Source organism: Schistocerca cancellata, chromosome 4 (genome assembly GCF_023864275.1).
Source record: "Schistocerca cancellata isolate TAMUIC-IGC-003103 chromosome 4, iqSchCanc2.1, whole genome shotgun sequence".
Lineage (NCBI taxonomy): Eukaryota > Metazoa > Arthropoda > Insecta > Orthoptera > Acrididae > Schistocerca > Schistocerca cancellata.
The window spans coordinates 247,980,979-248,053,067 of record NC_064629.1 but is presented as its reverse complement, the minus strand read 5'-3'; the positions used below and the strand labels follow the sequence as shown (position 1 = coordinate 248,053,067).

At 43.3% G+C, this 72,089-nt stretch overlaps 1 protein-coding gene across 1 annotated transcript; it reads left to right on the top strand.

Moving 5' to 3' along the window:
• Positions 1-36,642: 36,642 nt before the first annotated feature.
• On the top strand, positions 36,643-54,302 carry LOC126183568 (uncharacterized). Its single transcript, XM_049925649.1, has 6 exons — positions 36,643-36,759; positions 48,062-48,158; positions 49,538-49,618; positions 50,158-50,247; positions 50,356-50,457; positions 54,049-54,302. The coding sequence occupies exons 1-6, from the start codon at positions 36,653-36,655 to the stop codon at positions 54,232-54,234; spliced, it is 663 nt and encodes a 220-aa protein (XP_049781606.1). The 5' UTR covers positions 36,643-36,652; the 3' UTR covers positions 54,235-54,302.
• Positions 54,303-72,089: the final 17,787 nt, after the last annotated feature.

The window sequence follows — 72,089 nt, the reverse complement described above, 5'->3', positions numbered from 1 at the left end:
ACGCATTTAAAACACCAAAGCATTCGCAGGCACCCTCCACTTTAAGTGGCACTGACGTTTCTCCGAGACGACATAGGCTACCTCTAGATTTTTAGGGAGAAAGAAATGACTGTCGACCATCTAATCTTCAGTAATGTCATTAGAGACGGAACACTAGCTCTCTGGAGCGAATCGACGATGGCTTTGTCATAAGAACCTTCCTGCTACTCCAGTGAGCTACAGCAAATCAAAATCTGGATCGCCAGACAGAGATTTTAACCCTGTACCTTTTAATACGAAGACAGTGCCTCAAGCATTGCATGACGGTACTCAGTATTTATGGAGAGTGAAAGGGTCCAACACATCACCTGCTTCTCATCAAAATAGTTAAGCTTTGTATGCCATATTGACGTAAGATTAAACCATGGAGTCCCAACATAAAAAAATTAAAACTTTTTCACAAAATTGACCTTTATCGTCGTAGAAAGCAACGAGTACATGAAAAAATTGTAAAACAATAAACAATTAATTGTTGTAACGATGTGGATTCACTTTGAAATACAATTTTAATATTTTCACAAAATTAACCGTTATTATCTTCGTAAGTAACAAATACAAGAAAAAATTGGCAAAAAATAAGCAGCCAATCGTTTTAAAGCTGCAGTTTCATTTTGGAACCATTTGCGACCTCCCATCATTCCATGAGATATATTTGAAAGCAATTTCGCAATTTTCGTCGGCGCAATTCCACAGCTCAGAACTACCATCAACTTTGCCTAAAGCAAATTATATTCCTAAATAATAATCAAAAATGAGTCTAAAATTTAAATTTTGTCAAAAGCACATACTACCCCAGTGGTTTCATTTCGAAACCACTCATAACAGCACTAGTGGAAACTCAGATTCACGTTACAATAACTTTAGATATACTTACTTTCAGCGTCAGTTATCTCTTCAGTATGAAAAAAAGCAAAAAGAAAAGCAAAAAAAGGAAGCCACATTTTACAATCACGTAGCACAACTCCGCGTCAACGGTTGCTTTGAACGCTGTTTTAGCTGATTGCTCCATTGCACTACATTCTAAAGGTACATTTACATCCGGCATTTGTATCGGCACCAGTATCCGCGCCATTTATACACATCTCTGGCACATGTATCGCGACTTGTAGGAGAGCACTACTTGCAAGTCATACATGTATGATATGCGTTTACATCTGGTGTTCAATATCCGGTCATGCAAAGCTGTTCTGAATTCGCAAGGGCTTCCCAAGACTTTACATTTTTATGTGCTTCTGCACTCGCCCTTTTGAATGAAGAAAGGAAAACCCCAAAAACCCAAAGAATACAATAGCGGATTCCACAGAATACTCAAGATGAAATAGGCGTTTTTAAACAAACATGGCGGCAAGGCGCCAAGAATGGTATTGTACAAACTCAACTTCTGCGGATTGTCGAGTATATCGTGAAAAAGCTATGTACAAAATGTACAGGCCTATGCGACTTGTATACGCGGGAAGGTCGGCATACAAGTTGAGTTAACTTTTGAACGAGATGATGTATGGCGACATATCAGATTGACATGACGTTTATACAAGTTATGATACATGTCTCTCAGTGTAAACGTACCTTTACAAATAAGACAATGTATCACTAGATGTCCCTGTCTTCTAATAGCATCGGTGGTTTCAAACAAAAAAAATAGTAAAATCGTGGTTTCATGCAGAAACCACTGGTATTCAAAGAGTTAAGAAAGAACGTCAGATTCAAGCAGGTGATTGTTCAAAGCTCGCGCGCTTTAGTTTGGCATAAGCGCCGTAACCGACATCTGTCAAAGGTGTCCGGCTGTGGCTAAATGATGCCAAATAGCAGAAACAATCAACACAGAGTGGCTTGCTGTTCACATTAAGTTATGTTTCAGGTATGTTGGGTACTCTTATACCAGGCGCTTTGAATGTGAGAGTGAGGGAACGCTCTCCGGCCGGGCAGAAGTCGTTTCGTGGCATTCGTCCGAGAGATGCTAGGTTATCAACTTGATCGCTCCATTGCAGCATAGCTTGTGCCGTAGAGGAGTTTAAAATCTGTTTATCACCTTTTGCACTGAGCAATCTCCTGTGCTATAATATTTTAATTATCTTTTCAAAGTAAATAATCGTGCAAATTCCAATCATGGTTTTCCCCCTTTCAGTTGAATGAGTCTATTATTTCAACTCTTGATTAATACTACACACTCTAATGTCACTGTTTTTACTATCTTATGTTATTTAATGTTGCGTAAAGTTACGTTACATATTCGACATAGGAATTATTTTTGGGCTTCTTTGCGTACATTCACGTGATCCTTGTCTAGAATCGGCGGGCACTGTATCATGTGCACGTATTAGATGCCCATTGACACTATGTTCCCAATACCTGCTCTAAACATTTCAGAGAAAAGGGGAGCTCATGAAACAGGACTTTCTGCTTCTCGTGAGTTATAGACTGCGTTCCACTTAGCCCTCGTCTATTCGGCTTGCATATTTGAAACTTGTGGGAAATGAATGGCTCCTCTTTCTAAGTAAGCGTAGATTTGTTTCACAATAGCAAATCGGTCGTTAAGCAATTTTGGTAGTTTTGCAGAACTGTGGATGAATAAGACCTCTTGCCCCTCCAAGTGTCCAGATGACGTTGAGATACTGTACTTAACGTCTGTACAGTTCGCATTTGTTTTCAGTTACGGAAAAGTCATTTTGTGAAATCACTTTGTCTAAGAACCTTGGCTAGTTTATTGAATATATTGATAACGTATTTCCTCGAGTCAGAAACAAATACAGTGCGTGGTAATTACCATTAAAAACAAAACAGAGAAAGCATTATTAAGCTACACTACTGTTGCCCAAAATCTTGTAACATCAATTGCGCTCAGAGTCGCGAGCAGAAGTCCTTTTTCCGCGCAAGATGCAAGGCGTAGTTGACATACCCGTTGGTATTCCATGGCGAATTCTCTGCAGTCACGGTTGGTGATATCCACAGGGAAGTGCCATTTCTGGAAGTTGCTCCTGAATATTCCAACTCCAGATAGAAATCGGCTGTGATCTCGACACTACCCAATTCTGCCCAGATGAGAGGGTTTCCGACAGGGGTGGCCAAGTAGAGGTATTCTCAAGTCGGGAAATCCATAGTTGTTTCGTTGCTGTAGCTGCTGTTGTTGGCCACACTGGGTGTTGTTGGCCACTCCGAAATGTTCTTGAGGAAACTTCTCTGGACCTGAACCTTAGGGCTTCTTTAATCTGCCCATATAATGAATGGTTTTCCAGCTAAGTCTGATTTGTTCTCGCCGCATTGGCAGCTACTTTACGACGAATATCAGGTGGCGCTAAGCCTGTGAGCTGATAGAGCTTTGCAAGTGGCGTAGGTTTCAAATCTGCCGTAGTAAGAATATACGTTTCGTTCAGTCTCTTGTCAATTTTGTATGAGTGCGTAGATTCGCACCAGACTGGGCACGCATACTCTGCAGCACTGTAACATGTTACTAGTACCGTCGGTCTCAGGGTTTGTGGTCAAGAGATCCACGTACCATCAGTGATATTGCGTAGGATGTTATTAAATATATTGATATTAACAAAACCGTTTCGGTGTTGGCTACATCACTTCTCCTTGACAATCCCGTTAATCATTCAACTATAAAGTTTAATCTTTTTGAATCATTGTAAATGGCAGCATCTCTTCTTTCTTCATTTAATTATTAAGGTCTGAAAAAGACATCATTTCTAAACATTGTGGTTCGTGTTACTGGAGGACGCTTGTACGAGTCATACAGTTACAACAGTTGCGAGTGAGTAGAGTAGTTAGAGCATATCAAAAAGGACACAGAAGATGTTTATGTAGTTAGGTTTCGTTTCTTCAATGTATTCATGAAAAAACTCACTGACTCTGTGGCACCTAGTGCCTTATTCATGATAGTATCCAGATGATTTTTTTTATTATTTTAGCAGTGTTAAATATAGCGAGATACTTTCTTCTTTATTCTTTTAGATAAGACAGATAGCAATTACATGATTCCTTTTGGGTTTGGCAACATTACGTGTGAGGTTCTTGATGTTCAGTGCACTTGTGAGAAGGTACACCCTAATAATAAAATTTATAATATTTCGTAACAGTCATCTTGAGAAAAGTGTAACTTCAAATTAATTTCAGTTTCATGTGTGGGCTAAATAGTGGTTACATACAACGAATCATCAATTAGTAAGTTCTAAGAGAGTACGTGAAATTAGTGCACGAATACTGGCCAAGTGTGAGTGCCAACGTTTGACAGTGGCCGCTGCATGGTCCCGAGTGTTTACTGGGAATACTACAGCGAAGGAGGAATATGCTGAAACGCGCCGTGGGCGACGCAAGGATTGCTCACACCTGCTCCACGAACGTGACCGATGACGGAGGACGGCTATCGAGAATACTGTGAGACAATAGAAAGGCGTATTAGGTGGCATGACATCATCGTGTTACGACGACGAGGCTCATTCCGAGAGTACAGCACGTATTCGTTTCGTGCATTTCAGACAACATATACTGCCGGATAAAAATGCAACACATTGAAGGTCTGTGTTCAATGGCACCAGGGTAATTATACGTGAATACTGAGGGGTTTCAGTGTTACTGATTCATTTCTTACGGTCATTGGCGATCAGAGAGTGCCCAGGAGGCCTGTTTGTGCATATTCTGCTTTCAGGTGAATGGTGTTTGCAACATTCATTCTAGGGTACAACCATGCCCCACCGACGAATTCATACTCGTGTTGAACAGCTTCATTCATTTGATTCAAATGGTTCAAATGGCTCTGAGCACTATGGGACTTAACAGCTGAGGTCATCAGTCCCCTAGAACTTAGAACTACTTAAACCTAACTAACCTAAGGGCATCACACACATCCATGCACGAGGCAGGATTTGAACATGCGACCGTAGCGGTCGCGCGGTTCCAGACTGAAGCGCCTAGAAACGCTCGGCCACACCGGCCGTCTCATTCATTTGAACATGGTCGCATTGTGAGGTTGTGGGAACGTGGATAGATGCATCGACGGATTGCTGTACATATTGGGCACGATATATCGTTGATGTGTCGTTGCTTTCAATAGTGGCCTGTTGAACATTCCTGTAGCTATAGATCATATTCTGGACGTCCAATTAGTATAGACGCACGTCAAAATCGACGTCTTGTTGCGAGCAGCGGTGATCGACGGAACATCATCCAAGGACAAAATCCGGGCACATGTTGCACCCGCTGTGCCATCAGGGACTATCTGCTGGCAGCAGGACTAAGAGCACGTGTGAGTCTGGCCAGGCCACCATAGACACTCCAACACTTCCAATCATGACTACTCTGGTGTCGTCAAAGAGTTGAGTGGAAAGTGGAATGTCGCTCTGTTGTGTTCAGTGATGAGAGCAGGTTCTGCCTCTATGCAAGTGATGTACGAACACTTGTATGGCGCAGACCTGGTCAGCTACATTTTCCAGAATGCATTCACCCACGACACACAGGTCTCATCCCATGTTTCGTGGTGTGGTGACCATCAGTTACAACTCACGGTCAGATCTGGTGTTTCTGCATGGTTCAGTAACCAGTGCCCACAACAGTGCACAGGCTGTATCCCCGTACTACTGAGCTTTTTCAGGAGGACAACGCACGTCCACATACAGCTGCTACGGCTGCACGTGCCCTTCGTGGTGCACAACAACTGCCCTTTTCAGCAAGATCACCAAATGAACACGTTTGAGACATGATGAAGGGGGAACTTACTCATTCTCCAGGGCCTGCATGAAATATTGCTGAATTGCAACAAAAGGCGCAAGGTGTTTGGGACAGCCTATCTCAGGATGCCATTCTGCATGTTTATGATCGTTTGCATTCGAGAATACACACCTATACTGCAGCCAGAGAGGGGGTAAACTGTGTAACGATGCTACTGTCTGGCCACCGTTTACTGTGACATATGTATTTCATTTGGCCTAAATTTATTATCGTGTATTCCTACAATGGTGAACTACCTGTCACCTCCCTTTTCAATAAAATGACCTTGTCCTTGAGGGTGTAGCATTTTTTCCGGCAGTGTCGTAGCAGAGAAGGCCACCAGATTCCCACTAACAAGAACACAGCACTGGGGTTCTTTGTCTCGACAAGTCACTTACTATGGAACAGAAGCCTCTAGATACACTTGTGATAGATTGTATCAGGGATACTTAGATTGAGTGACCAAATATCATGAAAAGGGTTGTCCCCTTTGAAGCTGTACAGTGTACGACGGCCGAAGGTTGCGGCTAGAAGCAGCGTATGGCGCGAGAGTATACACGACGACTGACCGGTCGACAGGAGTGTGGTGACATGGCAGCACGTCGCAAGTTAACCACTTTGTCGTAACATACCGAAGATCACCTAAGAATCCAGTATCCCAAGGCCAATAGCGACAAGGGTGTATCTTCAGTATGGTAGAAATATTTCCACACGCGTAAAGCGCTGCAAAGGTCGACTACAGAAGTTTGACGAAAGGACGCCACGTCTCTCCGCTGTCATACGAGGCGATCGACAGTCTACTTCATTCTACTCTGCTCGGAGTCAGATCGGTGCCGATTTGAATCTGAGGCGTTAGGAAGTCATTTGTACCGGGAATGCACGAGGACAAATGCACAGTAGAGGATTCAGTAGCCAATGACCAACCTGTGTCCAAGAACCTACTATCATGTAGTAAGAGCTTTCGCTCTGATGACAACGAGGACGTATCGTGGTATAATCCCCATGAAGCACTTTTTCATGCGCGGAGTGTTCTTCTAACAGTTTGGACGCACTTAGACAGCGATGATGTTATCCATTGCCTGACTAGAGACGTGCGATGTTGGCAAATCATCGATGCTGATTTCCTTTTCATCATAGACGTCTTGATATCGATAGCCGATAATGCTCGACCCCAAAACATCGATGGTTTTAACATCGATGTTAAACAGTCAGTTTATAGATGGTGTAAATATGAGAATAAGAGAGGATTGCAAAAAGTAAGTTCAACATGTCGTCCCATGCTAAGACCATTGACCATTGCACAACAAGAATTGCACCTTTCAGAAGAGAGTACATGTTCTGGGTTTCCTGCAGAGAAATTGTTGCTGCAGTACGGTTAACAGGTGCACCACACTATGTTCAAATGGTTCAAATGGCTCTGAGCACTATGGGACTTAACATCTATGGTCATCAGTCCCCTAGAACTTAGAACTACTTAAACCTAACTAACCTAAGGACATCACACAATACCCAGTCATCACGAGGCAGAGAAAATCCCTGACCCCGCCGGGAATCGAACCCGGGAACCCGGGCGCGGGACCACACTATGTGAATGAAATGGTGAGGTAGATGAAAACGTACACCAAAGTTGGAGTGAGAGAGACAGTATGATTCTTATGAGCAAAACGTCTAAATTGCACACAGATCACGGAGGGATTCTGGCGGTATATGGACCAAATGCTACGTCCCTTCCAGCCGCAGTGAAGTGGTCTAAGGCCGCAAAGACGTGGATGATGCTGATTGAAAGGATGGCCATCACATCGTCCACAGACAACAATGTCCGGGTAGTCGGGGAACTGATTCGTAGCAATCGCAGATGTTTCAACTAAGATGACGTTCACACAGCGGTTCTCTAATGGCTCCGTTACCGATGAGCGGATTTCAGTCGTCGAGAAATCGAACGATTGGTAGAACGATCCGTCTGTTATTCACAGTGACTATGTTGAAAAAGAGTGTCATGTGTCTTTGTTTCTTTAAAGTGTTGTATACTTTCAATAAAAGTTACTTGGCCTGCCACAATAATATGTAATTTACTTTTTAAGTCCACTCGTACAAATTAGTCAAATAAAATACTTATTAACCAACAAATACAGCAATAGTTCACATTACATATGCCGCAACTTCTCGACAACAGACTGAAATGCTTTTTTTATTTCCAGTTGCTAGTCCCGTAATGATCCAGATATAAACTGATTCTCACTGTTCACTTCAAATTTAATGTAACACGAAATTCACCTCCGTTTTTAGTAGTACTTTTCGGAACAACTCAAAAGTTGAAAAATTAAAAAATAAGGTCGTCGCTGAATACGACGCTCTTACACTGCTGTATCAGTCCGTAATCATCTTTAATGTTAACACAGAACGCGTGGAAATGAAAGTGTGCTGAAAGCGTTTGTTGTTGGCAGTAACGATCTCTGAAATTAACAAACCAGAAGAGGAAACTATTGGAGTACTGAGGGAACAGAAACATTTACTTGGATTAAATGTTATCTTTCGTATCCTAAAGGAAAAATGTACTTACATAATTCAAAATAACTTTTTTAGCGCTTATGAAAGCGATTCGGGATAATATGGGTACACACTACTTGACACCTCGAAAACATGAAATGAATTACCAAACCAGCCGTTTCTTGTTATTCTTAACTGTCTGCTATTACATCACAACACTTTCAAATATGTTACTATACACTGATAAGGTGTGTTAACCTCTTCGACATGGGTGCATCTGCAGAAATCTTGTGTACTTGGATGGACTTGGACTCGTCTAGCTCCATTCATTCACGAGACGCGGAGTATAGCGGTGCACTTCTGGTCAGCTGCATATTAAATCGGTAACGGTGCTACAGGGTGGGCTGGTCAAAGATAGTGCGAAGGGGTCTTTCAGTCTCTAATATTATCCTAAGACTGCGAGAATGCTCTTTGACTCCCATCTGCATAGAGATAGATCGTAAATTATGCGCTATGCTCGAGGTACTAGAAATATGTAGAGTGCTGTCTGGTATACTTTGATGATGTATGTGTTCGAGAATTAACACTGAATGAATGTACTGCACAGTCATCTATCTACATTCGCAATGATACTCGCAAAGTAGAGAAGGGCCGGTTTAGCTATGATACTGAAATTGGGAAACAAGCTGTTGCATCATTGGTCGGTGGTGAAATTACTGTAAAATTGCTAAATTTGTTCGCACTATCAACTGTGAAGATGTTCAGCAGAAAAAACGATGTTTCAAACCACGACACAGGGTCACAGGGAGCGTCTCTTGTGACTTACAGCACAGGCGATGCAACTTTACACTGGTCTGTGCAATGGATCAATACTTGTATATTCAATAGGATCGTCACACGTGCTCGATGCCTGCATGCTGATGGTAATTGGTTTCGATATATGGGATGAGAGAGATGCAGAAAAAATCTTATCAAGTTCTCTATTGGATGAAGTTAGTGAAGCTTTTACAGTTTGTAATTTTTCTCTGTTGCATGGTTCAGAATAATGATGATAGCATGTTGGGGTGATAGACGTTAATGGACCCTGAGGGATGCAGATCTGCTTTGGACAACAGTACCTGTATGTAGTTTGGGGACGTACCACAATGCTGTAGCAAAATCTCGTCCTTTGCCCAGTTCCTGTACTGTTTTTCTACTGCCTCATGTTGCAGGAGCAGGCTTCGTTTGGCGCTGACCTTACATATCGTACACTGTTGGTGGAGCTACGACAACTTGTCCCCATTTACACCGGATGGTCAAAACACAGTCCTGTCGCACTAACTCAGGTCACTCTGTTTCTACACGGGTTGCAGAAGGTGGTAGATACGGCTCTCTCCGACTTCTGCTCAGTTTCTGCTTAAATTGGAACGATCACATGCGCAAATCTGCAGAAATGGCAGCAGTTGCAAGAAGCATAGGAACTATCTGAAATTTTACTGTAGCAGATAGGTTCGAAAACAGTGACTCGTTTCGAGATATGAGAGTGCCAGAAATATGATTCACTAGTGGCTGTAATCATTAAAGGACTTCTCCATCGGATACAACGCACGTATGTGGTTGAATGGAAAGACTTGATTCCAAATCATAGACATCATTTCTACCAGAAAGTGTAGCACTAGAGATCTGAAAAGCTAGTGTACATTTCTTACAACCCCAATCAGCACACCATCTACTGTTTGGATCCTTCTCAATCAACCATCGCCTTTGACCCAGTCGATATATCACTGAACCTCTGACGTGGCATCGAGACAGAGCGCGTTACAAGTACCGGACAAATATCTGGCGGCGGCGTGATGCTTCATACCATGTTCCTTAGCCAAATCACTTTCTAAATTCGGTGATTTTATCACGAGGTTGCACCTTTAGCGACGTGTAACCACACTGTTGGTCTGATAATATACACTCAGGCTATCATCGTCTATATTCAATGTTGCGGTATTTGTCTGGAAAAACCACTTCATTCGGAGGTAATGCCATACCTCGATTTATAAATCTGGTATAGCTTTTAACACGGATACTTGAGTGCACCTGTAGAACCAAGACCGATTGTGACAGTAATATGGTCGTTGCGATCGTACTTTTTTTAACATCTGGCGGTTTGTAAGACGATTATACCTCTCTTTCTAAGACACAGTGGTACCACTCGCAAGAAAATCCTATGACACATGTCCATCCATCGCCTATTTTCGGTCAATATTTTTTCGTATCGCCGGGAATCAGTTATTGACGAAGTATTACACGGGAGTGTGATAGATTCTCCTTGAGCATCAGGCTTATAAAATGTGTGTGTGTGTGTGTGTGTGTGTGTGTGTGCCGACATGTGCAAAGGAAATGACTCTGTCCAGTCGTAAGGAAGGTATGGATTTGATGTGGAAAACTGTTATAGCAAAGGGAAAAGTACGTCAGGTCATAAGAATGGTACGGATATTTCTATTTCCAGGACCACAGCTATCAGCAGGGTGTATTTCTGATACTTCACTCATTGTCGAATGTCGTCCAATTGAGACTGTGATCGTAACATTTAATTGAAAGTATAGCGATTAAATATGTATGCGACTGGTTTCCTAGGATAATTCTGTCTAGGGGTGCGTGGCGTGTCGGCGGTGGCATGATTCATGTTTCGGCCAACGGCAGGAGCTGTCCGAATGGAGAGGCCTGTTGGGATGCAGGAATGTAGCTGACTTAACCGTGTCGTTCTCTAGACAGCCGAATAGCGAACTAATACTTAGTGTGTGTTGGGCAGCTTTCGCCATCACGTGGAAATTTGAGAGGATTCAACATGGACATGTGTTTGCGCTTGACCATTATTCCCTTCCATGTAAATTGTCCCATTGACTGCTTCTTCACATTTCCGTCTTTATTTAGTTGAGAGAACATCGATTGTGGTGTGCGCATCTAGCAGGTGAAAGACATGTTTGCTGGTTCTCTAGACACGAGAAACACCTTAGCTGACTTTGTAAATTATAGGAATGATTTGGTATCTGGTACATCACCGACATCGGTATTCGCGAGTGGAAATATCAGTTTCCTCTATTTTTTACGAGTTTTCACATAAAGGTCTTCGCAGACGGGATAAGTTTCTAGTTACTCAGTGGTTTACAGCAGGCTGCACCTCGCTAAAGTTTTGGGTTTCTAGAGAAATAATTTCCAGTCTATATCTTTGGAATTAAAGCTGCCGTTGAACGATTGAAAAAAAATAAGAATCGAAGTTCGTACAGTGCTTGTTCAGCCAGTAAACAAATTCCAGAGACAGACTGAGCTGGCTAAAAGTAGTATTAATGAAAGCAAACAGGATTTACAAACGCGAATTAACGAAAAGATGGACAACAAGGTATCTGAAGTTAGAACAGACGTTAATGGAAGAAATAAATCATTGGAGGCTTCCATCAAGAAGCAACTATCCGAACTGAAGGTACAAGAGACAGAAAAATGAAATACCGTTACTTCAAAAATTTCAGAGAAAGTAGATATCTTAAAAAAATGTCATCAAGGGAAGAGTTTTCTCGGTTTACAGAGGCATGTTATGCGAGTATAGGAATTGATGCTGAAAAATTTTGTTCGAAGGGAACCCATCATCATATAGAAAGATGATTCCATAAGCATCTACCGAAGTTGACAAAATCAGAATTGCAAAGCCGAGGCTTACAGGAGATATGCGAAGTTGGGTCATTAAAGCTGTTGTAGTGTGTAATACGTAAAAGAATTTTTGGAAAATTTTTTAGAAAAATTTTAGCCACAGAGTAGGCAAATGGAATTGTATAATGAATTTTTAGACACATATCCATATAGATTTGGGGATAACAGGAAAAGTAAAATGTATTTTGAACATCTGTATAGAAAACTGGAGCATATTAACGTGCCAGTCCGTGAATAACATTTGCTAATGACTATGTGTAGAATATTGCCGTGGGAGAAGGTATATTAGTGTGGGAGATTGTAATTTGGAAACCTTTTTGAGAGATGTGGGGGAAAGAGACAGCTGGAACCGAGTAGTTATAGAAATTTACACAGTAATGCGGGGTGGCATAGTCAAGGGAACCAGCACCAAGAATATACTGCACAAACGACAAGGATAGATAGAGGGAGAAGAGGAGGAATAGGTACGAGGCCTTGGATGGGCACAGATAGACAATTTCATGATTGAGGTTATGAGAAAACTCTGGCCCAGAACAGTGAGAGGCTTAGCTGGTGCAGGTTATAAGCAGAGTTCCAGTGGTTACAGGTACAGGCAATCAACTGATGATAGTAAAACGTTTTAAATAAATAATAGATATGAAAGGAACACTGGGAATAAAGGTGGAAGTTTTCAGTTTGGGATAATAACATCAAAAGCGGCCGTAGCAAACAAAGGAATTATAATTTGAAGAAGATTCAGTCTCCAGTAAGGGAAGTTTAAAAGTAGGAAAACAAACAGATACTGTATTACGGAAAATTGCTGCCAAGTTGATGAGAGAGTTAATCAGCAGGAAGACAAAAGTAGGGAGAATAGATTGGTCTACAGCAATAGAGAAAATGAGGATGAAGGTATAATGATTTGCAATCTAGATTAAATAAATAATGATTATGATGCAAATGTTTGCAACACCAGTGTAAATATTTCCCCCATATCACATGGCGTGGGATCGGTGTGTGGAAGAGATGAAAAGGTTAAATGATGGTCTTAAGGAATATTTGGAAGAAATGGGAGTAGTGACAAAAGGCAGGTTTGAAAGATGTGTAGTGGACAATCGTGAAGAGAGTATAGAGAATAAGGTATAGTATAGTGGTGATGATAGTCAGTTAAGTGGCAACTGAGTAGAATCAGAAGATGATGTTGAAGAAGAAGGTGGGAAGGACAGTAATGTTGGATGTTAAGTTGGCACTGGTGGAAATAGTGAAAGACAGATTACAGCAAATACAGAAGTAGTTCAAGTTACAAATGAGAGACAGGAAAAAGAGAGCAATCTATTCTATGTTATGAAGAGATCAGATGAGTTGGGCACTAAAGATTGTCAGTGTGTAGAATCTATGGAAAAGTAGGAAGTGGGAGATGAACCAAGACAAGGGAAACCGATCATATTTCACAGGAAGTTGTAAACAATACTGTGCAAACTAATATTTTAATGAAACCCGACTGGACAGCAGAGGCTATTGAACAAAAGTTATTGACAGAAGTAAATGAAGGCGAACTGTATAAAAAGTAGAATCCAATGATAATTATTAACATTTATAGCTGAAAGGATAGGGTTTTGTTGGGAAACAGGAGTGTAATCACATATTTGTCAGGAGCATTATGGGAACAAATATTAAAGCTTTAGAGATGCTTTGACTGTTCAAAGTGCCGTCAGTGCGAACAAGGTGTGACCGAGACGTGTAACCAATGGAACCCCATACCATCACGCCGGGTCATACGCCAGTATGGCGATGACGAATACACGCTTCCAATGTGAGTTTACCGCGATGTCGCCAAACACGGATGCGACCGTCATGATGCTGTAAACAGAACCTGGATTAATCCGAAAAAATGACGTTTTGCTATTCGTGCACCCAGGTTCGTCGTTGAGTACACCATCGCAGGCGCTCCTGTCTGTGATGCAGCGTCAAGGGAAACCGCAGCTATGGTCTCCGAGCTGATAGTCCATGCTGCTGCAAACGTCGTCGAACTGTTCGTGCAGATGGTTGTTGTCTTACAAACGTCCCCATCCGTTGACTCAGGGATCGCGACGTAGCTGCACGATCCGTTAAAGCCATGCGGATAAGATGCCTGTCATCCCGACTGCTAGTGATACGAGGCCGTTGGGATCCAGCACGGCGTTCCGTATTACCCTCCTGAACCCACCGATTCCATATTCTGCTAACAGTCATTGGATCTCATCCAACGCGAGTAGCAATGTCGCGATACGATAAACCGCAATCGCGATAGGCTACAATCCGATCTTTATCAAAGTCGGAAACGTGATGGTACGCATTTCTCCTCCTTACACGAGGCATCGCAACAACGTTTCACCACGCAACGCCGGTCAACTGCTGTTTGTGTATGAGAAATCGGTTGGAAACTTTCCTCATGTCAGCACGTTGCAGGTGTCGCCACCGGCGCCAACCTTGTGTGAATCCTCTGAAAAGCTAATCATTTGCATATCACAGCATCTTCTTCCTGTCGGTTAAATTTCGCGTCTGTAGCATGTCATCTTCGTGGTGTAGCAATTGTAATGGCCAGTAGTATAGTATCAGTGAGCGTGCTGTCTGTGAGTAGACCGGGGAAAGCGTACGATCTACCTGAGTTTGACTGAGGACAGATTGTGATGTCTCCGAGGCTCGGCACGAACATTACAGAAACTGCACGACTCGTAGAGTGTTCGAGGAGTGCTGTTGTGAGTGTATTAAACACGTGACGAAATCAAGGTGAAACTACGTCCAGACATCGTGGGGTTGGGTGGGCACCCCACATTACAGATGTCGGACGTCATAGACTGGGTAGACTGGTAAAGCAGGACTAGCGGCGCACTGTAGCGGAACTAACATTAGACTTTAATGTTGGGCAGAGTACAAGTGTTTCTGAACACACAGTGCGCCGAACACACCTAACGATGGGCTTCTGCAATCGACGACCCATGCATGTGCACGTGTCAGCAACACGACTTCGGCAACAACGACTGAAATGGGCCCATGATCATCGGCACTGGACGTAGGCGCAGTGGCAGAGCGTTGCATAGTCTGACGAATCCCGATACGCTCTTCATCATACCGGTGGGAGCGCACGAATCCGTAATCGTCCAGGGAACAGCTCCTCGACATATGCACTGCGGGACGGCGACAAGACGGCAGTGACTCCATCATGCTCTGGGGAACATTCACGTCGGTATCCATGGGTTTAGTGGAGCTCGAGCAAGGGACCATGACGGCCAAGCGGTATAGTATAATGCTTGCAGACCACGTATGCCTCTCATGACCCTCATGACGATCATGCTCCTTTCAGCAAGATAATGTGTCATGTCACAGGGTCAGAAGTGTGACGGAGTGGTTCGAGAAAACAATGGAGAGTTCCAATTGGTGTGCTGGCCTCCCAACTTGCCAGATCTGAACCCAATCGAACACATCTGGGATGCGATTGAACGTGGCATCAGAGTTCATCGCCTTCTCCTCGGATTTTACGGTAATTAGGTGACTTGTGTATGCAGATGTGGTGCCAGTTCCCTCCAGCGACCACCCAAGGTCTCATTGCTTCCATGCCACGACGAGTCGCCGCTGTTATCCGTGCAAAGATGCACATACCGGCTATTGGGAAGGTGGTTATAGCATTCTGGCTGATCTGTGTATAAGATATGTGGGGTCGCGTGAAGAAATTTCCAACTTATGGTTCAGAGCTGCAGTGGGGGGGGGGGGGGGGGGGGCGCCTATGTTATCCTCTAAGACACTTAGGACACTCTATAGAAACTAAAATAAATAGATAAAATCAACAACGTGGCAGTAACTTTTACAATTTGACATCAACATTATGAAATTTCTGTGAGTCGTTTTACAGCGGCAAGTGGATGGCAGTTTTTCTCCCATGTCATCTATTGACAAAACTAGATGTTTACAACCTGACGTCAACATTATAATACATCTGCAGATGACTTTATAGTATGAAGTGCGTCACAGGTTCCCTCTCTTGTCATCTGTTGAGACCTAAACCTTATACTGCTCGATGAACGGGAAGAAACTTCCTTTGTAAGCAACTGAAAATCTGCATCTGTTCATCAATACAGAGTCATAACTGTGCGACATGTTGATAGTAATCGAAGCAGATTAAACTATTTTGGTCGAGGCTTCGTATTACTCTGCTAACGATCCCCGTGTTTCATACGTATTAGCTGCAGAAGGATCTCAGAATATGAGGAGAGGATTTACATTTTCCCTGAACTGGAAGTGAATCGCTAGAAGCATCAACAGTAGGTTGCGTCACGACCTTGGAACACTGACGTCCCGTCCTGGCACGAGCAGTAAATGTCAGCAACGAGGATAACCGTGATTACTGTAGCCCGGTACTGTGACTATAGAAACGTAAGCTGTTAAAGTCGAAAGAAATCTATAACATGACGAAAAGAACAGGGATTGACAGCCGAGAAGAATGCATTAGAAACACTTCCACGCCTGTGGCATCTTCGTGATAAGTACGTGTGCCAGACTTCCGTGAATTATTCACAGGCATATCGTGAATATTTTCCCATTGGCATCAATATATTGGCATGAATACTAATACGCAAGCTTTAATTCAGTGCATGTAAATCCTTTCACTTTCAGACCAGTTCTACTCAAAGTGGAAGAAATAGTTTTAATTGTCAACCAAGGCGTTGGGAATCTCTTTTAGTGCTTTCTATCCAAGACAATAGATTTGTCAGCGCTGTGGTGTCGCATGGGCTCGAAGGTCATCCCAACTTTCAGCTATAGATTACTGGTATAGTTCGGGAGGTTCACTAAGGTCCGACGTGTACTGGCAACCGGTGCAAACGAGGGATGAATTCCTCGTTCATCCTGTACACGCTGAAATACAAAACTAACACATGCGGGTGAATAGACAGATCCAGTCTTCCTAGATTTTCCAAAGACGTTCGACGTGGTGCCACATCTTCGACTAGTTATAGGCTGTTATATTACACAATCTCTCAAAAGCATTTGATTGTGTCCTTTTAAGTAAATTAGAATATAAGGGTGTGCAAAGAAATGTTACATGGTTCAGATCGTATCTCTGTGACAAAAAACAAAGGCTGTCAATAGGAAGGAGTCCTGTATTAAGTTATCAGTCATCATCCAAATGGGAACTAACTTCATGTGGTGTCCCAGAAGGTTACATCTCAGGTCCCTCACTTTTTCTTGCGTATATCGATAAACTTTCATCAGCGACACTACCAGATACCTAATTTGTTTTCTTTGAAGATAGTACAAACATTGCAATAGATAGAAAACTAATTATAGTTTTAGAAAGATCGACTAATGAAATTTTCACGGGCATTAATAAATTGGTCATAGCCAATTCTTTGTCACGAAGCTTTGAAAAGACACGCTATACACTGTTCAGAACTTGTAAGAGTCCCTCCTCCCCGCCCCCCCTCCCCCTTCCCGTATACGATGAAAATATGAGGACAAACATATAGAAGAGGTTGACAGTGATAAATTCTTGAGATTGCAAAATGGTCAGGTCCTGGAGAAAGTGTCATCACTTATGTCTCTATGCTGTTCGTTTTTGGAACACAACCTACGACCAGCTTAGAGACAGAAGTGATAACACTTTCTGCAGGACCTGACCATCATTTTGCAGGACAATGTTCAAGCACGTACAGTGCAAGCTCTCACTGATTTGTTTGACTGGTGGGGCTGCTAAGTGCTATTCCACCTAATACACTCCCCTGACTTAAGCCCTCGTAAGTTCAACTCGATTTCTAAATTGAAGGAAACACTTCACGGCATTCGCTTCGGAGCTGGCAACAGAACGCGCCGCTCGAACTGCCAACTCATCAGGCACTGCTAAGAGTATCTTACGACTTCCACATCGCTGGCAACGGGTTTTACACACTGCTGGTGACTACTTTGAAGGTCAGTAAAACTTTGAAACACGTATCTATTTTGTACGAGCTGTAAATAAGTAGTTGCCCCTATTAAAGTTCCAACTCTCGTATTCGAATATTCATAGCAAGCATGCAATCGATAACTGATAGGCTCCTTCAAACAAAGTGCTCTCTGGCTTTTTAACATAAATTTACTCGTAACAGAAGTTGGTTCTGATGTAACATAACATACTCTGTAAACTACAACAAAAGATTTTTTTGTAATCTACTGTTTATTTCAATACCAATAATTTTTAATGTTAACTGCGCAAAAGAAAGCGCCCCAGAACCTGCTAATGTGCGAAAGTATGTAGGATTAGATTCAAGAGGAGCTGGAAATGAAATAATAGGTTTTATGAAACGATAAAAGAGAACTTCGTTATGAAATAAAAACAAAACAATAGCCAAAGTAGCCAACCCTCCTTGAACTACAGACAACGGCGAGGTGAGATGGCTCGCATACCTCAGCGATACGGGTGGCCGTACCGTAGGTGCAACCACAGCGGAGAGGTATATGCGAAGAGGCCAGATTAACCTGTGGTTCCTGAAGTGGGCAGCAGCCTTTTCAGTAGTTGCAAGGGTAACGCAAGGTTAACTACAGACGTTATGTTTCCTGAGGGTATTCAGCTCTACTGTGTGGCTTAATGGTGATGGCATCCTCTTGCGAAAAATTTTCCAGAGGTAAAATAGTCCCTTATTCGGATTTCCGAGGGGAACTATTCAGGAGGATGCTGTCATCAGGATAAATAAAACTGGCGCTTTGCACGTCAGAGCGTGAATTAATAGTTAACGTCATGAGACAGACAGATTAGAGAACTAAAAAAGGAAAATGGTTAGGCTGAAGTTGTGTATAGTGAGAATAAGGAAAGTGTAGTGGCAAGAGGAACAGCATTTCTGATGAGGTAATTTCGTGTGGCTCAGTTGCCGTTTGCAAGTCTTTCAATTGGACACCACTTCGGCGACTTGCGTCTCCCTAATCTACCCCAGTTATCCAGCCGAGGTAATTGGACCTGCAGATTAACGTGCAATCCAAACCACGTGTAGGTTTTAGCGGCTGCTCACACCGTTGAGAGGAGAAGGATAATTTAAAGGTGGACTGAACATTTCTGTGGTCCGACCGGGATTTGATCTCGCTACCTCTGGGTTTCCAGGCACGCGCTTTTCTACTGGACCACTAAGCCAGCTTCTACTGAGTAAAATGATTATAAACGTACAATCAGACAAGGGTAACGCAGGATAATGAATAAGAACATAATGAATTCCGGTCAAAAGCTACTATAAAAAGCGTAGTGAAAGTGTTATTGTAGTCGAGGAAGACACGAAGTCAATACTCTCCACAGTGCAAGTTTATATGTCAATTAGCTCGACAAATGATGAAGAGGTTGACAGAATGCATGATGAGATAAAACAAATTATTCTGATAGTGAAAGGAGACGAAACGTTGTGATGTGAGACTGTAATATGATATTAGGAGAAGAAAGAGAAGGAAATGTAGTATGAGAAGTTGGGAAACGGAATGAAAGAGGTGTCTACTTAGTAAAATTTTTCACAGAGCATAATTTCATCGTCGGAAACACCTTAAGACACGGGAAGGTTTCACATTGTTTATATAATGATGAGACTAAGATTTCGAAATTAGATTGTAAATTGCGAAATACTTCCAGGGCAGATGTGGATTGTGACCAAAATTTATTGCTTATGGACTGCAGTTTAAAACAGCTGAATTGCACAAAGTTAGGAAATTAATGAGCTGGGACCTGGATAAGTTGAAAGAAACAGCGTTTGTTGAAAGTTTCAAAGGGAGCATTAGACAACGATTGTCTGAAACAGGGGAAATGAATACAACTGAAGACCAGTAGGTAGCTTTGAGAAATGAAAACGTGAAGGCACGATAGAATAAAATAGACAAAAAGACCAGGCCCAGTACAATTTCTTGGATGACACATGAGATACTGAATTTATTTGATGAAAGAAGAAACTTTAAAAATGCAACAAATGAAGCAAACAAAAGGGTATATGTACACCTAAAAAATGAAGTTGACATAAAATGCTAAATATGAGATGGGAGATATGATATTGTGAGAAGAATTTGCTGAATCACTGAAAGACATAAGACGAAACAAGGCCATTGGAGTAGACGACATTCCCTTAGAATCATTGAAAACCTTGGGAGCCCCAACTATGACAAAATTATCCCAGCTGGCGTGAAAGATATATGAGACAGGCCAAATACCCACAGACTTCAGGCGAAATTTAATCTTCGCAATAAGCCTGAAGGCAAGTGCTTTTAGGTGTAATTATTATAGAGGCATAAGTAATAGTTGGTAATTTACGATACGAAATATTTACAGAGGACTGGAAAGACTGGCGGAAGCTGGCGTCGGGAAAGATCGGTTTGGGTTCCGGAGAAATGTTGGAACATGTGAGGCAATACTAATCCTGCGACTTATCACAGAAGACAGGTTGAAGAAAGGCAGTCAGCATTTGTAACATTTGTAGATTTAGAAAAAGCTTTTGAAATTTTTGACTATAATACATTCTCTGAAATTATGGAGCTACCAGGGATAAAATACAGGGACGGAGAGGTTGCCTACAACTTGTACAGTAGCCAGAATGCAGTTATAAAAGTGGAAGTCATGAAAGACAAGCAGTGATTGAGAAAGGAGTAAAGGAAGAGTTGTAGTCTTTCCCTGATGTTATTCAATTTGTACATAAAGCAAGCAGTAAAGGAGACCAAGGCGAAATTTGGAAAGACAATTAAAGTTTAGGGAAAAGAAATAGCCACTTTGAGGTTTGCGGATGACATTGCAATTTTATCCGAGATATAAAAGGACGCGAAAGAGCAGTTGAACGGAATGAACAGAGTGTTAAATGAGGTTATAAGAGGAACATAAAAAAATAAAACAATGGTAATGGAATGTATAGGAATTAAAACTGGCGATGCTGAGGGTATTAGATTAGAAAATGAGACAGTAAAAGCAGTCGATGAGTTTTATCATTTAGGCAGCAAAGTGACCGATGTTGGCCGAACTAGGGAGATTGGAAATAGTAAGAAAAAAGAGAAATTTGTTAACATTGAACACAAATATAAATTTTAGGAAATCTTTTCTGAAGGTATTTGTCTGGAGTGTAGTATTGTACGGACGTGGAACATGGGCGACTAACAGCGTAGGCAAGAAGAGAATAGGAATTTTTGAATTGTGCTTGCTACAGATGAATGCTGAAGATTAGGTATTTAGATCGAACAACTGATGAGGAGGTACTGAATCGAATAGGGGCGAAAAAATATTATGGTACAACGTAACAAAAAAAGGGGATAGATTGATAGAACACATCCCAAAGCGTCGGGAATAGTCAGTTCGGTAATGGTAGGATGAGGGAGGGATGGGGGGGGGGAGGTAAAATTTGCAGAAGGAGACAAAGGATCGAATATAGTTATCAAGTTCAAGCTGATGAAGGTTGTAGTAGTTATGCACAGATGCACAGGCTTGTGCAGAATAGATTAGTCTAGTGAGCTGCATCAAACTAGTCTTTAGACTGAAGACCACAACAGTAACAAAAATGAAACAAAGATAGTTTATTCGGAAGCACTCATCTTTGTACATCTGGGAAATCAAATTTGCTATCTGGTAAGATTCAAAATCTTGTTGCTCCATTCCGTGCATTTTGAGATGCTTGGATCCACCTTGCCGTGGTTTCCATACTGTGGTAGAGATGTTGCTGCACAAGGTGGACTCACTCGTTGACAGTGGTCCTCCTGAGGCCACTCATTGTTTGAGGACAGTTCTGTGACGACACGCTACAACTGGTCCCAAGCACAGTGAAATGTGTTCATGTCAGCTGATACTGGAAGCCATTCCATCCAGTTGACCATTGCTTGCTGTATTATTGCCGGTGTATTATCGTCTTGAAGGACGAACCTATCGCCGAAATGTTGACTGTAGGGGTCGAGAATAGGTTGAAAGACCCTGTCGTCCACATCTCGCAAATTATCCTCGATAGCGATGAGAGGCGTCCGACATAAGTATATGATGGCAGCACGAAACAGTACTGACCCACTGACCCACTTCCCATCTTAACACGTGGTACTGTACACCTGAGACGTGCAGTGATACAGTGATAGCTGGTCGACTCCATACCTTTATACGAGGAGTCAGACAAATCCTGCAGTCGTCGGTGAAGAAAACCAGACGCCGTTAATCCAGGTTTAATTCCAGATGTTCCCTTGGCTATCTTCTCGGTGTAGCTCGGTGCCATGGGGGGATGTATTATCATTCGCAATGGATGCCTAGAGGCCAAACTGGTCGTGTCTCCACAGTTGCGTACTGTCTGTGTCGTCGACCCAACGCCCTCCCCCCCCCCCCCCCCCCCCTAGGTATCAAGCAGTTGTGTTGCATTCTCCTAGAGGTAACAGGGAGACATAATTTTTACGTAGAGGATGTCAACTGGTGTTGTCCACCGCGGTCGAACACTGCGCGACAGTTGTTCGTTGTTTTGTGGCTCAACAGAGTAGCCGAGTGTTCGAATGACATCGATGTGGTGTGCTCTGAACCGGGAGGCAATTTTTCATGCTAACATTCGTTCATGCCCCTAAACGATAGGCTTGATATGCATCTTCACGGTACGTGACAGACTGAATAGTGGACACAAGCTTCAGTGTCCCGTTTACGGTTAGAGACACAGTACGCTCTACTACACTACACTGAGAATCCAGGAGGTTGTATGTAACGATTTCCTGTGGTCAAAGAAGTACTGAGAAAGAGGTTTAAGATAAGAAAAAAAAGACAGTGCAAGGTATGCGGGTGGTGGCAAATGTCTTTTGAGCAGTTCGTGTTTGTCTTCACTCAAACATATTTCACTATAGTTGTGACCTTGTCAGTGATCTTTTATTTATTTATTAATTTCTGAGAGTTTGGAATATTTGGACTCTAGGTTATTGCTGTTTTTAGGCCTATTGTATCTTATCTTACAGCTGTTTTTCCTTTTGCTGTCTATTCAGTCACTGATCTCTGATAAGTACAGCGTGCCAGCTAAGACACAGGCGTGCTAACATGATACACCTATAAGAATAGTACTTTGTAAGATCAGGAAATTGTATACTGAGGCAACAAATTTTGGCATCTCTTATCACTGACTTATTTTGTCGTTATTGACCTGCTCTGAGCTAAGCACATATAATTGCGTTGCTAGAAAGGACACGTTATTAATCATGTTTTGTGCAAGACCGGGCAGAGATCTTAAACATCTACAACAATCGTGACAGTGGTACATTTTGTTACCTTTTCGTACAGCTACTGAAGTGCTCTTGGATAACCAGTAAAGTACTCCGTTATAGATGTGGTGTATAGTGTGAGCCTTAATATTGTATTTATCCATTGCGACTTGTCAGCATACCTCACTCAAGAGTCATCACTTCTGTCTCTAAGCTGGTCGCAGGTTGTGTTCCAAAAATGAACAGCATAGAGACATACGTGATGACACTTTTTACAGGACCTGACCATCATTCTGCAGGACAATGTTCAAGCACGTACAGCGCCAACTGTTACTGATTTGTTTGATTCATGGGGCTGCTAAGTGCTGTACCATCTACTGCACTCCCCTGACTTAAGTCCTCGTAAGTTCAACTCGATTTGTAAATTGAAGGAAACACTTCACGGCATTCGCTTCGGAGCTGCCAACAGATCGCGCGGCTCGAAATTTCAACACAACTGGCACTGCTAAGAGTATCCTTCGACCTCCACATCGCTGGCAGCGGGCTATACACAATACTGGTGACTACTCTGAAGATCAGTAAAACTTTGAAACACGTATCTATTTTGTACGAGCTGTAAATAAATAGTTGCCACTATTAAAGTTCCAACAATCGCATTAAGGGTGATGGCTTCATGAGAATTATAACACTTGAAACAATATAAATGCGATTTGCAAGAAGGCAAAACCTGTCAATGACTACAATGTTCGCTCAGGACCAAGAAGGGCTAAATCACCCAATACCTAACTAGTACTTCTCAGGAAGTTTGGACCACGAGGAAGTGAGCCTCGTTGCTGTGATTAGAGTACAGCACATTGTGACATTCCAGACAACGAAATGGCAGACACTTTGGCGAAAGCGGCAGTTCGTGATGAGATAAAGATCCACGGTGGTATTACTAGGAATTCTACAATCGAAAAAGTGTGACGCCTTGGCCAAGGAGCGGTTAAGTATCTGCGCCTAGCCGACGATGTGCGTATGTAGCAATACATGTTCGGTATATCACCCGCTTGCGATGCGTTGTTAGTATATTGACGTGTCACAGTCATTAAATTTTACAGAGACGACTAAAAATTTTAGCTTCAGTCACGTGCAATTAAGAAATGACCTTCGTCATGTTAATTTAGCTACTTCCTCCTTGTGTGGGCATCAAGAAGAGGAAAATATCAAGCATCTCTTTCCTGCCTGGCTAATTCTTTTTTATCATTACTGAGGAAACAGGGGCATCTAAAGGGCATATCCTCAAATGCACAACTCCTGTGGATATACTACATTTCGTGGTCATTGGTCGTCCAGGGTTGCAGGTCCACGGTTCCATTATATGTCTAACATGATCTTACCTTTGTAAATAACAAACAAAAACTTTGAGTAATATTTGTTTATTATTGATCAGTACAACAACACGAGTACGACGCACTGACAGATCTTGCTGCCTCAGTGTTGTCAGCTTCACAGCACCATCTCGGTAACATGAACTCTGCAGCTGTCAAAGCTTCTGCCAGCCATCGTGTCAAGATAGTCATCACAACTGTCCATCTGCCCTACCCCCCTCTTCAGCAGAGGCTGTTGTTTTTATTTTAATGACTAGAAACATAGAAAAACACCAATAACTAGAAAAATACAAAATAAATACCAAACAGAATGTTATCGCGATGTATGTCAAACTATACCGTTTTATCAGAAGAGTACGAAACTGATATTAGACATTGACTAGCCAAAGTATTACGAAAGTTATTGATAGATATTTATCGACATTTTAGGTAGTTAATAGTAATTCAAACATCATCTTTTCAGCGTCGTTGGAATCGAGGTGTTCTGATGTCGTGCTTCGACTGAAACACCTTAATCGCTTCAAAAGGCTTTGTTCTTGCTTTACGTTTTTGTAGAGATGTCAAACTGAATCACTGGCGAGAGCCTTGCAATACATCGAGCAGAGTTTATACACTAAGGAGCCAAAGAAACTGTTACACCTGCCTAATATCGTGTAGGGCCCCCGCGATCACGGAGAAGTGCCGCAACACGACGTGGCATAGACTCCACTAATGTCTGAAGTAGTGCTGGAGGGAATTCGCACCATGAATTCTGCAGGGCTGTCCATAAATCCGCAAGAGTACGAGGGTGTGGGGATCTCTTCTGAACAGCACGTTGCAAGGCATCGCAGATATGCTCAATAATGTTCATGTCTGGGGCGTTTGGTGGACAGCGGAAGTGTTTAAACTCAGAAGAGTGTTCCTGAAGCCACTCTGTAGCAATTATGGAAGTGTGGGGTGTCGCATTGTCCTTCTGGAATTGCCCAAGTCCGTCGGAATGCACAATGGACATGTATGGGTGCAGGTGATCAGGCAGGAAGCTTACGTACGTGTCACCTGTCAGAGTGGCATCTTGACGTATCAGTGGTCCCGTATCACTCCAACTGCACAAGCATCATGTCATTACAGAGACTCCACCAGCTTGAACAGTCTTCTGCTGACACGCAGGGTCCATGGATTCATGAGGTTGTCTTCATACCCGTACACGTCTATACGCTCGATACAATTTGAAATGAGACTTGTCCGACCAGGCAACATGTTCCAGTCGTCAACAGACCAATGTCGGTGTTGAAGGGCCCAGGCGAGGCGTAAAGCTTCGTGTCGTGCAGTCATCAAGGATACACGGTGGACCTTCGGCTCCGAAAGCCCATATCGATGATTTTTCGATGAATGGTTTGCACGCTGACACTTGTTTATGATCTAGCATTGAAATCTGCAGCAATTTGTAGAGGGGTTGCACTCCTGTCACGCTGAACGATTCTCTTCAGTCGTCGTTGGTCCCGTTCTTGCAGGATCTTTTTCCTGCCGCAGCTATGTCGGAGGTTTGATGTTTTACCAGATTCCTGATATTCACGTTACACTCGTGAAATGATCGTACAGGAAAATCCCCACTTCATCGCCACCTCGGAGATACTGTGTCCCATAGCTAGTGCGCCGACTATAGCACCACGTCCAAACTCACTTAAATCTTGACAGCCTGCTATTGTAGCAGCAGTCACCGATTTAACAACTGTGCCAGACGCAGCACCATATTCTGCCTGTTTACATAGCTCTGTATTTAAATGTTCAAATGTTCAAATGTGTGTGAATTCCTAAGGGAACAAACTGCTTAGACTTACACACTGCTTAAACTAACTTAAACTTACTTATGGCAAGAACAACAGACACGCCCATGCGCGAGGGAGGACTCGAACCTCCGGCGGGAGGGGCCTCACAGCTCGTGACATGACGCCTCAAACCACGCGGCCATTACCCGCGACTGTATTTAAATACGCTTGCCTATACCAGTTTCTTTGGCGTTTCAGTGTATATAAAAAATAAATTTAATATATGTCTGTCTGAAAGTTTATTAGGGTTTCGTTTACTAATTTGATGAAAACTGGCCATGCGAGTTTTGAGATCTCTGCTAATAACGTTTCCGTGTTACATGATATCTTGCTTGCGCCACATTCTAGGAAAATGTGGCTTCTCTCTGCAGTAGTTCTTACAAGGGATGCGCCTTGATACAGAAGCCCTTCATGAATAGTAGTAGTACGAGCCCATTCCGAGAAAACGTCTTACATTCTGAACGTGCTGAGGAGTCAGAAAATTTGTGACTGCTCTTATTTTCTCCGGGCCAGCATGGAATCCATCGTCACTCACTAGGTGCCCGAAGATTTTTGTTTCTCGGGTGATGCGGAATCAAATTTTCGGATTCAGGTAGAGACCTGTAGTCCTAATACACTTCAACACAGTTATTAGGAAGTTTAAATGTTGTTAAAATCTCTTTAAGAAAAGGACAATGTCATCCAGATGGCAAAGGTACGTTGTGCATTTAAGGTGTCTAAGCCAGTTGTCCATCATATGTTCTAAGGTGGCTGGAGCAGTATATGGTCCAAACGGCTTAACTTTGAGCTCATAGGTGCCATCAGGAGTTGTGCAAGTAGTTTTTTCCCCGTCATTGTCGACAGCCTCAGTTTGCCAGTAACCTGTCTGCATGCCCATAATTGAGAAATACTTTCCCTATTTGCAGAAAGTCTAGAATGTCATCAGTGCACAGCAATGGATAGACATCTTTCTTCGCTACATTTTAGTCGTCAGTAGTCGATGCAGAAACTCCATGTGACGTCCTTCTTTTTCCCCAGGATCATAGGGGAGAACCAACAAACTTCTTCAATGACGTTATTTCGCAGCATCTTCTCCATGTCCTCCTGGATTATCCATCTTTCAGCTGTCGACACTCTTTATGAGCCCTAACTAATTGGTGGAGGTTCCTCAGTGTTGACATGCGTTTTACCATGGGCCGCTTGGAGTGTATTTTCTCCACTTTGGATTTAAAAACATCCTAAAATTAACTCAGAATTGCTATCGGTCACCGACGTTGTTGCTCAGTCAGGCCAGATCCTATTGGCAGTTCGATAGTAGCCTCCTCCCCTGCATTGTCTGTAGTGGTAAGAGAACATGATTCTTCGTCGATGCCATTACTCTGCCCTTCCTCGACTGGTTCGGCTGTCCCTACGCACATTCTCTCAGAAATTAATTGTGGCTTCAATGTTTAACTGACCATCTCGATTGACGGCTGACACTCGTCTCGTATATGATAGCGGAATACCAACGACTTCAACGGCAAACAACCGACTAGGGCACTGTTGGTCATGTGTGCTCGTTGGAATAATTTCGTCAGTCAGGAGCTCTGATCTTCCACCGTCAATAACTGTTTGTGATGCCTGTAAGAAGTTCCATTCGACAATAACAGCACGAATACTTTCTGATAAACAACAAACTCGAAAGCTATCTTCAGCACAACCGTTTTCTTATCACGAAACACGGTATCTTTTAGCTGGCCGTGAAAAGCACTCGACATTACAGGAAAAGAAACCTCTGAGTCTACTAATACCTGAATTAGTTGTCCGCCGATGACGACGTCGATGAGATTTCCTGTCATCTTGGTAACTATCATCCATGGAGGATTTTCATCGGTAGCGGCTTCACTTTCTTAGATTGTCGCCTCGCTTATTTTTCCTGAATTAGGTGGCTAAGCGAGCGGCTGGTAGCTCCGTACGGCGACGTGAATGGTTACGGCATCTCGGGGAGTGACTTCGACCAGGGTATGAGCTTCGACATACGGGTCAGCTATAATCGTTTGCAGTTGTCTGCCGTGAATGAGTCTGTTGTGATGGTTGACGTCTTGCAGCGTAATAGTCGTCGAACATTATGCTTCTTTTTCTGCAGTAGCGAGCAACTTGTCCAGAGCGTTCACAGTGAAAACAGACTGGTGTGTTGTTCTCCTTCCTTCAAATATCTATTCTTCTGCGGAGCTTCATGGCGCGTTTGGCTGGTGGAGATTGGTGCCAAAGATTGACACACCTCTTCTTCGACGTTCTCTATTACCTTCAGACGTATGAGGTTGACGTTCATGGCTGGTCTCTCTTCTGTACTAGGCCCAACAATTCTGGCTGCCATGAAATGCTGTATCTCTTCTCTTACAGCCTGGAGTATGAGAGAAGCGAGGTCATGGTAGTCCTCCACAACTGTTCCAGTAGGTGACGGCTTTTACATTGCCCAGTTGGAGGCACGGGGATGTACATGTTTTGAAGTACCAGGTGCCTCCACCAAATAATGTCACTGTGTAATTACACTCAAGTCCATATCCGAAAGCCGGGTCATTAAAGAAATATAACACTTAGGACTGAAAGCAAGTTTATTACGAGCGCCAACACATAGCCAGAACAGAACTAACTTCCTCGAAGGAGAGTACAGCTATTTATATAAGCATCCCGTATTCCAGATTGCTGGTATTCATGCAAACATCGAATGTTAAAAAGTATTCAAACATTAGAAACATGAAATATCTCGAGCTCCACCCAGAAACGATAAATACTAAATAACAGATAGTTTGAACTGGCAGCCCGCAGCACACCAGTCAGCGACCCTAACCAGTGCAACACACTGCAAGAACAACAGCTCGCTGCAATATCTGTAAAGTCATATAATACATTTATTATATGCAAACAACAAACACGCCTTCGGTGCAGATGGTCTACCGTGAAAGCGCGAGCCTGGCAAACGAGAGCTCGCGTGATCGAATCCCAGTTGGACCACAGATTTTTCAGTTTACGGTTTAACCTAGCCTTCGCCTCTCAAAGATGTGAAATGTTGCCAGAAACGGCGAGTGGTTCGGATTCCAAGTTAAACTGTAGGTCCCATTTCCCTCGGGGATATCCTTATGTAATGCGGAATTGACAACTACATTGTCACGAGAGGAAAACCTGCAATATAAAAGTAGGCAGAGAGTACCGTCTTCTCAGCACAGAAGCAGTAACAGCAGAATTGGTTGACCAGGGCAACTCAGTTGCTTCGAATGTGGACTTGTCGCTGGATGTCACCTGAGTACTAAATCCATCAGCGACATTTCAGCCTGAGCAAGCACACCACATGCTTTCCTTTCCAGTCTTGCTCTTGAGTATTCTGCAACTACAACCAGCATCTCATCAGCGTAGGCTAATATTTCTGACACCTGATTCCGAGATGTTAGCAATGGCTCAAGGGTAAGGTCCCCGAAAATTTGTCTCTGTGGACAGCCCTTAATGATTCGCCTCTTTACTTTACTGGATGTTGTCCCCCCACGCTACACTGCGCCCTACCCAATAATCTAGGAAGGTCTATTACAAACATTGCCTGTCACCACAGACTATCAATTGCACCCACAATGTCAACCACGATCTCTACGATATACTTGCTACTATCAGATGAATTTGCAAATGCGAATAATGACTACCATCAGCTGTAGAATGGAATGACGACAATGAAAAATTTGTGCCGCACCGTAGACGTATGGCTGACGACATATGGAAGTTTGGGTCTGGCCGTGAGCTGTGCACGGATAGCCAAATGCTAAGGCGACTGCTCGCGATAAGCGGGAAATCCTGATTCGTGTCCGGGTCCGGCACAAATTTTCATTGTCGTCATTCCATTCTACAGCTGATGGTAGTCATTATTCGCAATTGCGAATTCATCTTATGTGTTTCGTTGGTTGGTTGGTTGGTTTGGCGAAGGAGACCAGACTACGTGGTCATCAGTCTCATCGGATTAGGGAAGGATTGGGAAGGAAGTCGGCCGTGCCCTTTCAGAGGAACCATCCCGGCATTTGCCTGGAGCGATTTAGGGAAATCACGGAAAACCTAAATCAGGATGGCCGGACGCGGGATTGAACCGTCGTCCTCCCGAATGCGAGTCCAGTGTCTAACCACTGCGCCACCCGGCTCGGTATGTGTTTCGTAACGGCTGTGGTCACCGCAGCATATCGTCATCAGAATGACACAGGCACTGCAGTATCGTACTTGCTATTACAGTTGTCCTCAATGCTGAGAGCACAGTTAATTGCCACGTCGTTGGATCTGCCCTTTCTGAAGCCGAAATGGCTCTGGCTGAGGTCACGTAGCTCCCTGTGGTCTGCTGCACAGCAAGTGCTCTTGAACTTTACCCAAGGTGCTAAGAAGACAGATTGGTTTGTAGCTCTTTGGAACCATTAGATCCTTCTGAATTGTCACAACTTGTCCAGAATCCCAGACTAGAGGAATTCTTCTTGGTATTGGTGAGGTTCAGCGATTCATTACCAATGTAACCTGGAGGTGGTCCATAGCTACAAAAGACAGGAAATCGTTCACCTCTTTGTTATTTCAGATTATGTTGTATGCTACTCCTGTAACATCAGCGGCGGACCTTATTACATTAATTCACGCTGCAACTGAAATACTGAAAGCCCAGCTGTATTTATTTCAGTTTGTGCGTCGGTCTCGACATACCTGTTGTATACTCTACAATTAAGTTGTAGGTCAAAATTTTGAACCTCTTTTGTAGTATACAGACACCCTTGTCGGATTTCTTAACAAAATGTGGAAATCGGTCCATCACAATATCGGAAAGTTCCTCTAAATTTGACATCCCACAGGGCACTAACTATCTGTTCCCTCTTCAAAACTGGTCTGTTCACCGTACTGTTCCTCATACAAGTGTCGAGTGTCTGAGGACGCTAAACTGCGAGGTAATTTGCGGCCTGCTCCACATAATAAGCGTCCCACAGGCACAGTCCGTGTATTCACATTGCACGGACGGATATCAGGTTGTATAATTACCTAGGATAATTAACACAGTCTATCTGGTAAAGCAGGGATTTCCAAACTTTTCCTCTGATGGAATACTTTGAGAATACTGATACTTTGATGGAACGCTTTGTTTAATCTGAAGCTTAATAAAATCTTAAAAATTGAGAAAAATTTGTTTTATTCAGTTATCACTTCAATTTAAAATCACAACTAATGACACAGAAATCACAATAAAATTTAAAAAAGAAGCAATTAGTACGTCAAAATGTCGAAAAAACGCCATATTGTTAACAGTTTCTCGGGGAGTACTTAATCACCTCCTGCGGAACATCAGTTTTGGAAACTCTAGTCTAAAGAGGATTTGACCCCAACCTGATAACAATTTGTGTTGACCAGTCCTTAGATGTCTTACGAAATCGTTCGCCCCTGGGGAAATTCAGAAGCGCTAGTGGAAAGTTAAAACGAAACCCCTGAGACAATGGGCTCGAATGAATCAGTTTCAGCCACATATTACATTCGCTGGGCACTGGACCATCTCAGCACAGAACGTTTCGAGACTGGATTAATAAAAAAAGATAAAGAAAAGATGAGATGATGGTTCAATGCTTCAAGTGTTCTACATAACTACCGTCAACTTGAGTAAAAGATATGTCCGCAGCTCGTGGTCGTGCGGTAGCGTTCTCGCTTCCCACGCCCGGGTTCCCGGGTTCGATTCCCGGTAGGGTCAGGGATTTTCTCTGCCTCTTGATGACTGGGAGTTGTGTGCTGTCCTTAAGTTAGTTAGGTTTAAGTAGTTCTAAGTTCTAGGGGACTGATGACCACATATGTTAATGAACTGTTGCGACATATCCAGCTGAAAATGTCTATTGTACGCAGCTTCCTTCGTAATGTTCACTCGAAGACTGTTTGAGATGGATCTGCACTCACTGAGAGCAGCAATTCCTGTCGGGGTTGAAACAGATTGCCACTGACGAGGTGTGGCACATGTCTGCAGACCCTATCCGTTAAGATCTTATTACGACCACTTTTCTTACACCCTGTTACAATGCTGCGAGTGGTGCACCATTCTGTGTAGATGCGATGATACACTAAAAATCGGGCAAATTCATTCACGGTGTGGTCATGGGCACTCCATACACGACTACTACACCTACATAAATACACCCCAAGCCACCGTATTGTACGTAGCGGTGGGGTACTCCGTACCACCACTAGTCATTCCCACTGGCAATTAGAACTGCTGACTATATGCCACTGTATGAGTCCTAATCTCTGATATCTCATCTTCGTGGTCTTTATGCGGAATGTATGTTGACGGCAGACAGCTTCAGTTGCCGGTTCTCTAAATTTTCTCGAGAGTGTTCCTCGAAAAGAACGTCGCCTTCGCTCCAGGGATTCCCGTTTGAGTTCCCGAAGCATCTCCGCAATACTTACGTGTTGTTCAAACCTACCGGTAACGAATGTAGCAGACCGCCTCTGAATTGCTTCGATGTATTCCTTCAATCCGACCTGGTACGGATCCCAAACACTCGAGGAGTAGTCAAGAATATGTCGCACCAGAGTCCTATATGCGGTCTCCTTTACTGGTGAACCACTCCTTCCTAATATTCTCCCAATAAACCGAAGTCGATCATTCACCTCCCCTACCACAATACTGGCATGCTCCTTCTATTTCATATCGCTACAACGTTACGCCCATATATTTAAACGAGATGCCTATGCCAAGCAGGACGCTACTAATGCTGTACCAGAACATTACTAGTTTTTTTTTTCCTGCTCATCCGCATTAACTTACATTTTTGTACATTTAGAGCTAGCTGCCTCTAATCACAGCAACTAGAAATTTTGTCTAAGTCATCTTGGCTCGTCCTACAGTCACCTAATTTCGACACCTTCCCGTACATCACACAGTCATTAGCAAACAATCGAGGATTGCTACCCAGATCATTTATATATATATATATATATATATATATATATATATATATATATATATATATATATATATATATAGAATAACGATTCTATCCCACTTCCCTGGGGCATTCCTTACGGTATCCTTGTTTCTGATGAACAATCGTCGTCTAGGACAATATATTGAGTTCCATTGCTTAAGAAATCTTCGAACCACTAGCATATCTGGGCACCTATTCCATATGCTCGTACCTTCATTAAAAGTCTACTGTGAGGCACCGTGCCAAACGCTTTTCGGAAATCTATAAATATGGAATCTGTCTGTTGAGCAAGGGCAACCCGAGTTCCACACGAGGGATGCTTTATAAAACCGTGCTGATTCGTGGGCAGAGGCTTTTCCGTCTCAAGGCAGTATATTACAGTATATTCGAACTGAGAATATGTTCAAGGATTCTGTAGCAAACCGATGTTAGGGATATTGCTCTGTAATTCTGCGGGTACATCCCTTTAAGCTTCTTATAGGGTGACATTTATTAAACTATACGAAATAAAACCGTCATAACTTCTGAACGGTTTGCGTTACGCCGTTCAAACTGCACATTTGGCCGCGGGGCGTTATGGGAATTAATAAGCGGATTGTTCTTTGGTTTAGCAACGAAGCCCACTTTCATTTGGATGGGTTCGTCAACAAGCAAAACTGGTGCATTTGGGGGACTGAGAATCCGCGAGAAGTCTCTTCACCCTCAACGGGTGACTGTGTGGTGTGCAATTTCCAGTCACGGAATGATCGGTGTTATATTCCTTGATGGCACGGGACTACCGAACGGTACGTGAAGTTTTGGAAAATGATTTCATCCTCATTATCAAAAGTGACCCTGATTTCGACAAGATGTGGTTCATGAAAGACGGAGCTCGACCCTATCGAAGCAGAAGAGTGTTTGATGTCATGGAGGAGCACTTTGGGGACTGGCATGGGTCTCGATTGGCCGCCATATTCTCCGGATCTGAACACATGCAACTCCTTTTTGTGGGGCTATATTAAAGAAAAGGTGTAGAGCAATAGCCCCAAAACCATTGTTGAGCTGAAAACAGCTATTCAGGAGGTCATCGACAGCATCGATGTTCCGACACTTCAGCGGGTCATGCAGAATTTCGCTATTCGTCTGCGCCACATCATCGCCAATGATGGTAGGCATATCGAACATGTCATAACCTAAATCCGAGTATCTGTAGTGACGTTTACATGTTGAATAAAGTGCGTGCACGCCGTAGTTTGTACTAATTTACGCTTTTTTCATATAGTTCAATAATTGTCACCCTGTATATACAGGAGTCACCTGCGCTTTTTTGCAGTCGCATGGGAGTTTGCGCTGGGTGAGAGATTCGCGATAAGTGCAAGTTAGGTAATTGGTCAAAGCCGTAGAGTACTCCTTGTAAAACTGACATGAGATTCCATTCGGTCTTGGCAACTTATTAGTCCTTATTTATCCTTGACAATGTTTATCTCTGCTATTACGTGAAATCCAGACCACGCCCACTTTCCACGGTATTTATGCCGTTCTTCGACGTCCGACTCGTCAGTCGGCAAGACTCAGCACAACTATGAGCACCTCCGAAGATGTCAAATGTAGCTTTGGACGAAACGTCAGGGATAGAAGAGTTCCATGGACCACGACCATACGACCCGGAAGAAATCTCGGCAGGCCGGCCGTAGTGCCCGAGCGGTTCTAGGCGCTACAGTCTGGAACCGCGCGACCGCTACGGTCGCAGGTTCGAATCCTGCCTCGGGCATGGATGTGTGTGATGTCCTTAGGTTAGTTAGGTTTAAGTAGTTCTAAGTTCTAGGGGACTGATGACCCCAGATGTTAAGTCCCATAGTGCTCAGAGTCATTTGAACCAATTCTCGGCAGCTCAACTCATTTGTTTTCAACTCTCGTAGTTGTTGCTCTACGCTAGGGATGCTTATTACTATGTCATCCATACGAGAGTACGTTCGTTGGTCAAACGATCGTATGTTGTATGAACGTCTTTAGTTTTGCTGTCTTCAACTGCAACATCAGACTGGTCAATGAGCAACTGGATGAAGGCCTTAGACGCACTTAGCGGTTTTACATATGAATATTCTCGGTTTCCCTGCCAGATCTTTTTCTACGGTATGACAGTGGCAGCTGTTGTATGTTTTACGCTTAAATCTTTTCACAGACGCCCAAAATTCTACTATCCTTCACCTACCGCCATTTGCGCGTTCTCTTTTGAACCTAGAGTGCAACAGCCTCTGCTTCCTCAGCATTTTCCGAATTTCGTTATTAAACCATGCTGGGTCTTTTCCAGCCTTAATCCACTTACTAGGCAGATAACTCTCCATATCGCAGTTTACAATCTGCTTTAACTTCGCCGATCTTACTGAAACTTAGTGACCTCAATTTACTGTCTGAGTGAGATGCTAACAACTGCTTATGTACTCTATCTATCAGAAAAACTTTCTCTAGCCTTCTTGACGATTTATTAACTTTCGTAACCATATTTGCTATAGCGAAATCATGATCGCTAGTCCCCGTTTCTATACTGATGTTGTCGACGAGTTCCGGCCTATTTGTAGCTACAACAAAACTCTTTGAAATGGATCTACACTTACTGTCACGTTTGAAACCGATTGTCACTGACGAGGCGTGACACATATCTGCAGTCACTGTCCGTTAGTATCTTATTACGACCACTTCTCTCACACTGTGTTACATTGCTGCGAGTGGTACACCATTCATTGTATATACGTTGTTCAGTCCGCGTTGATAAGCCAAAAACTCGGCCAACTTCATTCACGGTGTGCTCAGGGGCATCCCCAAACACGGGCCGACCGGAGTGGCCGTGCGCTTCTAGGCGCTACAGTCTGGAACCGCAAGACCGCTGCGGTAGCAGGTTCGAATCCTCCCTCGAGCATGGATGTGTGTGATGTCCTTAGGTTAGTTAGGTTCAATTAGTTCTAAGTTCTAGGGGACTGATGACCTCAGTAGCTCAGAGCCATTTGAACCATTTTTTGAACCCAAACAGGATAACTTCTTTCTTCCACTCCGTCACGTCTCCACGTGTTACTGCGCTAATCCATAAAAGCGACTAGAATGTGCACACCACTTCACTACCATGACTTAGCGTGAAGCGGCCCGTTGCTCATGTAAGCTTGTTTCTAATATTTTGCCCGGTTAGCTACGTGAGAGATATTTATTATCGTAATCTTTACCTATACCTGAGATAACGGGTCACGAGCATCGAAGATCTGACCTGGCTATGGTAGGATCCAAGTGTACCCGCAATCACAGCGCCTTCTTGCTCTGTCTGAAAATAATTGTGTGGCGGTGAAAAAGGCGGTCCCGAGCTGTGAGCAGCGCGGGAAAACACTAGGCTCAAGGGTATAAGTGCAGGTAACGAAGCGGGCGTGCTTCTTTTTTCTGCGAACGCCGTGACGTCAGGTCGGAAGCTGAAGGCTGCGCATCCGGGTGTGTGTGGGTATATAGCGGCGGCGCGGGGCGGCACCTCACAGTCCCAGCCATGGCCGCCGCACCTGCAGTGCTCGCCGGCGCCGTTGCGTTGCTCGCTGCTTCCGCCAGTGCTTTCAACGCACAGGGGCCGGTGATGGCCTCAGAGTTCACCACCAGGCACGTATTCGCTGCGGCTCCTCATACTCGCGACCTTCGCGTGGCCTGCTGAACACCGTATTTAGCAAACTGACTGTCCAATATCACTTTTGGTTGCTCGTCCAAACGCTTCAGTACCGTACGGTCTGTTGGCTTTCGCTTCGGTATGTTTGGCCGACGTTTGTTAAATGCTTTTCTGACTCTCATATTGGAATTTTCAGCTCCTCCCGTGCTTTCAGAAAATAATAATGAAATTAGGTAGAGGTCCACCATTTTGCAAGTACACAATTACGAAACTTCCTGGCAGATTAAAACTGTGTGCCGGACCGAGACTCGAACTCGGGACCTTTGCCTTTCGCGAGCAAGTGCTCTACCAACTGAGCTACCCAAGCACGACTCACGCCTCGTCCTCACAGCTTTAATTCCACCAGTACCTCGTCTCCTACCTTCCAAACCTTCTGTAAAGTGTGGAAGGTAGGAGACGAGATACTGGTAGAAGTAAATCTGTGAGGACGGGCAGTGAGTCGTGCTTGGGTAGCTCAGTTGGTAGAGCACTTGCCCGCGAAAGGCAAAGGTCCCGAGTTCGAGTCTCGGTCCGGCACACAGTTTTAATCTGCCAGGAAGTTTCATATCAGCGCACACTCCGCTGCAGAGTGAAAATCTCGTTCTACACAATTATTCTTTTGCGTTTATAGCCAAGCATGGTTCATCACAGTTGTGGCACCCTCAGTGGGCTTTACATTTTACATTGTGTGTATCCTGTGACTGCCAACTGAAATCAGCCACAGGTCTAAATTAAGGGTCCATTCTCCTCTGTCAGCCTTTAAAATAAGTGATTTTACGACTATTTTGGGAAAACTAAGGAGGCAATCAACGTAAATCTTTTTGCACATTATTTATTGATTCTTGCACAACATATGATTTTTTTAAAAAAATTCGGTAATCATTAAGCCCTCCATCCCAGGAGTTAAGGTTGCTCTGTCCAAAATGAGGTGTGACCATGACCGAAGTGTTGCAGTGTGGAAATCTTATCTGTAATCAAAAAACAATTTCTTTAATACATAGAATATTGCGCACATAGTAATAACATAGTTTCTTTGAAATTTGAAAAAAATATCAAACTGCACAGGTTTGAGACAAAGATATAGTTTTGACTTTTTTTGGTCACGCTATTTCCAATAACTGATGAATAAATTAAAATAAAAAAAGCCTACTAATCCCCGCGGACATGCCCGAGGAGTAATTCTGCCAAATTTCAGAAAGATATCTTTCTTAGTGCGCCCGTAATCCATTCCGTCAGCTTAAGATGAAGTGTGTTTCAAGTTGACGTAATGGATTGCGTGCACACTAATGTCGATTTCTTTTTGAAATTTGGCTGAATTACTCCTTGGACGTGTCTGCAAGGAGTAATAGTCTCATTTTTTATTTTAATTTATTCGTTAGTGATTGCAAAAAGAGTGGCCAAAAACACACGACAAAACTACATCTTTAACAGGACACACTTCATTTTGGACAGAGCAACTTTAACTGCTAGGATGGAGGGGGTTTAATGTTGACTGAATTTATTTAAATAAATCGGAAGATGTTATCCAATAATCAATGAATAATGTTCAAAAAGATTTACGTTGCTTGCTTCATTGGTTTTCCCCAAAAAAACCGTAAAAACGTTAATTTTATAGACTTACTGATGGGAATGGACCTTTAATACAGTGGTTTATATCTGCGTAAAAAACGTATTTTTTGTTTCTATGTAGTTGGAATGACGTTTTCTCCTACTCATTCGTGAATCCTGCGTCTTGTTACGCTGCTGTCGCTTGGATACACAAAGGTAAATTGTGCAATGAAACGTATCTGCAACATTGTAACAAAACAAGACGCAGGATTCACAAATGGGCTGGAGAAAACGTCACTGCATCTATACAAAAACAGTTTTGACAAATAAATATAAACCAGCCGAAGCTCAGGACAAGCCAAATACAGCAATGATGGTGTGGTGTATTAATGACCTGTGGCTGATTTCGGTTGGTAGCCACAGGACATGCACAATACAGGGTGTTACAAAAGGTACGGCCAAACTTTCAGGAAACATTTCTCACACACAAATAAAGAAAAGATGTTATGTGGACATGTGTCCTGAAACGCTTAATTTCCATGTTAGAGCTCATTTTAGTTTCGTCAGTATGTAGTGTACTTCCTCGATTCACCGCCAGTTGGCCCAATTGAAGGAAGGTAATGTTGACTTCGGTGCTTGTGTTGATATGCGACTCATTGCTCTACAGTACTACCATCAAGCACATCAGTACGTAGCATCAACAGGTTAGTGTTCATCACGAACGTGGTTTTGCAGTCAGTGCAATGTTTACAAATGCGGAGATGGCAGATGCTCATTTGATGTATGGATTAGCACGGGGCAATAGCCGTGGCGCGGTACGTTTGTATCGAGACAGATTTCCAGAACGAAGGTGTCCCGACAGGAAGACGTTCGAAGCAATTGATCGGCGTCTTAGGGAGCACGGAACATTCCAGCCTATGACTTGCGACTGAGGAAGACCTAGAACGACGAGGACACCTGCAATGGACGAGGCAATTCTTCGTGCAGTTGACGATAACCCTAATGTCAGCGTCAGAGATGTTGCTGCTGTACAAGGTAACGTTGACCACGTCACTGTATGGAGAGTGCTACGGGAGGACCAGTTGTTTCCGTACCATGTACAGCGTGTGCAGGCACTATCAGCAGCTGATTGGCCTCCACGGGTACACTTCTGCGAATGGTTCATCCAACAATGTGTCAATCGTCATTTCAGTGCAAATGTTCTCTTTACGGATGAGGCTTCATTCCAACGTGATCAAATTGTAAATTTTCACAATCAACATGTGTGGCTGACAAGAATCAGCACGCAATTGTGCAATCACGTCATCAACACAGATTTTCTGTGAACATTTGGGCAGGCATTGTTGGTGATGTCTTGATTTGGCCCCATGTTCTTCCACCTACGCTCAACGGAGCACGTTATCATGATTTCATACGGTATACTCTATCTGTGCTGCTAGAACATGTGCCTTTACTAGTACGACACAACATGTGGTTCATGAATGATGGAGCTCCTGCACATTTCAGTCGAAGTGTTCGTACGCTTCTCAACAACAGATTCAGTGATCGATGGACTGATAGAGGCGGACCAATTCCATGGCCTCCACGCTCTCCTGACCTCAACCCTCTTGCCTTTCATTTATGGTAGCATTTGAAAGCTCTTGTCTACGCAACGCCGGTACCAAATGTAGAGACTCTTCGTGCTCGTGTTGTGGACGGCTGTGATACAATACGCCATTCTCCAGGGCTGCATCAGTGCATCAGGGATTCCATGCGATGGAGGGTGGATGCATGTATCCTCGCTAACGGAGGACATTTTGAACATTTCCTGTAACAAAGTGTTTGAAGTCACGCTGGTACGTTCTGTTGCTGTGTGTTTCCATTCCATGATTAATGTGATTTGAAGAGAAGTAATAAAATGAGCTCTAACATGGAAAGTAAGCTTTTCCGGACAAATGTCCATATAACATATTTTCTTTCTTTGTGTGTGAGGAATATTTCCTGAATGTTTGGCCGTACCTTTTTGTAACACCCTGTATACAATAAAAGAGAAAAGCCCACTGAGGATGCCACAACTGTGGTGGAACATGTTTGGGTATTAAAGCAAAACAATAATTGTGTACTAGCAGAAAGGCGGACCCGTATTTAATTTCATTACGATCTTTCTGAAGTTTCATCAGCACGACTGACAGACATTGCTGGTGGCGAGCAAGTGTGTGAATCTCTGACAATGCCAGCGACTTGTGCTGGCCAAACGTCAGATAAATTATTAAACAAACATCGATAGAGGATCACAAGACCAAAGCAAATAAGCAATACGCGAATAAGTAGCCACGAAAGCTTCGCCGAGAGAGATGGTGCAGTGATTAGCACACTGTACTCTCATTCGGGAAGACGACTGGTCAGATCCCCGCCCGATCAACCAGACTTAGGTTTCCGTGATTTTCCTAAATCGGTTCGAGCCAAATCCGGATGGTTCTTTTGAAAATGGCACAGCCGACTTCCTTCGCCATCTTTTCCTAATCCGAGATTGTGTTCTTCTCGTTGACGACGGGACGTTAAACGCTAATCTTCTTTCCTTCTTTTACAGAAACTTTAACAATTTTGCACTCCAATAGCGATTCTAGAAATGCGATTTTGGCTGCCAGATTTTATCTTCCGCAAACGGCGTTCGGCTCCATATAAACGTTCTACTGCATTTAAGTAGTGGTTCTGACGTCAGGCTGTGACTTGATTTTTAAAATGTTGCTTTAAATATTGGACTGGCGAGAAAATTATTCATCTTCTATATTTGATTTGCCGAGAGTTTTGCTGTTCGGCGAGCAGGATAACTGACAGTGACCGAAGCAGAAAGGATATAAAATGCATACTGTCAATAGCAAAGGAAAAGTTTCTAAAAGAGAGAAAATTGTTGACAGTGAATGTAAATTAAATATTATGAGGTATTTGCTGGAGGTATTTTTCGGGAGGGTGTAGCCTTGTATGGAACCAAACATGGACGGTAAAGAGTTCAGACAAGAAGAAGGTAGAAGCTTTTGAAATTTGGTGCCACAGAAGTGGCCGAAGATTAGATGAAGAGATACTACATCGAAATGGAGGTAAAAGAAATTTATAGTACGATCGGACTAAAAGATGAGACTAATTGATAACACTCATCTGGTGACGCTAAGGACTCGTCAATATGGTAAAGGAAAGAAGCGTGTCGGGTTCAAATTGAAGAGGGGAGTTTGGAAAAAAATACATTCCAAGAGTAATTTTTGTAATTTCGGAAAAAGACTGAATTACACAAAAAGTAAATCCTATTATTTAAAAATAGAATAAAAATATTACAACTCTATTATTGGCCTGGAAAAGAGGCAAAAGTCAGAAAAGTATTTGGAGATACAACTCTCTCCCCTACAGCTGATATTTCTTGCTCCAGTTAGTCATCTGCAACAAATCAGGATTTATCCATGGTACATTACGTACGCAGGGTGTCCTAGGAGGAATGGTCATTATTCAAGGATATGATAGGAAAACGTATTCGAAGTAAAAATCTAGTAAACATGGGCTCTAAAGTGCATATCTTAAGACCTATGAGCATTTCGTCTTCGATACTGTAAAACACATCTCTTCTACTGAACAATATTATAAAAAGGAAAGTTGCGACTCACCATATAGTGGAGATGCTGAGTTGCAGATAGGCACAACAAAAAGACTGTCACAAATAAAGCTTTCAGCCAGTAAGGCATTCTTCAAAAATAGACGACAGAGACACACACAGACTTATCTGATATGCAAAAACAGAAATTCACATGGAAGATCAACGCCTTGACTACATAACCGCCATTGAAGCCAATGTGACATGCGAGTTGAACAATATGTCAAAGAAATACTTTTCTGACACTGTTACATGTTTGTTCCTTGTGTACACCACCTGATGCACTAAAACCACCATCTTAACGTTTCTCTGTCTTCTGTTAATCCACTCTCAAAACTTATTGCAAACAATTGGCTTCTGAACAGGTGTGTGTGTGTGTGTGTGTGTGTCGTGTATTGTTGCCGAAGGCCTTAGTGGCCGAAAGCTTTAATTGTGAGAGTCTTTTTGTTGTGCCTATCTGCGACTCAGCATCTCCGCTATATGGTAAGTAGCAACTTCCCTTTTCATACAATTGTTATATTGCATCCTGGATATTCCACTGTTTAATCTTCTACTGAACAAGTGTTCATAGCTCTTAAGGTATGCATTTTAGAGACCACGTTTACTATAAAATTTTATTCTTGTTTGGTACCGTACTACCTCCTCATAAAATATGGAAAGCGAAGAGCTTGCAGTAGTAGAGATTTGTTTCACAGTATCGAAGAACCGAAGTTTTCTAGACTTCTTTGTTTCGAATGCTCGTTCCTGTCATATCGCTGAATGTTGACCTTTCTTCCTGGGACACCCTGTATGTTTACATTATCAGGCTCTAGGCCTAAAATGAAACCACTGCTTTTTTCCCTGTTTTGTTGATGTTGGGCTATGTACGTACTGCCATTATCTTACTTTCTGCTGTCAATAGTGATTTGTTAATAATCTTTTAACTATCATTCGCTAGGTTAATGTAATAGATTTTGAAACTACTGTAAGGACATATGTTACTTGTGATGGGCTTTGTAAATTGGTGAGCGACGAGAGGGGGTTTTGTATGTACATACTTTTTTTTTTTAATAAGGCGACTGAAATTATACCTCATGGTCTCCCTGACTATAGTATGTACGACTGGCAGTCTTTTATGTGTTGTTTCTATTATTAGCGTCTATTTTCATCCGTGGTTATTACTGTGTAAGAAGACTGCTCCATTTTGATATAAGCTCACCAGAAAAAACGTTAGTCACACCCTTAGAAGAACACACTAGTCGCTTTGGAGAGCTGTATATGACGCTCAGTTGGCACCAGGCTGTCATGTACTCGTCAAACGCTGGCGTAAGTCAGGACAGTGAGGTATAGTCGTGCCAGTCGGTTGTATGGAAGTAAGTGCAGTAAGATGTGTCGAAGTGGAGGCATGAAAGAAGGGCAGAACGGAGCTGTTGTGTTTAGATGTGCCCATGAACACCAATGATTGAAACTGGCCGATATGTTTGTGCATCAGTGCGGGCTGTCTAACATGTCTACAGGGAATGGTGTACTACTGGCAGTCATTTAACTTGGCGTGTGAACAGTGACCATAAAAAGAGCCTATTGTGTTTATTTCAACATTTTCGATTTTGCCCTTTCTTCTATATCTTCATGATGAGTTTTCTGAAAACACTCCCATCTTCCAAGATGCTAGCAGCTGTGTTCATAGGGCTGCACGTGTACATTCTTGGGCTGTCTAACACTCAAGATCCCTACTACACCTCATCTGGCTCGCCAGATCACCTGATCTTAATCCCATGTGAAATGTCTAGAACAATTGGGAATGGAGGGTGAAATGTGGCAATCAACATCTCCGCAGTTTGGTAGCTCTATGTGATCTGATCATCAATGAGCAGCTTCAGCTGGATATGTAGTACATGAAGAAACTTTTGGATTCTCCTCTTTGTCATAATGAGGCTGATATCAAGGCTAGAGGCGGTGTTACAATGTATTAGCGTGATGTCTCCAGGGGTTGGCAAGATTTTTCGTGCGCCTGAGCATATATTTTATTTCTGAATACACTCTATCACCTGACGTAAAAAACTGGTCTCACAGTGCCAAGTGTAGTGTGCTACACTGGTTGCCTGAAACGGTCTATCGTTGACAGTGGCTCTAGACTGTCCCTTTCTTGCCATACATAAAATGAAGTATAGCTTAAGGCGCTGTCACATATGAGACTGAGTGCTCATTGAACGTCGAGTAGCTGCTGACCTAGCACCCAAGTTAGTAAAGGATGAAGGTGATTTCCAGGACAGTTCAGGGCCACCCAACAACAACAGTGTCATGAGGATCTGACCCCTCCCTGCCCCCTCCTCCCACCTACAATGTCGCCTTCTCCACCTTCCCCCTTCAAGGTCACCCCCTCCTCTCCTACCAGCTCCCCCTCTCTCTTCTCACATGCAGCATTGCCATATTTCTTCCAAAATGGCGGATTTAGCCAACAAGTGTTGCTTAAAAAATTCGAGGTGGTAGAAAGAGATCAGTTAAAATGGCTGAATCAACATTTTATATCTTGTACTATGTTGAACGTAATGTACTTGTAATACTTAAGAATGATGACCTTCTGTCTGCATCAACTTTCCACAAATGTGTCTCAGTTATTGAGTAGAGTAATCGATTCAAACAGTAGGTAATGCATCAGTATTTGTGTTGATGTTTCATGTGTTTCTCTTATTAGTAAAGTACTGGGTCAGGTACACTTTGTGGAAGTTTAGCCAGTTGCCTCATGTCTCAAGCAGCTGTTAGTGGAAATCTCTCTGTGACATGTCATGTCTTCAAGTCTTTTTGTTATATCAAAAGTGCTGTTTCGTCCGAATCAGTCTCCATTAGCAAAGGACTCTACTTATTCTACTTTCTGTACTGAATATACATGTATCTACAGTACAGCAGTAGTGTAGTTGGAAGTAAAATTTTACAGTCTATCTCACTGCACGCACACACACACACACACACACACACACACACACTGTCTTCTTTTCCCTTCCGACCAGGCCTTTGAAGCATGTAATATGTACTGCGCTCTTTACAGTGTCAGTCTCTTGAAGTGAAACATAACAAAGTAAAGCGGCCAGTTTTGCTTTATCTCTCTACAGTATGACTCGTATCCTTATAATTAGGCACCAACGCGACACTGATTTTATGCTTCTCTATTCCTTCACCTCTTTTTACCACATATGGAATCGAAAATGATCTGTGATAAGTATTGTAATCTGTATCGGAGCCCTAGAACTGTTCTGGAAACTGCCTTCATCCTCTACTCATGTTGGGTGCTTCCCATTCTCCCATTGTGTTGGTCTTTGGTGCCATATCAAACTGGACGAATAATACACTCCTGGAAATTGAAATAAGAACACCGTGAATTCATTGTCCCAGGAAGGGGAATCTTTATTGACACATTCCTGGGGTCAGATACATCACATGATCACACTGACAGAACCACAGGCACATAGACACAGGCAACAGAGCATGCACAATGTCGGCACTAGTACAGTGTATATCCACCTTTCGCAGCAATGCAGGCTGCTATTCTCCCATGCAGACGATCGTAGAGATGCTGGATGTAGTCCTGTGGAACGGCTTGCCATGCCATTTCCACCTGGCGCCTCAGTTGGACCAGCGTTCGTGCTGGACGTGCAGACCGCGTGAGACGACGCTTCATCCAGTCTCAAACATGCTCAATGGGGGACAGATCCGGAGATCTTGCTGGCCAGGGTAGTTGACTTACACCTTCTAGAGCACGTTGGGTGGCACGGGATACATGCGGACGTGCATTGTCCTTTTGGAACAGCAAGTTCCCTTGCCGGTCTAGGAATGGTAGAACGATGGGTTCGATGACGGTTTGGATGTACCGTGCACTATTCAGTGTCCCCTCGACGATCACCAGTGGTGTACGGCCAGTGTAGGAGATCGCTCCCCACACCATGATGCCGGGTGTTGGCCCTGTGTGCCTCGGTCGTATGCAGTCCTGATTGTGGCGCTCACCTGCACGGCGCCAAACACGCATACGACCATCATTGGCACCAAGGCAGAAGCGACTCTCATCGCTGAAGACGACACGTCTCCATTCGTCCCTCCATTCACGCCTGTCGCGACACCACTGGAGGCGGGCTGCACGATGTTGGGGCGTGAGCGGAAGACGGCCTAACGGTGTGCGGGACCGTAGCCCAGCTTCATGGAGACGTTGCGAATGGTCCTCGCCGATACCTCAGGAGCAACAGTGTCCCTAATTTGCTGGGAAGTGGCGGTGCGGTCCCCTACGGCACTGCGTAGGATCGTACGGTCTTGGCGTGCATCCGTGCGTCGCTGCGGTCCGGTCCCAGGTCGACGGGCACGTGCACCTTCCGCCGACCACTGGCGACAACATCGATGTACTGTGGAGACCTCACGCCCCACGTGTTGAGCAATTCGGCGGTACGTCCACCCGGCCTTCCGCATGCCCACTATACGCCCTCGCTCAAAGTCCGTCAACTGCACATACGGTTCACGTCCACGCTGTCGCGGCATGCTACCAGTGTTAAAGACTGCGATGGAGCTCCGTATGCCACGGCAAACTGGCTGACACTGACGGCGGCGGTGCACAAATGCTGCGCAGCTAGCGCCATTCGACGGCCAACACCGCGGTTCCTGGTGTGTCCGCTGTGCCGTGCGTGTGATCATTGCTTGTACAGCCCTCTCGCAGTGTCCGGAGCAAGTATGGTGGGTCTGACACACCGGTGTCAATGTGTTCTTTTTTCCATTTCCAGGAGTGTAGTTTATACATGTTCGTGAATCTCGTCCACCCATCGCCCCTGCTCACAAGCATTCTGGGTGAGCAATCATTCATTAATTAACTATTCGTTATTGTATTCACTTTTGTGAGAATGTAATCAAAACATTTATGTAACAAATTATGCCTTCAAATTTATGTTAATTTGTATTTCAGGGCTGTTATTTTCTTCCATTGGTAAATTCTTTGATTTTGAACTTATCATTCATAATCTTCTGATTTGAATGATTCATTTTATCACTTACATGTTTCTACGTCGGGATACATATACTGCACAATCCACTGTACAGCGTGTGGTGGGCGGCTCTCCCTGTCAGACATGGATCGAGGAAAAAGTACTGTTGGAACCTCTCCTTGCCATTATTCAATCTAAATAATTTCCAAAAAAGTTAAAAAAAAAGTCTATTCTGACCAAACTAATGGCCTGAAGTAAACGAGAACAGGATTTTCATGGTCCTTGTACAGTTTCACTAACTGCAATGATTTCTGTGATATTGAGTGCATCGAATTTCTTACGAAAAGGTCTATATTTTCTACAGATTTATCCTGCCTACGAAGCTTTTATGGCTGCTGTGGACTCCTAGTGTTTATGACCAATAACTTCAATAAAATACTATTTTATTTACCATATTTTTTATTGCCAAAGCCCTATCACGCTTCGTCAAAGCTTGTAATAGGTACCATAGCTTGTAACAGCTACCTATCTTCTCGACTTCGTATTTTTCTTATTGATCATTGATTGGACTTCAGAAAGCAGGTGATAAAATCTTCATTAGACATTCTCCAGAAATCTGGTGAGTACTCATCGACACCTCGGTAAATACCTCACCTATTCAGAATTTGGTGGGCACTTGCTCTGCGATCGCCGAATGCCGCATGTAAATTTTTACTAAGGCCTAAAAGATTATTCTTTTAATTATGACTTTGAAGGTTATTAGTTTCATTGTTTTGGATTTTCTTTTATTGGTTATTTGTGTTTGAATTAGTGTGGCTTTTTTAACATTATTAGAGCGAAAGGTTTTCGGTTCTGGCGCCGGCTTTACATAGACCGGCAGATTACAGTAACGTAATTTTTTGTAGCTATTTTCGCTACGTTCATCTGTACTTATGTATTGTTTATATAGAAGATTGTTTCCGAATTGAAGTGCCATATATAACCTGCTTTACCGTCTTGATGATAGTGGATGATTAGTAAAATAATTTTCCCTAGTTTGTGGATACTAGTGTAGCTTCACCTCTACAGGCCTGTCACGTGTGGGAATTCGCACTGTTTTTATTGCACTCGTAAGGAAGTGGCTAACAAAGTGACGCTTTGCTTGTGTGTTGGCAGCCTGCTGTTCGACGACCTAGTGCAGCCGCTGTGCACAGAATCCACGACCAATGACGCGTGCTACGGCTGCTTCGCGCGCTACGCCAGGATGAGGCAGGTAGTGTATACAGCTTGACAGACACGAAAAATGTGACATTTTTCTAACAAAAAAATAACATTCTGCCTTCTACGAGATAATATTACAAACTATAAATAGTATTCTCTCCTTTGTGTGTTAACGAACATTTATTTACATAGTTTTTGTTTATTTGTGATCATACGCAAGTGTTGCTCTTCTAGTGGCTGTGGAAAAGTGTGTTTTCTACGACAGAAAACAGAGAGGTATACTAGTTTATTGTATTTCTAGAATATGCTATATAAATTATGAAATTGCTGCGTGATATATCACAAACGTTTATATGAAATAAATTTAATCTGCATGTAATATCTAATTATTCATTGCGCTTTCTACTTCTAATGCGTCCTGGTATCAGCAGACTCAAATAAGTATGTCCAGGGCAAGAATGAATGAATTGGTCCAGTTAGCTGCCTCGTGTGTCACTGGTTCCCTGTTGCGCAAATGTTCCTAAATTACATTATCTACTAATATGTAATATCTAATAACCTAATAATCACCATGAAATTTGTCTCATCTCATCTTTTTTTCTCAATCTCATGTATAAATATGGCACTGAAACGGTGCATCACTTTTGTATCCTGACAGTTAAGACAAAAAACTCCGTGTTAATGAACACCGTGGGCGGAGAACAGTCCATCCGTTACAGCAGTTGTCTCCATGACAGTTGGGGGTCAACATAAAAAGATGTATTAACAGAAAAGTTCTTCTTCCAGTTCCCCTGATGTCCCCACAGGTTAAAATTGCGGACGTAGCGTACCTTCCGGTATTGGTTTCATTCTGCTATAGGACGACACCGACCTTCTAATAGGCGAACATTCAACCAGCAGACTCAAGTTACATGCATTGATCTAGCAGAAAAACCATTTCTACTGACTTTTATTAAACTTCCTTCCAGCTACTCCGTTCAGTGCTCGCAACATCCTTTGCTGTAGCTGAATCAAACTTCTTCTTCTACTTGCTCGTCTTCCCTTTCACGGAAATGTGAGGTCACATGAATTTTTTGGAAATTTGTGGTAAGTTCCTATGGAGTCAAACTGCTGAGGTCATCGGTCCCTAGGCTTACACATTACTTAATCTAATTTAAACTATCTTACTCCAAGAACAACACACACAGCGATGCCCGAGGGAGGACTCGAACCTCCTACGGGGGTAGCCGCGGCTACGCCGCGCGGTCGAGGACATATGATCCACTCCGGTGTCAAATATATGTTTCAGAAATTTATCATTTTGTTTCGCGTTCTTTTACTTCAGGGGAAATAGACAAATCATATTTCCTTGCAAATAAGATAAATAGTTATGTTTTCCCATGTTTTTCGGAGAAGAACTACAGCTGTATTTTAATTACTTTTTAATTACAGGTACCAGATGCATACGATGAACTCAAAAAGTGTGCCAGGGACTACTTGAATGATACATCCTATGCAGAATGTCAGGCAGTGGTGAGTCAATAAATTATTTTCATAATGATAAGAATATATAAAGTTCACCGAGTCTCAACTGCCCTTTAAGGTAATGTTTATGTACAACATATCCGTAATGAGGCAGATCCGAATCGCTGTTTAGCCCGTGCATCTTCTATAGCTCTGTAGCTCTATATAACTGTCACGTCGATAGTCAACTTAGCTTCAATATGCTTGAATTATTCACGAACAGTAGTGTTAGGTTTATTCTTGCGAGAGTCTTGTACGTAGTTTCTCGCAGTAAAATGAGAAATTAAACCCAAACGTCTCTTTCACGCTTCAGAAGTCCCAATTTGTAAACGAGTGGCAAGAAAACGGTCGTTTTTAATCACTCCACAAATATTAATTTGCCTTGGACATTATAATTAGGTGACGATCTAGGGTGTGCTGCTGTTGAAAACTTTCCCTTGAGTTGAAACACGACGTGAGAGACCAACGCGCTTTAACATTACCCTACCTTGATGCTCTGTGAGAATGCAAAAGTGACTTCTTCATCCAATTTTTTCTTTCATTTTCAGATCGGAGATGCTACAGGCAGTCAAAGTGGACAGTCGAAAGTATTCTGCGATTTTGAAAAGTGCGTTAGGAAGCGGGACATGTTGCATCTGGTAAGTGTGCCGAACAATAATTTATGTACATGTACGCCTTGTTTGAGAAATTATGAAAATTTCTGAAACAACTTTCTTTATCTTTCGTCATTTGTTTGCTTTTTTTAGGTCGATGAATGTGCCAGACAGAGTGACAATTCCAAATCTGAAGCGGAGAAGTACGTACAAACAACATCCTGCGTTCTTGAAGAAATGCACCGGCGCAAATTTGTAAGTGCTTAGCTAACTAAAAAACAAAAAAAGCCTGATGCTTATCGAAAAGCAAACTATGTACAGATAATGCTGAATGCATTCGAAGAGTTATGAATCGTTTTTTACGTAAACCATTATTTATGGAGCTATTGATAATTTTCTGTATCTCACAAACAACAATTTGGAAAAATGTAATACTAATTCACTCGTTCGGAAAATGATATGTAGGTATAGATGGTTCGGTAGTATTCAAACCTGTCATGATCTGCCTGCCATTTTTGGAATTTAGGTTGTATTGAACTGGGGACCTAGAAACGACGGAGAGGTTTCGTTACCGCCGTAGCCCTCAGTTGTACACAACCCCACAACAGGCTACAGCAGTCCACTCACCCCACCACCGCCCCACACCAAACCCAGGGTTATTGTGCAGTTCGGCCCCCAGTGGACCCACCGGGAACGTCTCATACCAGACAAGTTGCGTTGTAGAGCCTGCGTGGTATAGTAATTATGGTGTACGCGTACATGGAGACAGTATTTGTGCAGCAATCGCTGACATAGTGTAACTGAGGCAGAATAAGAGGAACCACCCCGCATTCGTCGATGCAGATGGAAAACCGCCTTAAAAACCATCCACAGGCTGGCCGGCACACCGGACCTAGACACTAATCCGCCGGGCGGAATCGTGCCGGGGGCCGGCACGCTTTCGCGCTCAGAAAGCACTGCGTTAGACCGAACGGATAACCGGGCGGGTCTGGAATTTAGGTTACTATGTTATTCTTAAAGTCTATGCGTAATTCGTCTATCTTAATGCATCTTGCACACCAGGTGGAATAGTTTTGCATAGTTTGCTCTTCCAAGGCGGTGAGACTCTTCAACACGTGGCGAAACAACGTCCAGACGTTGTCAGGTTGGGCGGCCACCGCTCATGTACATATGTCGGACGTCGTAGGTTGGGCAGACTGGTAAAACAGGACAGGCGACGAACTGTGGCAGACCTAACATTATACTTTAGTACCGGGTAGAGTACAAGTGTATCTGAACACACAGTGAACCAAACACTCCTAACAATGGGCCTCCGCAGCCGATGATCCATTTATATGCATTGTTAACACCATGTCATCGGCAACTGCGATTGAAATGGGCACGTTAGCATCAGCACTGGACGTCGGCGCAGTAGCAGAGCGTTGCATGGTCTGATGAATCCCGATACCTCTTTCATTATGCCGATGAGAGGGCGAAAATCCGTCGTCTTCCAGGGGAACAGCTCCTCGACAAGTGTACTGCAGGACGGAGACAATCTGGCGGTGGCTCCATTATGCTTTGGGGAACATTCGCGTGGGTATCCATCGGCTGAGTGGAGCTCGTGAAAGGCACCATGACGCCCAAGGAGTATCGTACACTGGTTGCAAAAATGGTTCAAATGGCTCTGAGCACTATGGGACTTAACTTCTAAGGTCCTAAGTCCCCTAGAACTTAGAACTACTTAAACCTAACTAACCTAAGGACATCACACACATCCATGCCCGAGGCAGGATTCGAACCTGCGACCCTAGCGGTCGCGCGGTTCCAGACTGTAGCGTCTAGAATCGCTCGGCCACCCCGGCCGGCCACTGGTTGCAGATGACGTACATCCCTTCATGACGATCGTGTTTCCCAACGGCAGTGGTATTTTTCAACAAGATTTCACAAGGCCCGAAGTATGATGAAGCGGTTCTAGTAACACAGTGGCAAGTTCCAATTGATGTGCTGGCCCTCCAACTCCCCAGATCTGAACCCGATCGAGCACATCTGGGATGTGGTTGAACGTAGCGTCAGAGCTCATCGCCCCCCTCCCCAGAATTTACAGGAATTGGGTTACTTGTATGTAGATGTGGTACCAACTCCCTCCAGCGACCTACCAAGGCGTCATTGCTTCCGTGCCACGACGCGTCACCGCCGTTACCCGTGCCAAGGATGGACATACCGGCTATTACGTATGTGGTCGTAATGTTCTGGCTGATCACTGTACGTAGACGGCACAATCTCAATTCGGAACCATGCAGAGGGGTGTAGACAGTCTAACTCTGCGAATGGAAAAGGCTAGGGGAGAGGGTTGGGGGAGGCTGATGTTGTATGTACACTCCTGGAAATTGAAATAAGACAACCGTGAATTCATTGTCCCAGGAAGGGGAAACTTTATTGACACATTCCTGGGGTCAAATACATCACATGATCACACTGACAGAACCACAGGCACATAGACACAGGCAACAGAGCATGCACAATGTCGGCACTAGTACAGTGTATATCCACCTTTCGCAGCAATGCAGGCTGCTATTCTCCCATGCAGACGATCGTAGAGATGCTGGATGTAGTCCTGTGGAACGGCTTGCCATGCCATTTCCACCTGGCGCCTCAGTTGGACCAGCGTTCGTGCTGGACGTGCAGACCGCGTGAGACGACGCTTCATCCAGTCCCAAACATGCTCAATGGGGGACAGATCCGGAGATCTTGCTGGCCAGGGTAGTTGACTTACACCTTCTAGAGCACGTTGGGTGGCACGGGATACATGCGGACGCGCATTGTCCTGTTGGAACAGCAAGTTTCCTTGCCGGTCTAGGAATGGTAGAACGATGGGTTCGATGACGGTTTGGATGTACCGTGCACTATTCAGTGTCCCCTCGACGATCACCAGTGGTGTACGGCCAGTGTAGGAGATCGCTCCCCACACCATGATGCCGGGTGTTGGCCCTGTGTGCCTCGGTCGTATGCAGTCCTGATTGTGGCGCTCACCTGCACGGCGCCAAACACGCATACGACCATCATTGGCACCAAGGCAGAAGCGACTCTCATCGCTGAAGACGACACGTCTCCATTCGTCCCTCCATTCACGCCTGTCGCGACACCACTGGAGGCGGGCTGCACGATGTTGGGGCGTGAGCGGAAGACGGCCTAACGGTGTGCGGGACCGTAGCCCAGCTTCATGGAGACGTTGCGAATGGTCCTCGCCGATACCTCAGGAGCAACAGTGTCCCTAATTTGCTGGGAAGTGGCGATGCGGTCCCCTACGGCACTGCGTAGGATCGTACGGTCTTGGCGTGCATCCGTGCGTCGCTGCGGTCCGGTCCCAGGTCGACGGGCACGTGCACCTCCCGCCGACCACTGGCGACAACATCGATGTACTGTGGAGACCTCACGCCCCACGTGTTGAGCAATTCGGCGGTACGTCCACCCGGCCTTCCGCATGCCCACTATACGCCCTCGCTCAAAGTCCGTCAACTGCACGTACGGTTCACGTCCACGCTGTCGCGTCATGCTACCAGTGTTGAAGACTGCGATGGAGCTCCGTATGCCACGGCAAACTGGCTGACACTGACGGCGGCGGTGCACAAATGCTGCGCAGCTAGCGCCATTCGACGGCCAACACCGCGGTTCCTGGTGTGTCCGCTGTGCCGTGCGTGTGATCATTGCTTGTACAGCCCTCTCGCAGTGTCCGGAGCAAGTATGGTGGGTCTGACACACCGGTGTCAATGTGTTCTTTTTTCCATTTCCAGGAGTGTAGACTGATGTAGACCGTACGGTAACTTGCGGAGTTCAGACGTGCTTGTAATACAGATTGTCTGCTTACAGCTGTCGGGGCCTCGATACCCAGGCGGCTTCTCGAGTCCGAAGGCGTACGCGCTGTACGTGACGGAGGCCGGCGAGCTGCGTGTGATGTCGACGTACGTGGGCGCCAACGATCAGTTCAGCTGCGAGCCCTCACCTTCTCCACTCGGGCCGATTTCTGCTTCGGCCGGCGGGTCCGAGAAAAAATAACACCTCGCAACAAATTTCCTTTAATGTAAAACAAAATTATCCTTCAACTATTAAAAGGCTTAACCATATTCTGTGTATATTTAATTTCTATCATCGAAATCGTAACCTTTGCTTTCAGAACAATTAATGGCAGCTCCAGATATTTGTGGTCGTTTAAATCTGCATGCTGGACTGGGGCTCAAAACTGAAACCTATGTTTCGCAGGTGGCGCTCTTACCTACTTAGTTAAGCTCCATTAATTGCAGGAGTAGTATTTGTCATAGCAGACTGGAGAAAGAGAATATTAATATAGTATTACTTAATTGCAGAAGCGACAGTGGAAAGATCCCAGAACTATGCCCGGATCAGAGCAAGAAAGAGATTGACAGTTCATTGCTTACACGAGAGCTACCATAGCAATCATCAACCACAGAAAGTGTTGGTCGCGCCTTCTGTTTTGTTCCCCGTTGACATATCGCTCTGTGGACGACAATTACGGCGGCTAACATAACTGTTGTGTTTCCTTTTCGCCATGTGCTTTGTTATTTGGCGCTTATAATACCCAAAAATGGATCAAATGGCTCTGAGCACTATGGGACTTACCATCTCAGGTCATCAGTCCCCTAGACTTAGAACTACTTAAACCTAACTAACCTAAGGACATCACACACATCCATGCCCGAGGCAGGATTCGAACCTGCGACCGTAGCAGCAGCGCGGTTCCAGACTGAAACGCCTGAACCTCTCGGCCACAACGGCCGGCTATAATACCCAAAAGAATGTCTGCAGCCACCACTGATAGTAAGTAGTAAAGTTAGAAGACTATTACCAGCTTGCAAGACGGCCTGAGTCCTGCATTTTAACGAGAAACGTATGAAGAAATTCAGAACTGAATGGTACAACTGTTGCGAACGCGACCATATTGTCTCTGTAAAACTTATTTACGGTTTTGTCTGAACCAGGAGTAGTAGTATGTAATAAACATCTTCACTATTAGTTCTAAAGTAGATAAATACAGTAGAGCACAACTAATTCGTTAATGTGCTTCGTGTTAGCAGTAACTTGATTGCACAGCTCAACAACAACGTATTTATAAACTTCTGATATTCCATATCAGTTCATAATGCAGCATATATTGTTGAAAATACGTCACCACCTTACACACAAATAACATGAACATGTTGTAAGCCACCTGTTGTTCCAGATTCCACATCTACGGCAATGATGAATATTTATACGAGGGACATTCAGTAATTAGACGCATTGATGTAGAAAAACTCTATATTTTTGCAAGGTGAGGCTTTACTACTTCTCAACATAATCCCCACCAATATTAATACACTTGTCCCAACGATGAACTAATTTTTATACCTGATGCAAAGAAGTATTATTCCTGTAGTTTGAGCCACTTTCCCATAAATTCTTTGACCTCCTCGTTGTTATTTTTTTTACCACGTTATGCCTCCTTGAGTGAACCAATAAAATGAAGGACGTCAAACCTGGAATGAAGGGAGGATGAGTAAGTACCTCCCTACCCATCTTTTCAATGGTTCTTGAGTCAGCTGTGCTGTGTGAGGGCGAACACTCACGTGTAGCCATATCACGCCTTTTCTTGACAAACTGCCTATTGGCTTCTGTCTCGGGTTCTTCGGCCGACGTTCATCTAATGATTTTTCTGACGTTTCGCCAGCACGAGTGGCTGGCATTGTCAAAGCTTCACCCTCCATTGCCGGTGGTGAACTGGAGGCGAGCTCGCGGCCGCAGACTATATGTACCTGGCGCGCCAACGTCCGAGGGCTTCTCCGCGGTCATTTCCGGTGCGTTTCTTCTCTTGCTACCTGCGACGGTCGTTCGCTGCAGTACGGGAAGACAGGATCCGTCCAGTGCCTGTGCTTCGAATTTTTCCATGAAGAAGTTGGCCACCACTGGACTGAGAGGACTACCCATGGCGACGCCTTCCAGCTGTTTGTAGAAATCGCCATTCCACGTGAAATAGCTCGTGGTGAGACATGCATGGAGGAGCTGGACTCGGCGACTTGCAAACCTAAGGTGTGGTACAGGTACGTCGATGATACTTTCGTGGTGTGGAGCCATGGTGAAGAACAGCTCGGTGAATTCCTGAGACACTTGAACAGCCTCCATGCCAACATAACATTTACCAAGGAAGTAGAAAAGGACAAGAAACTGCCATTTCTAGATGTGCTGGTCACAAGGGACGGCGAAAACCTGGGACACAGCGTGTATCGAAAACCGACACACACGGACCGATACCTGCACAAACTGTCAAACCACCACCCGAGCCAGAAAAGAGGCATGATTAGTACGCTCGTAACGAGAGCAGGACGAATATGTGAGCCTCAACACCTCAAACGAGAAATGCAACACCTGGAAACTGTTCTGAGGAGCAATGGGTACTCCACAAATTACATTAGAAGTGTAACAGAGCCAAACACTCGGCGAAGTAAGGAAACAGAAAAAGAAATGTCGGGTACGGCCTTTCTGCCATACATTCCCAGAGTGACGGACAGAATCGGCCGTATATTGCGCAAACACGGCGTAAAGACGATTTTCAAACCGACAAGGAAGATCAAAGAGTGTCTTAGATCGGCGAAGGAGAAAAGAGACCCACTTGCAATGTCGGGAATATACCGTATACCTTGCACATGCGGAAAAGTTTATGTCGGAATGACTGGACGATCCATTAACACCAGGATCAAAGAGCATAAGCGACATTGCAGGTTGGGGCAGGTGGAGAAATCGGCCGTGGCGGAGCACGCACTGAATGAGACCGACCACGTAATAAAATTCGCCGACACGGAAGTTCTGTCTGTAGAGAAGCACTATCACACGCGCTTGTTCAGAGAAGCTGTAGAAATACAAAAACACGCGAACAGTTTCAACAAGAAAGAGGAAAGCCTTAAGGTAAACGGATCCTGGCTTCCCGTACTGCAGCGAACGACCGTCGCAGGTAGCAAGAGAAGAAACGCACCGGAAATGACCGCGGAGAAGCCCTCGGACGTTGGCGCGCTAGGTACATATAGCCTGCGGCCGCGAGCTCGCCTCCAGTTCACCACCGGCAATGGAGGGTGAAGCTTTGACAATGCCAGCCACTCGTGCTGGCGAAACGTCAGAAAAATCATTAGATGAACGTCGGCCGAAGAACCCGAGACAGAAGCCAATAGGCAGTTTGTCAACAAGTGGCCACGAAAGCCTTAACAATTTTGTACGCCTTTTCTTGTTCTCTCATTGCTGGCTTAACTTTGTTCATCAACATGTCTGGGTAGTTTGCAGTGTTTGTTGTAAACTAATCTTCTAAGTAATCACAAAAGAGGCCATCTTGGACATCCCAAAAACGATCAATATGACATTTCCGCTGATGCTTGCGTTCTGAATTTCTTTCGAACAGGTGAATTAGTGTGCTTCCGTTCCATGCGTTCTCTTTCGGACTCTGGTCCAAAATCGTGAACCCAAGTTTCATCGCACGTTATAATCTTTCCCGTTTCCTTGTGTTGTTGCGTAAACCCTTTCGGGGGGACACCTTGCACTTGTTTTGCTGTACTTGAACTTGTTACTGATAACGTTATGAACTGTGGCAACACTTACTGCAACTATTTTTGCTATGTGTTCAATTGTAACATGACGTTCTTCACCAATAACGTCATCAATGCGGGTTTCAAGCGAAGGAGTTGATACTTCTGGCCGGCCAGAAAGTTGCTCGTCAGTCACTGAGGCTCGGCAGTTTTTGAACTCTTCTATCCACTTTTAAAAATGTTCGCCGTTCATTCAACTTTCACCATAATGTAAAATTATTCGAGGAAACATTTCATCTTCGGAAAGCAAAATACGGATCACTGAACGTTGTTAAACTAATGTGCAAATTTCAAGTGGACACTCAGTCGTTAAGTGCAGTACTGACTTTATAAACAAAAACATTTTTATCCGTCAGCGGGCACAGTATCACATGAGACACTCCGGAAAGGTCCCTGAATTTAATGCAAGCCACTGGCACAAAGTCTGATGATCAGGATCTTTACGCCACTCCTTCCTCCCCTTTGCCGTAAAGGCCAATAGTACTATATACCAGCTCTAATTTCTCTTATTTTATTATGGTGAGCATTCCTCCCTATGTAGGTAAAGTATTTTCACACTCTGAGGAGAAAGCTGGAGACTGCAATTTCATGAGAAGATCCTTCCACAATGAAAGGCGCCTTTATTTTGATGACAGCCACCGCAATTCGCGTATCATATCAGCGGCAGTCTCTCCCCTATTTCGCGATAGTACAAAACGAGCTGCCCTTCTTTGAACTTTTTCGATCCTTCGCAAAGTGTGAGAGTTGTGTGTTTAAGTTTATCCGAGAAGTGTAGGTGACTGTAACCGGTGTGTGTAGTGTGGTATCATGTTTATGTTGGATAATGATGAAGAAGGGAGAGGGTGAAACCCGATGCTGGCACTGATTGTGATTCGTCTGTCGCATGGGGACGTTAAGTTCGGTATCGACTATCCGTGAGGGGTAGGCTATATGCCAATAGTAATTGGTGTACCCATGCAGTTACCCAACCACATGCTGGCCACGACAGATTTTGCTTAACTTCTGTGATTTGACAAGAACCGGTGTGTCCAACGAGACAAGGACATTGGCATTTCTTTCGTACAACCTAGATTACAGAACATTCTAGCAACAAGTACATTTTATCACCGGTGCACAGAGAAACGATCTGATGAAAGTTAAGGAATTTGTGGGAGTAATGCAGAGCAACCAGATTGGAAAAAGTGACATAACTCATGTAGCATTGTAAAACTGCGTTACCTTGGCCTAGATCGGTCCGCGCCATCAACCACGAACGTACGGCAGAACTACACTTTACAGTGTTATTTCTCTGCACTAGTAACTTACTTAAAATAGTCAAGTCTAGAGAACCGCTTCTACTTACCGCATGAAGAAGTGCTCTCTACCCATTACCATCTCGAAAGTTTCTTGGTTTATTTCGGTAAGACAACACTAAGAACTGGGCACATTTTTCTCTTCCTCATTATGTTTCTTCAGTCACAATTAAGTTGTAATTGCTTCCTGTTCACAGGCATCGGGATTCACAACCGACACAGGTGGCCTATTGCGTGATTTATTTCGTAGACACAAACCTTCTTTGAGGTTCGAACTTACATTTTTTTTTTTTTTTTTTTTTTTTTTTTGTCAGCGAAAGTGGTGCAAAAGTCGACGAGGATTTCAGGGTCCGAATCTTTGGTAATAGGGGTCTTTCTGCTTTGTTAATAATTTCAAATTCTTCGTCAGATTCAGCTTCATTCGCAAGCTGAAGAAAATATCAAACCAATCTTTCTCGTTTAGCTCCCTTACTTGTAGATGCTTTCGCCGTATTTGTATTTTGTAGCTGTTTCATTATTATGCTTTGGTGTTCAGAACGGCCCAATTAATTTATAACGAAACTGCTGTTCGAGCATTCGGCATCACTGTCATTTTAGGTAGCTGTGACTCATCAAATAAGATAGGCGTGTTTACAAATTTTCATCTTTATTGTCGAATCGATACAACTGTGTGCGAAAACATGAATACAGGTTTGACAGTCATGGCACCTTAGCTCGCATTTGCAGGAAATATTAATTATTTTCTTTCTGCCTACAGATCGAGAACATATGAAAAGATAAATTGGTTTTCTCTCGCTCTACTTGCGAGTGGGACAGCAAGCAAAATGACTATAGCCCATGTCACGTAGGATGTCGCTTCCGCGCATAGAGGCGGAACGAGAGGGAAGCGTGGAGGGGATAAGGTTTGCGCATGGCTGACGGCAGAGAGCAGGCAAACAAAAGTCTGTGTTGCCAAACTGTGTTACTGCGGACAACAGGCAGGTCCATTTGCCTTTGGTACATCGTATTATACGTTCAAATATACGAGGGAATAGTACATTTTAAAGCCGGTTTCGATCAGACGTCTACATGAAATAAATATTACTTTACGTCTTGAGGTTGTGTCCACTGCTTCATAGTAATCGTCTGTGTTGCGTCGGAAGGTGAGAACAGCTGACGCAGGTTTTTGAAGACGTCAAGTACAACTTTTCTCCAAACGAGTACTGTCTAACGACAAGGTCATCGAAAATGGTTGCAATAACTGCCATTTATTGCGATTTGGACTATATTATAAGTAAAAAATCTTCAGATTGAAACCGAAATCATTGTATTTGTTGGACAACTGCTTCTACTAAATATAATTTTTTCCATTGTGTATAACGCGCGTATGTAGATGTGTCTCACTGCAGCTCAATGTAAATGTTCGTGGAAAAAAGAATTTCTGGTAGCAAAGACTAGTGCAAAAGACTATCGTAAAAATTGTCATTATGTTATCATATTTTTCTGTGTCAATGGGCATTAACAGTTTAAACTAATTTGTTCGACATTACAGTGAGAGAACGCATTTATGATCCATTGAACAAGCTAACAGTTAACCACCTTTTGTAAATAACTCGACGGAACGCTGACCGATAACGCAGAAAACCACCGATATCTCAACAGGTATCCCTCCCTTTCGTTTTAAGGCGTTTTACAATTCGTGCCTTGAAAATGACTGGGGTTTACGTGTCGAAATATTGGAGTTTATGACGAATGTATCCGGCTGCATTCTCTCGAGTAATTAAAGAAAAGCTTAATGTCTCCTTGAGCAATGTGTTGAACATTGTAGTCTGAATACATCATAGGATAAGTATTCCTAATCAATAAAAGTTAGGAAGTTCTCATGTAGTATGTATATGCAATTGATATGCTGACATAAACATTTTCAAACCATGGGCCTTTACAACCAAGAAAGATCATTACTCTACTTTGTTTCGAAATCTACGTCGTAATACCATCTACCAATCGAGCCCATGTCCGAACCATGTGACCGTAAATTAAGATGATAGGTTCAAGGCTTCACCTCCCTGTCAAAGTCTTATTTCGGAAACTTTTCAGCGTGCCCACACTGAAGGGGCACAAGCGTTTCAGTGTCTGTTATCTTGATTTTTTTTCCCCACATAGCTTGTTACCTGTGCACAAATTAATTCTATCGGATTATATTGACAGTGATTTGTGGATAAACGCAAAACTCTGTGACCACATTCACATGCAATAAAGTCAAGTATGTACATTCTGTTGGGTGACTTTTACAAGTTAATGAGCTGCAGGAGTTCAGCACTAGTCTGGCTTATATTGTCTGGAGTATTTTTATTTTTCAGCCAGAGCACAATGACCCCTTTCCTGGTGCTCGTACTTGGTCATTTCTCTGTACCATAACTGGCTTGGTAGTTACAATGACCTACTTGGAAGCAAGGTATGGCAAGAATTGTTCAGTGAACCACTTCTTGAAAGTGACAGCGTTCATATCCGAATGGTAGTCACTACAGTTTTTATTACACCTAAATACGAGTTTATTCTCAGAAACCAAATCAGAAGAACAACCAGCATGCAGAATAACTAGGCGAGAACCTTTCCCTATGTGTACTTTAAAACCGACAGTACCATAACTCAATTTCCAGCTGGTCTTCATGGACCCATGTTTCATCAAGATAACATTGTAGAACTACCACGTCATCTTGTTTAGTGCATCTTTATAAGGGACATGATTCGTGGAGCTTCTATGTCACTTCATTCAAATAAAAACTATTTTCTTAACGTATTTGAAACCAATGTCTTTCAAAATTCTTTGCATTGACGAAGTGCTACCTTTGAGGCCAGTTTGCTCAGGCATAATTGTAAGAAGTTTTCGTGATGTTAGGTATTTCCTCCTTGTATACATTTCAGACATGGAGAGCTTTAAAAAATTCGTTGTCAAAACCAACTATTTGTGTTACAGCCTTATCGCGATTTCGATGCTGTCTGGCGACACGAAAAAGAATTTTCCTGAGGTGTCTATAGTTCCGACACTTTCGTTTACTACTCTCGGTACAGTTCTTTTCCCGATAGGTGCTTCTGCAGTTCCTTCTTGAGTCTTCAGAATGTCAAAAATAGATGTACCGGTCTCAGGTTCACATTTCAAACAGTTATAAACGCGGGACACAGATCTCCTCGACTTCTTGTGAAGCATCTACATCTGCATCTACGTGACTACTCCGCAATTCACAGATAAATGCCTGGGAGAGCGTTTATAGAACCACCTTTCAAACTATTTTTCTATTGTTCCACTCTCGAATACAAAATTGTTAAGGCTTTCGTGGCCACTAGTTGACAAACTGCCTATTGGCTTCTGTCTCGGGTTCTTTGGCCGACGTTCATCTAATGATTTTTCTGACGTTTCGCCAGCACGAGTGGCTGGCATTGTCAAAGCTTCACCCTCCATTGCCGGTGGTGAACTGGAGGCGAGCTCGCGGCCGCAGACTATATGTACCTCGCGCGCCAACGTCCGAGGGCTTCTCCGCGGTCATTTCCGGTGCGGTTCCCTCTTGCTACCTGCGACGGTCGTTGGCTGCAGTACGGGAAGCTCAAATGGTTCAAATGGCTCTGAGCACTATGGGACTTAACTACTGCGGTCATCAGTCCCCTAGAACTTAGAACTACTCAAACCTAACTAACCTAAGGACATCACACACATCCATGCCCGAGGCAGGATTCGAACCTGCGACCGTAGCGGTCACGCGGTTCCAAACTGACGCGCTTAGAACCGCACGGCCACACCGGCCGGCGTATGGGAAGCCAGGACCCGTTTACCTTAAGGCTTTCCTCTTTCTTGTTGAAACTGTTCGCGTGTTTTTGGATTTCTACAGCTTCTCTTAACAAGCGCGTGTGATAGTGCTTCTCCACAGCCAGAACTTCCGTGTCGGCGAATTTTATTACGTGGTCGGTCTCATTCAGTGCGTGCTCCGCCACGGCCGATTTCTCCACCTGCCCCAACCTGCAATGTCGCTTATGCTCTTTGATCCTGGTGTTAATGGATCGTCCAGTCATTCCGACATAAACTTTTCCGCATGTGCAATGTATACGGTATATTCCCGACATTGCAAGTGGGTCTCTTTTCTCCTTCGCCGATCTAAGACACTCTTTGATCTTCCTTGTCGGTTTGAAAATCGTCTTTACGCCGTGTTTGCGCAATATACGGCCGATTCTGTCCGTCACTCTGGGAATGTATGGCAGAAAGGCCGTACCCGACATTTCTTTTTCTGGTTCCTTACTTCGCCGAGTGTTTGGCTCTGTTACACTTCTAATGTAATTTGTGGAGTACCCATTGCTCCTCAGAACAGTTTCCAGGTGTTGCATTTCTCGTTTGAGGTGTTGAGGCTCACATATTCGTCCTGCTCTCGTTACGAGCGTACTAATCATGCCTCTTTTCTGGCTCAGGTGGTGGTTTGACAGTTTGTGCAGGTATCGGTCCGTGTGTGTCGGTTTTCGATACACGCTGTGTCCCAGGTTTTCGCCGTCCCTTGTGACCAGCACATCTAGAAATGGCAGTTTCTTGTCCTTTTCTACTTCCATGGTAAATGTTATGTTGGCATGGAGGCTGTTCAAGTGTCTCAGGAATTCACCGAGCTGTTCTTCACCATGGCTCCACACCACGAAAGTATCATCGACGTACCTGTACCACACCTTAGGTTTGCAAGTCGCCGAGTCCAGTGCCTGTGCTTCGAATTGTTCCATGAAGAAGTTGGCCACCACTGAATGAGACCGACCACGTAATAAAATTCGCCGACACGGAAGTTCTGGCTGTGGAGAAGCACTATCACACGCGCTTGTTCAGAGAAGCTGTAGAAATACAAAAACACGCGAACAGTTTCAACAAGAAAGAGGAAAGCCTTAAGGTAAACGGATCCTGGCTTCCCGTACTGCAGCCAACGACCGTCGCAGGTAGCAAGAGGAGAACCGCACCGGAAATGACCGCGGAGAAGCCCTCGGACGTTGGCGCGCCAGGTACATACAGTCTGCGGCCGCGAGCTCGCCTCCAGTTCACCACCGGCAATGGAGGGTGAAGCTTTGACAATGCCAGCCACTCGTGCTAGCGAAACGTCAGAAAAATCATTAGATGAACATCGGCCGAAGAACCCGAGACAGAAGCCAATAGGCAGTTTGTCCACTCTCGAATGTTGCGCGGGTAACACGTACACTTTAATATTTCCGTGTGAGCTCTAATTTCTCTTATTTTATTATTGTGAGCATTCCTTCTATGTAGGTAAAGTATTTTCACACTCTAAGGAGAAAGCTGGAGACTGCAATGTCATGAGAAGATCCTGCCACAATGAAAGACGCCTTTGTTTTGATGACAGCCACACCAATTAGTGTATCATATTCGCGGCAGTCTCTCCCCTATTCTGCGATAGTACAAAACGAGCTGCCCTTCTTTGAACTTTTTCGATCAATCCTACCTGCCGTGGATCCCACACCGGACAGCAATACTCCAGAAAAGGGCGGAAAAGCGTGGTGTAAGTGGTCTCTTTAATAGAGCCGTTGCATTTTGTAAGTGTTCTACCAATAAATCGCAGTCTTTGGTTTGATTTCCAAACAACGTTATCCATGTGATAGTTGCAATTTAAGTTATTCGTAATTGTAATCCCTAAGTATTTAGTTGAATTTACAGCTTTTAGATTTGTGTGTTTTATCTCGTAAACCGAAATTTTGTTGATTCCTTTTAGTACTCATGGGGATAACTTCAGACTTTTCATTATTTAGACTCAATTGCCACTTTTCTCACCACACAGCCGTCTTGTGTAAGTCGTTTTGTAATTTATTTCAATTATCTGATGACTTTATAAGACGGTAAGTCACAACATCATCTGCAAACAGTCTAAGAGGCTGCTTAGATTATCTCCTAAATCGTTTATTAGATCAGGAACAGAGAAGAGCATATAACACTTCCTTGCAAAAGCCAGATATCACTTCTGTTTTACGCGATCATTTTCCGTGGATTACTACATACTGTGATCTTTCTGACAGGAAATCACGAATCCAGTCGCTCAGCTAAGACTTCATAGGCACACTTGTGAGGAACTTCACGTTTATTGCCGTCACCTGACATATTCATTTGGAAATCATACTAAAACATTTACAGATACAAGTTCACAACTATTCTACTACACAAAAGTAACATCGACGTCTCAGTGAATGAAACTGCATTGTCGCTAAATATGGCAACAGCGCAGCACGATGGAGAGAGAGTCTCGCAGTCTACTTTGTAACTTGCGACTAGCCGCTCAAAAAGGGGAAAAGTCTTATTAGCTGCTAGCAGTTAATTTCGGGGGATGCGCAGAACGCCTGAAAATAGGGCCGCTGTCCTACATGACACGAACTATAGTAGTGGTACAACGTACCCTTCGCCATGCACCATATGGCGGCTTGCAGAGTATGTACGTAGAGGTAGACAATCATACAATCATGCTGATACACTCAGTCATCGTCTCCGAACTGTTCCTTTTCTGTATGTAGTACATAATGCTATGAAATGTGTTCATATTCTATCGCAGTTAGCGTTTTCTTGACCTTAGATTGTCAAATCCTCGTAAAATTTACGATTGCAGCTGGCATCCCTTCGCTCTTCCCGCTAACCTGAACACATGAGCGACACGTGCTCTTTAGTACCTTCATAGCAAACATTGCTATTAGCAATGGTTGAATTATTTATTGACCGACTCGGGTGGTTTGCTGACACTGATGCTCTTGTCGTAAATATTAACGATGTTTAGTCATGGTGTGCCAGTTTTCTAATAGTCAGTATTTTTGTTATATAGCTTAGAATTTATCTTAGTGTGGCATCTTTGGTGAAATATCAAGCAATCACAGTTAAAATAGTGTTAGTTTACATCACACTGCCCCAATTCTGTGTTGATCACGTCTTTTGCTACTGAAACTAGCATAATATGGATGGTGCTCAGTTTGATTTTGATACTAACATACTTTGTGGTTTGTTCGAAGAAGCTGACAAAGTCACAGACAATGGAAAATTTAGTGGAAAGGAAGATAGTGATCTGTAAATAGATGACAGTGATGTAGACCCAGACTTTGAAGCAGCAAATGAGGAGAATAAGGCATCAGAAAAATAGTCCTTGGGTGACAGTGGAAGACAGAGTAAGGTCATGCTTAGAGAGTAATAATAGCTTCTACAACTGAAGATTCTCTGCTCATTTCGTGTACCTGTGGAGTTATAGTAATTGGTAACTAACATATAACATTAATTATAACTTCTTTTCTTGTAACATTTCAAGCAGTGAAGTTGTCATTATAGTTCATAAAACAGGACATTTTCTACTTATTTTGTATATAACATACCACTGGAGCTTTAATAATTGTAATTAACTAGTGCATAGCCTATAAATTATGATTTCCTTTGAATAAAATTTGGAGTCGTAGAATTTACTATGTTTTAGTAGCAATGCAACATTTTCCCCCCTTTAGTGCTCTCAGGTTAAGCTCAACAAGGGGGTAACACTAACTACGAAAAATATGCCCATACAGTAATACCACCTCTTCTCCAATTCACTATTGACACTACACATGACGGCTGGTAATGTTCCCCAAGCACGTGCCAAATTCAAATCTTCCTCCATTTTTGTAGTCCTGTGTTCCTCAGTTTCATGTAATATTACGGTCCATAAGTAAAAATTATCAATATACCGTCAAATCCTCCTATCGGTTTGCCACAGTGTATATGGTGATTCACCACACGAAGTCATTCGTTTCCAGTCATCCACTGTCCAGTGACGTGGCTTATTGGGAGCTGCTCGACCATTCTACCCCATTCTTTTCAACTCCCTATGCACTGTCAGTATGCTAGATGGACTGATAGTAGCATTTTGGAACTCACGAGTGATTCCTCCCGCTGATTTCATGCCATTTTTTACAACCGCCCTTCGCAGTTCCTGTCTGTCAGTACTTGAGGTCTCCTAGTCATGCTTTAGATGCGGCTGCTCCTTCGCGTTTCCACTTCACAGTCACATTAAGTTCGCGTTTTCTGATTGTAAAGGAATATAGGTCAGAATAGGCAGCACGAAATCTGAGAGTACTAAACCGTTAGTCACATATAGTATATTAACTGAGGGCAGTTTTGAGCAATTGAAACATGAACTGAAGGTAGAAGATTGGCCGAATATAATAAAAAATCTTGATGAATGATTCTCTACGTTTTATCTATAATTAAAAATACAGTAGATGGGCATCGTCCGTTTGTCACAAAAATAGGCTTCCCTAGCAACAGACAGAAACTTCAGCACTCTAACAAGTGGTACACTCAAATGCTCGAACAAATAAGGATACTGCTACTTATGCACAAAAATAAGACTACTAAAAGTGTGGAAGCCAGGGAACACTATATGACCCATATGAAGCTGTTCAAATATGAAACAGAATCAGCTAAATGTAAAGTAAATGATGAATATATCACAAGCTCAAAAAACAACTGTCAATCAACTTGGAATATTATAAAATCAATATGGGCAAAGGGCAAAACACAGCCCCAATAGATTGTAGTGCCCTTAACCAATGCTTTACAAGCTATACCAGTTCCCATTCTTCATTTACCACAAATAATTCCAATAATTGTTCAGCTGCTGTTTCTCAACTTAAGCAACGAACACCAGCAATCAAAAAATTCTCTTGGTTAAAACTCACCTCAAGTAACATCATCAAATCTATCAATAAACTTAAAATCTCAAAAACAGAGGATTACTATAGGGTAACTGGCAATATTGCCTTTGAAATCATGATGCCACTAACATATCTGGCGAATCGTATTCTCAATGAAGGTGTGTCCCTGAATGTCTGAAAATGATGGTTACACACCCAATTTACAGGGTAAATCACTAACTATTGCCACCAAGGATAGCATGATAGAAACTGAAAAGCTTGTGGGACAAAAGTTGCGTGGGACAATGGGGGCCGGAATATGACGTTGGTTTTTTGTTGCTAGGTGGGGTCGCGTCAGAGATATGAAGGTTCAAATGGCTCTGAGCACTATGGGACTTAACTTCTGTGGTCATCAGTCCCCTAGAACTTAGAACTACTTAAACCTAACTAACCTAAGGACATCACACACATCCATGCCCGAGGCAGGATTCGGACCTGCGACCGTAGCAGTCGCGCGGTCCCGGACTGAGCGCCTGAGAGATATGAAGGTCAACTTTGCTTTTTTAAATGGGATGCTATAGTTTGGTACTTATTTTCTGATAGCGGCTATCCAGATGAATCCAATGATGTGTAACAGTAAGGTCTTTGAAGGTCAACGAAGGTCACAAAGGTGGCATGAACGTCCCTTTACAGAAGGTGTTCGAAGAGATGAGCAGTGATATCAATGCAGTGCTGGAATCTTCTTATCATGGATAGAGTGGTATTCCCTATCACACCGGCACTTATCGAAGCATATTTAAATGTACGACGTGTAGGGTGAGTACGTTGAGGATATCTTTCAGTGTATAAGGCTCTAGCTCTCACTGAATTTCGTGGGTATTCTCCGTAAATGAGAAGCATATCGACTTGTTCTTCGAAGGAATACATCACTCACATTCGCTTGATTCGACGATACTAGTCTTACCGTCCCTATTACTGTTGTATTTCGAAACCGTCCAAATGGTGTTTCATGTCAATGGCACGTTAGATGGATACCACGTATTTGGTGAATATTTACTATTTGCACGATATGCGAGAGAGCGTTGTCAGAGGATATGCTTCGATAAGTGCCGATGTGATAGGGAATACCACTCTATCCATGATAAGAAGATTCCAGCACTGCATTGATATCACTGCTCATCTCTTCGAACACCTTCTGTAAAGGGACGTTCCTGCCACCTTTTTGACCTTCGTTGACTATCAAAGACCTTACTGTGACACATCATTGGATTCGTCTCGATAGCCTCTATCAGAAAATAAGTACCAAATTATAGCATCCCATTTAAAAAAACAAAGTTGACCTTCATATCTCTGACGCGACCCCACCTAGCAACAAAAAAACCAACGTCATATTCTGGCCCCCGTTGTCCCATGCAACATTTGTCCCACAAACTTTTCAGCTACTATCATACTTTCGGAGTTATTCTACGTGGCAATAGTTAGTTACTCACCCTGTATAAGAAAGGTGAAAAAAATTCAGACAATTATAAATCCATATCAATAATTCCTATTACATCAAAAGTTATAGAGAACAGTATACGTATGCAAAATTACTATTATTCTGAAAGTAATAAACTACTGAGTAACAGACAGTTTGGCTTTCGATCTCAGCTACCAACAACAAAAGCAGTAGAGTGTCTCCACAGTAACATATACGAAGGATTTGAGACCAAGAAACTCTAAATGTGAACATTTTAGGTTATTTACTTGTTTTGAAAATCAAACTGCCTTTTCTAGCTGCTAGGTTATTCTTTACCATGACTGTTATTGGTATCAAATACTAGTGTAAGTCAATTATTATCCGCAATTTAGCTATATGTTTATTTTGGTAGTACTGTCGTTTTACGTTGATGAGGCATGCTTTGTTTATTTGTTGTTATATCTTTGCAATTTTGAAGCTGCTAGGTTAGTTTCATTATCGCTGCCGTGCTGTTAATCATGGAGGTATAAGGAGGGGAGATGCCACGACGTCACAAACTTGAAGCCGACAGAAACCGAGCTCCGCCATTGCAGTTTGGTCAGAAGACTCGTTTCCGATTGTGCTATTGTGTAGAGCTGCTGAAGGTTTTTTCATTTTAAAATGCCGGTTTGCGTTGTTTACGGGTGTACTAACCGTTGGAATAGTGCTACCAAGTTAAAAGGAATCACGTTCCATGCGTAAGTGGCCCCGTTCGTAAAATATTGTCGTTTATGTTCGTGAGATGTGCGGCCTTGTTTACGTTTCGTGGAACTGTTTTCTTCTTATTTTATTTCAGATTTCCGATCAATGAAGCTCGTAGGGCTCTGTGGGTTCATATGCTTATTTTTCTTGACAAAGCACAAACGATGTTTGTATTTACAAATGAAATTTTGTATAAGTGTGTAAACGAGTAAGAAATATCATCCGGTATGTAAACTAGCATAGCTTTCGGGTTCTGCTTTCAATTTACATCGACACAAATACAGTAAAAGGTGATTTGAGTTTGAAAAGAGCTTTGTACACTGTTATTTTTCATCATTCGAAGTTCGTATCCAAAAGAAACACTTAAGTTAACGAGACCAAATCAGTTGTACTGCTGGGGCAAAAACGCATTAACAACAAAACGAAAACACCTGAGAAAGCTATTCTGACATTGTGTTATGCATGTAAACATTTTAACTCTCATCATCTGAAATTATTTCGCAGACATAACGTTAAATATGAAGAACACGCAATTCTAACAAGAGCTCTGTCACTGTTTTGACCAATCAAACATGGCGGCCCACCGGCTTCAAACAGACGTACAGCAGACGGCCATAGTGCCATCTCCCCTCCTTATATCTCCATGCTGTTAATCATGGCTGCTCCGCTGTCTATTTGCACCCAAGAAGAGCTACGTTCAGTGATTCGTTTTTTGTGGTCGGAAGGCGTATCAGGGGCAGAAATTCATCGAAAAATTTCGGTACAGTACGTGAACAGTGATTTGCCACAACGGAGTGTCTACGAATGGATTAAAAAATTCCGAAATGGTCGCACAAGTGTCCCTTCCGCACTATGAAGGAGTCGGACGACCGTTCACCGCCACAAATGAAGAAACCATTGAGCGTTCACTTGAAATGATTCTCTTAGACAGACGATTAACTATTGACGAAGTGGCACATCGTTTGCAAATTAGTCACGGTTCCGCCTACGAAATCATCCACAACAGACTTGGGTTCCGTAAACTTTGTGCAAGATGCGTCCCACACAGTTGCATAACAAACGTTCTTGGACATCTGCAAAAAACTTTTGGGTCACTAAGGTAACGAAGGGGACAACTTCATAGTCAGGTTAATTACCGGTGACGAAACATGGGTCCATCATTACGAGCCGGAGAGTAAACGATAGAGTATGGAATGGAGACATCCAAATTCGCCGTGCAAGAAAAAGTACGAGATCCACACGTCTGCAGGAAAACTGATGCTTACGGTTTTTTGGGACGCACAAGGTCCAGAACTGGAACATTATGGGGAAAGGGGCACAGCAATAAACAGTGTACGTTAGATGCTTACTGCCAGGTTAAAGCCCGCAATTCGAAGCAAACGCCGAGGATTGGTGTCAAAAAGGTGTTGTGATGTTACACGACAATGACCGTCCGCATACTGCTGCCCACACTGCTGAAAGACTCCAGAAACTCAAATTTGAAGTACTTTATCATCCTCCGTATAGTCCCAATCTTGCCCCTTCTGACTATCCCTTGTTTTGTCCACTCAAACAGGCATTAACGGTCCGTCGATTTGCCTCTGACGAAGCAGTGAAAGAAGCCGTGCATTCCTGGCTCGCAGCTCAACCGAGAATCTTCTTTCATGAGGGCATCAGGAAGCTTGTACTACAATGCACCAAGTACGTTTAAACCCAAGGAGACTATGTCGAAAAATGATGTTCTTGTAAGTTTCCTAATTTGATTACAATAAATTTTTATAACTACTTTGCGGATAATAATGGACTTACCCTCGTAAAATAACGATTTCACTAGGTTAGATTAGATTAGATTTACTTTCATTCCAATTGATCCGTAGTGAGGAGGTCCTCCAGGATGTGGAACATGTCAGAAAAACAACAATACATGACAAATATTTACAACTAAAACAAATAAGCTAATGTACCATTCCACAGGTCCCAAGTGGAATGATCGTCATTTTTTAATGAACACTAAGAGTCATTTTACAAATACTAATGCACTGAATTTAAAATAAAAAAGTTTTTTATTTATTTATAAGGTAATAAACATGTAATACAACTACTGTAATACTTATTTACAATGAACACATTACTGCACTGAAATGGTGCAGAAGTTAGATTATACTTACACAC

Excerpts from the sequence above, each read along its gene's own strand:
- LOC126183568 (XM_049925649.1), top strand. The coding sequence starts at position 36,653 with ATGGCCGCCGCACCTGCAGTGCTCGCCGGCGCCGTTGCGTTGCTCGCT. Across the intron at positions 49,619-50,157 it reads ATGCAGAATGTCAGGCAGTG|ATCGGAGATGCTACAGGCAG; the intron begins GTGAGTCAATAA and ends TTTCATTTTCAG. Across the intron at positions 50,458-54,048 it reads AAATGCACCGGCGCAAATTT|CTGTCGGGGCCTCGATACCC; the intron begins GTAAGTGCTTAG and ends GTCTGCTTACAG.